The 62,453-nt window shown below is 33.5% G+C and overlaps 5 protein-coding genes across 9 annotated transcripts in view; 1 reads left to right on the top strand and 4 right to left on the bottom strand.

Annotated features, from left to right (window-relative positions):
* Positions 1 to 6,526: 6,526 nt before the first annotated feature.
* Positions 6,527 to 12,760, top strand: LOC144544213 (5'-AMP-activated protein kinase-like protein). Of its 5 annotated transcripts, none has more exons than XM_078292633.1 (8): positions 6,527 to 7,139; positions 8,675 to 8,811; positions 9,460 to 9,675; positions 9,763 to 10,002; positions 10,448 to 10,589; positions 11,820 to 11,962; positions 12,216 to 12,284; positions 12,405 to 12,760. In XM_078292633.1, the coding sequence occupies exons 1-8, from the start codon at positions 6,643 to 6,645 to the stop codon at positions 12,419 to 12,421; spliced, it is 1,461 nt and encodes a 486-aa protein (XP_078148759.1). In that variant the 5' UTR covers positions 6,527 to 6,642; the 3' UTR covers positions 12,422 to 12,760. The 5 variants fall into 5 exon arrangements, with proteins under 5 accessions (XP_078148759.1, XP_078148757.1, XP_078148758.1 ...); XM_078292631.1 differs by having other exon boundaries at positions 6,529 to 7,139; positions 9,802 to 9,998; positions 10,444 to 10,589; positions 11,820 to 11,967; XM_078292632.1 differs by having other exon boundaries at positions 6,529 to 7,139; positions 9,763 to 9,998; positions 10,444 to 10,589.
* Positions 12,761 to 14,759: 1,999 nt separating this feature from the next.
* On the bottom strand, positions 14,760 to 22,445 carry LOC144544212 (protein NRT1/ PTR FAMILY 2.11-like). Its single transcript, XM_078292628.1, has 5 exons — positions 22,133 to 22,445; positions 21,259 to 21,476; positions 16,741 to 16,976; positions 15,862 to 16,179; positions 14,760 to 15,783 (listed from the first exon to the last, which is right to left on the bottom strand). Exons 1-5 carry the CDS (start codon positions 22,272 to 22,274, stop codon positions 14,937 to 14,939), a joined length of 1,761 nt encoding a protein of 586 aa, XP_078148754.1. The 5' UTR covers positions 22,275 to 22,445; the 3' UTR covers positions 14,760 to 14,936.
* Positions 22,446 to 32,423: 9,978 nt separating this feature from the next.
* On the bottom strand, positions 32,424 to 37,388 carry LOC144544442 (protein NRT1/ PTR FAMILY 2.11-like). Its single transcript, XM_078292951.1, has 3 exons — positions 37,194 to 37,388; positions 34,792 to 35,345; positions 32,424 to 33,512 (listed from the first exon to the last, which is right to left on the bottom strand). Exons 1-3 carry the CDS (start codon positions 37,380 to 37,382, stop codon positions 32,609 to 32,611), a joined length of 1,647 nt encoding a protein of 548 aa, XP_078149077.1. The 5' UTR covers positions 37,383 to 37,388; the 3' UTR covers positions 32,424 to 32,608.
* Positions 37,389 to 41,451: 4,063 nt separating this feature from the next.
* LOC144544187 (protein NRT1/ PTR FAMILY 2.11-like) lies at positions 41,452 to 49,021 on the bottom strand. Its single transcript, XM_078292606.1, has 4 exons — positions 48,744 to 49,021; positions 48,069 to 48,286; positions 42,993 to 43,549; positions 41,452 to 42,427 (listed from the first exon to the last, which is right to left on the bottom strand). The coding sequence occupies exons 1-4, from the start codon at positions 48,859 to 48,861 to the stop codon at positions 41,524 to 41,526; spliced, it is 1,797 nt and encodes a 598-aa protein (XP_078148732.1). The 5' UTR covers positions 48,862 to 49,021; the 3' UTR covers positions 41,452 to 41,523.
* A 12,093-nt stretch (positions 49,022 to 61,114) lies between these two features.
* The window catches only part of LOC144544188 (protein NRT1/ PTR FAMILY 2.11-like), a 7,474-nt gene continuing 6,135 nt past the window's right edge, over positions 61,115 to 62,453 (bottom strand). The window contains exon 4 of the mRNA XM_078292607.1: positions 61,115 to 62,135. Within this exon, the coding sequence (XP_078148733.1) occupies positions 61,235 to 62,135 (901 nt within the window). The 3' untranslated portion in view covers positions 61,115 to 61,234. The remainder of the gene's footprint in view (positions 62,136 to 62,453) is intronic.

Genomic DNA, 62,453 nt, shown 5'->3' with positions numbered 1-62,453 from the left:
AACTGTTTTACAGAATCACGCTGTTATTCATGTCCCTCTAAATCAAGAAAGAAACGGGGCTTTTTGACACTTTTTGCAGACTTGTAAAAGACAAAAAGTCTGATCTTTTTGTTATCTCAAAAAAAAAAAAAAAGGGTTCCAATGCCTCATGTTTTTCATACTTCATTAAACATTATATTTTATATCTTTATTTTCAAAGTCTAAATTGATAATCCGAATTGCTCAACATGATATACATGCTAAAATATGTCTAGGGATGAAATTTTATAATTTTTGAAATTTTTTTACTATTTTTTAAGATAGGTACAAAATCACTGTTTTTGGATTTTTAAAAAAAGTAATTTTCAACCCATCTTAAAAAATAGTAAAAAAATTTCAAAAATTATAAATTTTTTTATCTTCAATTATATTTTAGTATGAATATCATGTTGAACGTTTCGGATCGACAATTTAGACTTTAAAAACAAAAATATAAAATATGAGGTATGATGAGTTACGAAGGACATAAGCATTGGAAACCTTCTCAAAAAAAATAAAATAACAAAATAGTAGTCCGCTTGATGGACAGTATCACGGTACAGAGGAAGAGTATTTATATCGGTATAATTTTATGAAATCAAATTAATAAAAAATTACACCGATCCAAACATTTTTTTTTGTCAAAGTATGCCATAGATATTCCTCTGTCCTACATAATTAAAGTTTACAGATTTTTGAAGAGAGGAAAAGTGTGTCCTACCTACATAATCAAGTTTTCATTCCTACCAGCCGAGTCACGTGACATGGCAATTAATGCTGGAACCTTTGTACTATGGATCTTATTTACTGTAACATCAGAAGAAAGCCTATCGTTGTAATGTCGTATACTCAGCTTCCGTACCAGCCGACAGCTGCTATCTTTATCAATGCTCAGAAGCCTCATATGATATCATATCAGGTGTTTTGTTATTTAGACTCGGACTATTTTGTTTAATGGACGAATTACGGAACCGCATTTGATCTACTGCTGGTTGGTTATAGACTAGTTCAAGGGGACATTTTATCTAGACCATCCATCAAAGGAGACCGAATCGTCTGCCCCCAGAGTCACTACGGATGGGCCTAAATTTAAAAACAGTAACAATAATTAAACCCTTTAACAGTAACTGGTTCTACCCCGCAGTGACTCTGGGGACAGAAATTTCTTGCACCCCGGAGGGCAGGAGATTCAGTTCTCCATCAAAGACCTTACTAGGAGTCTAGGACACATTGAATCAGATGGCTTAGATTGGGATAACAATATCATGCCTCGTAGACATGTTGGGCGAATTCAGGATTTTCGTAGACATGTTGGATAAAAAAAATATCAAACTGGATTTAAATCCATTAACTAATTAGATACTCAATAAAAAAACAATGTTTTAACTTATAGTTTTCAATACTCTTGGCTCGTAAATTTTGATTCTCTAATATATAATTCTAATTATCAATTGTAATTCAAAAAAATAATTCTAAATTTAACTTGAATTACACATCAAATATCCAGAGGGAGGACAAAAAAAATTTCAAGGAGAAGAGAGAAGTTGATCGGAACGTCATGATTTCCACTAAAATTCAAAATCCAGAAAAGCAGCTGCCTCCCTTGAGATCATGTGGATCTGCCCCTGAACATGTATATTTTATAATTGGGATCTAAAATGTGTATTACAAATTTTATTATTATTTAAATTATTAAGTAGGTATTAAATTGAGAATTAACTTTTAATTTAGTGACAAAAAATAATATTTTCGGTGTGGAAGACTACATGTTGAAAATCAAAATAAAAGATTCTTTATGAATATTAAATAATTAAGTGACTCAAACTCCAAATTTTTCTTAAAACCATCAATAATAAAATTTATAAATATAGTGAAAATTTAACAAAAATAAAAAGAAACGTAAATAACAAAATTTGAAAACTTATTTGGAACAATACCATTCCATCCTAAACGTAGTTTGCGCCTCGTTTGTGCACATCAATAGAAAATTCCAAGAGCTAAAGTAATTCTCAAGCAAATGGAAGCGGACCGGCTTGAGTACGTATCCTCTGAGATATCTCAACTTTTGCGTGACCGACGTGTCCGGTGCCTATTCGGGGGTGATGAAGGGGGTCACTATTATGTGTGCTTTGAGATTCGTGCAGAACGTATTTAAACGGTTGGGACTTTCCATAAAGTCACGAAAAGTTGGAGATATCTCAGAGGATACGAAGTCGGACCGGCTTGCCGTAGACCCGAAGTATCTTGCAATTTTTTATTATTTTTTTTATTTTTAATGAAATGGTATCTTGCAAAAGTGCAATTGATATAGAAAGGTTTGTAGTTAGTGTACTTGCCAAGTTGCCATTCGTGGAAAGCGACGACTACACAAATTTGGACGCCGCAAATAATCCGTGGCACAGTGTTAACCGAGAGTCGCCATCATCGGACATATTTGCCGACAGCTTTTAATTTTATATAGGAAATAAAATATTTTTAAAGAATAGAAAAAATGACAATCGTTTTATCAATGACATGAAAAGAACTCCATATTTTGTTTGTTGTTTTTTTTCTTAAAAATTGTTAATCAACCGCATATTTAGTGTGATTTCTTAGCATGTTAATTTGAGAGCAGCATATTACATGGTTAAGTGTATGACCGTGGCATGTTAATTACATATCAATTTTTTAAAGAATTGTCAAAAAAAAATTGTATCAAATATGCGGTTATATTATCTATACCATAAAAAGGAACCACATATTTTGTATGTCTTTTGAGAATTCGGCAATTAATTACATATTTCATATAGTTCCTTACCGTATCAATTTGAGCGCGACCAAATGCGCAGTGTGACACATTAGGAATCATATATTATATATTTGATATTGAGAATATGCTATCATGCTACGCGTAGCATAGAGTGCCTCCGTGCAACGGCTCAATATTCGACTTTTTAAAATTCTAACAGTCGATCTGAACTATTCATCTTGTTCTCCATATTAATATGTGTTTGGAGACTAAATTTTACATTTTTTAGAATTTTTTTACTATTTTTTTAGATTTATTGAAAATCGCTGTTTTCAGCAAAACTGGACCATAAAAAAACAGCGATTTTGAATAAATCTAAAAAAATTCCAAAACATGTAAAATTTGATCTCCAAACATATATTAATATGGAGAACAAGATGAACAGTTCGGATCAACCGTTAGAATTTAAAAAAATCAAATATTGAGCCGTTACATGAAGGCCCTCTATACTACGCGTAGCATGCTAGCATGTTCCTTGATATTGTATCTTAGCGAATTCTCAAAAAAGAAAAAAAAATCATCAAATATGCGATTTTTTCTTTTGCAAGTATTTCATCATCTTTCTGATTCATTAAAAAATATTTATCTTTTTTTCTTTAAAATATAAAAAACTCTGCCCGCACCCACGGTCTCGAGTCTATTTCATTCATCGTCAATTTCTTCCGGGTTGAAGCAAGCCACGTGGCAGAGACAATATCCAGCTTGACGGCTTCTCATTGTAAGGTTGTAACTGTAAACGCTTTAATCAATGGCAACGAAGATTTCTTTCTTTTTTTTCTTCCAAGTAGCCAATAGATTCGGAACAGTCAAACAGATGATTCTAGAAAATTAAAATGTCATTTAGCAATTTTACTTTGGACAGTGATAATTAACCCCGCAAAACCAATCCCGCAATTAACCCCGCACAAAATTCCAAAAAACTCCAGCTGTCATTTTTTTTCATAATGTATTAATACTTACGTACAGAAGTATTTATCTCGAAGAACGAAAGTATTTATCCCTAAGCACGAAAGTATTTAGGGGACCATGCACATTTTTTTCATGGAGGGTGGAGGAATCTCAAATCACATGGGGGATCATGCACATTTTTAGAGGTGAGTTTTTTTTTATCTCATTTCAATCTCGTCCATATTTCTCACGATCTATAAAAAATTTTGCGAATCTAAAACCACGAATGTTTTTTACGTAATTTTCTCTTTCAAATGAGATCCATGATGATATACTTTCGGGCAAGTCGTTACAGAAGTATTTATCCCTCATCGTGCAAGTATTTATACCTATACTTGAAAATATTTTTTTGCATATAATACTTATAATACTTGATATTGATACTTTCATATGTCAGTATAAATACTTATAATACATGATATTAATACTTTCATATATCAGTATAAATACTTATAATACATGATATTAATACTTTCATATGTCTGTGTAGGTATAAATACTTGCACGATGAGGGATAAATACTTCTGTAATAACTTGTCCAAAAGTATGTCATCATGGATCTCATTTGAAAGAGAAAATTACGTAGAAAATGCTCGCGATTTTAGATTCGCAAAATTTCTCATATATCGTGAAATATGTGAACGAGATTGAAATGAGATAAAAATAATTTGGAATGGAGGGATGGTGGGGGGATGGAATGGGGGGAGTAATATAATTGTTCTTTTACTTTCCCTTTTTCTTATTCATCATCATCATCATTATTGCCTTTTCTTATTCATCGTAAATCATTATGAGGTTTCTGGTTTTGAGAGGTTAAAAATTATTTGTAATATAGTTGATTAAAGTTTTATTATTCATGTGAAAGGTGGTATGTATAAAATTCACTGTATGCATTAAATATAGTTTCAATAATAAATAATAAAATCTGACAACATTTGTTAATTGCTTAAGAAAAGTAAGTCATGAGGCATTTACCCCATGGATATTAATTTACATGACGACCTAAATTAAAAATGAGGAGGGTTCAAATGCACCCAAAATTTTGTGCACCCAAATGCACCCTATTCTTTTTCTCCATTTTCAAAGTCCGAATAGTCAATCCGAACCGTTATATGCGATATATATATTAAGATGTACTTGGAGACCAAATTTTACATTTTTTTTGAATTTTTTTACTATTTATTAAGTCACTTTGAAAAATCGCTGATCCAATGGTCCAGAAAATGTAAAATCAGCGATTTTCAAAGTGGCTTAATAAATAGTAAAAAAATTCCAAAAAATATAAAATTTGGTCTCCAAGCACATCTTAATATATAGATAACATCTAACGGTTCGGATTGACTATTCAGACTTTGAAAACGGAGAAAAAGAATTTGAAAGATAAGGTGCATTTGGGTGCACAAAAATTTGGGTGCATTTGAACCCTCCTCATTAAAAATAGATCATTTAATTATAGTAATTTGGTAATTCTAAATTCACGTGGTGTTTATCATGACTATTTTAGACAAAAATAATTATTATTAGAAAGAGGTTCAATATTAGTTCGGTTCATAATTAATCTATAAAGAGTAATACATGCACTATTTATTTGTAATCTTATTATATATGTATATTAAATGCGTTCATAGTTTTCTTCAAAAAGCGTTTATATTTGATGATATATTATTTGCATTTTATATATAATTAGGACTTAAAACTTACAAAATTATATTTTTAGCCTCGAGCAGCAGAGCGTGTAAATTATATCTCCTTATAAATTATGACCATTAAAGAATATATTAAAACACTTTACATTTTATATATAGATATAAATATTTGTAAGTAAAATGAGAATGCAGAACAATTGGTTAAATATAATCTCTCTTATTCTAACATGTTAGGTGAGAAAAATGTTAATTCCCAAGACCGTGTGATGAAAGAAATAGGCAAATATAAAGTGGGTCTTGTAAAGAAAATACCAGTCACTCGCCACACCATGACTTTATATTTATCCTTCACAAAGGATCTAATTCGTGATTGAGTACTTTCGGTTTTCAAGTTGCAACCTTCAGACTTCAGTCTTTCAAGGCGTCAAGTCTTCAACCATCCTGCCGCGGTGCCACCTGCCTCCAGTCGCGTAAGGTTCCGGATCCACTGAGCTAATGTACCTTTTACTTTCAATTTGTACCGTCAGATCAGAATTCGGACAAATCCGACCCAAATCAGTAATGAGCGGGATTTCTTTATGATTCGTGCTAGTGTATAACGAACGGGCCGGATTTAAAATAGAAGAATAAATTCCCTGAAGCCTTACGTCAGAATCTCTTCGTCCAACGATTCGGATCCCCTGAAGTAAATTAAATTTTTAGTTTAGATCCAAACCGTCCGATCTGCATTGGCACGGATATTAAAGTATCCCTGTGTATTGAATCTCGGGCCGGATTGGTTCGGATTCTGATCGAACGGTCTGAATATAAACTTAAATTTTTATTTAGTTTAGGGGATAATGACCGACGTCCCAAGCACTTATCCTTAGAATCCCTTTCAGGCCTTCCAACTTTAAACTCCCGTCTCACGAGTCATTCGCATCCTCTGAGATATCTCATATTTTGCGTGACCTTTTGGAATATCACAACCTTTCAAATACGTTCTACACGAATCTCAAATCTGAAATAATACTGGTCCCCGTCCTATCTCCGAATAGGAACCGGACACGTTGGTCACGCAAAATATGAGATATCTCAGAGGATACGCACTCCTCACAACTACACGACTCCAACAAAAACAAAAACAAAAAGAAAGAAAAAGAAAAAGAAAAATAACACTGATTTTTTGCTAACTTTTTTCAGTTGTTTTTCTATGTTTCTACCTTCTCTTCCTCGTGAGATGACGAAAAACAATGCGGGGTAATGGTACTCTCCACCGCACCGCCTGCTTTCTTTTTCCTCTTCTCGCGCTCTGCTAAACCCTCTTCCATCCCCACCGCCACCTCCGCCTCCGTCTCCTTCTCTCGCTCGTCACTTGCGTTTCCCTCTCTGCAATTGAGCAAGGCGAGACGGAGGGATGGTGAAGACGACGCCTTTTCATCAGGCAGGGCCTATCAGAAACTAGAGGAGGAGATATTCGAGTTCATGCGAAGATCGAAGAAACCAGATGTTTTTCCCACGAAAGAGGAGCTGATTGAGTCGGGAAAGAGGGATTTGGCCGAGGCCGTGGTTGCGCAAGGCGGCTGGCTCGCCTTTGGTTGGGATTTGGAGAAGGAACGAGGGAAAGGGAAGTATAGTTGTGATTCTAACAGTGCCGTTGTCGAAGAAAATGCTCCCTTAGGACATGAGAACAAGATTAGAGATTGTCGTTCTGGAGGCCATCCAGATTATCCTGAGGTTTCTGTCTCTGGGAGATCCATGTAAGACTGAATATTTGTTTTGAATTGCGCCTTTTACCTTTTCTGGAATCATTAACTGGTTTGCTGAGCTCAGCTTGAACAACTTATTTGGTTGCAGAACTTGTTTTAACCGTTAGTAGTGATGGATAACCTTACAGTTATGATAAAGGCATTCAAGAAAAATCTTGTGGGTACCTGGATTAGATACTGAAAATTAAATTGAGCTTTTCTTTTTCTTGTTCTGACAATAGAGAAAGTGAGGGAATTGTCGCAAACCTTGTAATCGGAAGGACTAGTTTGGTTAAAATTTATTTAGGGAGGGCTGTTTTGTGAAGTTTTTCTGATGCATTATCCAAAAAAAAAGCTACTTGTCGTCTCTATGAGCCCATTTGTTAGTAGTTACGTAGAGTCCCTATATAGTATAAATCACATTTCCGTACATGTTTTGTAGGTAACCTAATTTTAGTACTTGTGTATGAGAACAAAAATAGCTACTTTTATGGATGTAGCCTGACATTGTCATGTTTAGCAAGCATTAAAGAAAAAGCTTGCGGGGGTACCAGGATTAGATACTGGAAATTAGGCCAGAATTGAGCGCTTGTATTTTGTGTTTTTACAATAGGGAAAGTGAGGGAATTGTCGCAGAAGTTTTTATTGGAAGGACTAGTTTGGTAAAATTTATTTAGGGAGGGCTGTTTTGTGAAGTTTTCCTGATGAATTATCCAAAAAAAGAGCCACTTATCGTCTCCATGAACCCATGTGTTTGTAGTTATAGAGCCCCTATATAGTATAAATCACATTTGCGTTTGGGTTTTCTGTAGGTAACGTAATTTTAGTAACTTACATATGAGAACAAAAATAGCTACTTTTATGGATGTAGCCTGACATTGTTATGGATTTATCAGCATTAAAGAAAAAGGTTACCAGAATTGAATATTTCATTTTCTTGTTCTGACAATTGGTAATGTGAGGGATATGTCGCAAAAGTTGTAATTGGAAGGACTAGTTTGGTTATAATTTATTAGGGAAAGCGAGGGAATTGTCGCAATAGTTGTAATTGAAAGGGACTAGTTTGGTTATAAACTTGTAATTTATTTAGGGAAGGTGAGGAAATTGTCGCAAAAGTTGTAATCGGAAGGACTAGTTTTGCAAAGTTTTAACGGAAAGAGTTACTTATTGTCTCCATGAGCCCATTTGTTGATAGTTACATAGAGCCCCCATACTTGTATAAATCACATTTGCATATGGGTTTTTGTAGGTAACTTTATTTTAGTAACTTGCGTATGAGAACAAAAATAATTACTTTTATGAATGTATCCTGACCTTGTCATGGTTTATTGGTTACCAATCATGGACCTTATGTTGGTTAGACATCATGGCACCATACTTACCAACATCATCAGAAGTGGCAGTTCAGACAGCTGCAGCTGCCAGATCAGCAATGCAGTGTAAATCTATGACCATAAAGGGACTGCTCTAATACTCAACATGCTAAAAGTGCCTAATATAATCACATATGTGATAGGCTTTAATAACCTTTTATCCAATTGTTAAAGGGACGGGGAAGAAAGCACAGATAATACCGGGGTGGAGGGCATATTGAAAAGAATAGAGAAGCAAAGGAGCCTGATAAAAGATAGAAAAGGATACGGCCAACCCTCATACAATAAGCACGAGCTTGATCCCGGAGGAGGTAAGCTTCTAGGTTAACAGCTATTAATTGCGCAACTGAATTCAATATTGGGTGGTTGTAACAGGACCGATTAGACCGTGAGTTTAGTACCATGAGTCCATTGAATATAATAGCATGCATGGAAGTTCCAAAGGAAATGAAAATGGATTTGGTTTAGTAAGATTTGACTTGAATTTATATCACGGTCTGTCAAATTCAACTTTAGAGTACCTTCCTAGAAACTTGCTAGCAGATTCTAATTTTTTTTTTTTTTGAGGTTACTAACCACAGACTAACAGTTCTTTTTCTCTCTTTCAATGAATTTGACATTTCTTTCCATCCTACTTACTCAACTTACAGCAACCATGTTGATTGGCATTTAATTGACACAATTTACAACTTCTTGTTTTTCTCAATACACATATTCCATATGTTTTGCATGGCATCCATCAATTCTGCCGTACCTCATTGCCCCTTTCTATCTTTCTTTGGTTGATCAAATAAATTTTTACCAAATATGGGAGAACCTTTGTTATTCACAGATTTAACCTAGAGTTGTAGGTAAACTCAAATCAAATTTAGATAATTAAATTAGAATGGAAATTTTACTAGTACGTGTTAAAGTCAGTCTGATACTAAATTATTAATCTTTTGTTTCTTATTCCGCAGCTTCCTTCAGCCATAAGCATCCCCTAGAAATAAACAAGATGAGCAATAAACCCAACGCCTTGTCACCTATAGATAAAACTTTGCATGACTATCGCATTATGGCATCAAAAAATGGGAGAAGTTCAATTTCAAATGGTTCGGTCAATTCTTCAACCTCTGACAGATGGACCGGATTGAGTGTCAGCAATGACAACTCTTCTAGTTACGGCAGTGAAGGTTTGTTCTAGTATAACATTAGAGTTTTATGTACTTTAGTCAATTCTAATTATTATAAATAATACAAGAGATGTAATGTGCATGCAGCTGGTAAAATTGTTCTAACTGAAGAGAGAACAACACTAGATTCCGAAACACTGAAGGATGGTTTTGATAATGGAAGGCTTCATACTAGTGCGGTTCACAATGGCAATAGCGGAAGCAGAAAAGAAACATCTCTTGAGATGGGAGATATACGTCAGCGCATCCACCACTTGGAGTCAAGTCTCAATTCTGCACTCGACTCTGTAAGGTCGAGAGTAAAGAAAGTGCTGTCGCACAAAGTGAGTGTTCTTCATGTTTGTAGCGATTTTTTTATATTACTATTATTCATGGAATTTTTTGCAAATAAAATTCAACACAATATTGTGTTTGCAAATCAACCAAAATTTTTTTATACTTAAATCTAAGGCACAACATCCTTGAGATAATTGCAACTGACAACCGTGGCAACTTATTTGGTGGTACATGCAGAATTTAATTGAATATTAACAACATTGCCTCTCTAACTCTAGGAAGCTAAGTGCAGATTAAACAAACAAATATACATGTTGGATCTCAAATTTTCATGAACTTGTTATCAGCAAACTTATGACAAAAGGATCAGGATACTTGAGAAGCTTTTGACCGACTTGATCCTGGTTTAAAATGTTGGATATTATCTGTAAAAAGACTCCACATATTGGGTTGGATTTTAAAATATTAAAAATTAATTTTTGGTTGATACAGTTAGACGAGACCTCTGCTGCTGAGCTGAACAATCTCTCTGATGATTGGGAATTTCGAGAGACTGAAATATTAAAAACTAAAGATGAAGTACGGTCTCTTCGTGCCAGGCTCTCAGTGTTTGAAGGGAAGATGGCACTTCAGATGATGTATAGATTTTTTTGCCCAACTCCAATGTCAAAATTTACTAGTTCTGAATAGACACTGTGCTGCAGTTTTCTCGACAACACGTCAGTTGTCTCCATTACGGGGAAAACAAAAATCATGTGATTTATGATATTTGCCCAAAAAGAACGATCAAAATAACTTGTGCACCAACTGGTTATAAAAATTTAACAGTAATCAGATTATTCTCCATTTCACTATACATGATGGAAATTTATCTTTTTGGACTTCATATTGAACCAATAAGAATTGTGGAGGGTTCCAATGCCTCATGCCTTTCATACCTCATCATACCTCATATTTTATTTATTTGTTTTTAAAGTCCAAATTGTCGATCCGAACTGTTCAACATGATATATATACTAACATGTGGTTAGGGATGAAATTTTATAATTTTTGGAATTTTTTTACTGTTTTTTAAAATGGGTAGAAAATCACAGTTTTTTTAATGGTTAAAAAACAATGATTTTGTACCTATCTTAAAAATTAGTAAAAAATTTCGAAAAAATATAAAATTTCATCTCCATGCATATTTTAGTATAAATATTATGTTGAACGGTTCGGATCGACAATTTGGACTTTGAAAACAAAGATATAAAATATGAGGTATGATGAGGTATGAAAAAGATGAGGCATTGGAACCACCCTCATAAGAATTATATGCACTGACTACCCCTCTTTTTTGAATAATCTTTCTTAGTTTCTTGGTAGCTTATTTCCTTGCTTATTCGTTACTACCTTAGTTGTTTAAGTACTGTGAAGTTCTAGCCCTGGCTGTTGTTTAAGAAGGTAAAAAATTCAGATATAGAGAATGTTTGTGACTGCTGTACAGAATTTATTCAGACTGCGAATTTGTCTAAGAATGCTCTCATAGTCACTAGGGATATTCCATTAAATAGCTACTTTCCAAACTTGGTTCTATTTTGTAAATACAGAATAAGCTGATGCATTTTATTTGAACATTTGTTTGTTTATTAATTAAATTTTTTTCCTTATCAGATTAGGCAGCAGCCAATGTTAGTGACAAAACAATAATACAGCTTTACTGGTAACGGCATAGAATTGAACCATCCTATGTAGGGTGTTTTGCCTTTAGTTGGAGCTTAGAGGCCTATATAAGCCTTAATTCATTCATAAATCAAGAGTCGAGCAATACCAGTTGTACATATATGAAGTCTCATATTTCAGTCTTTGATTAAATGCAATCTGAACAGAGAAGCACAGAAATTATTGGAAGAGAACCAAAAGAGGCTTGATGAGGCTCGAAGGGCTTTGAGCAGTCTACGAAATATAAGTATTGTGTGGCCTAGCCCTGCTTCTGAGGTCCTTTTAGCTGGCTCATTCGATGGATGGACCAGTAAGGTATTTCCTTCTATTGGTGCAATATATTTATTGACAAGCACTTGAAGATGCTTTAAATCCAACTTGAAATATCAGAATAGTGTTGTTAAGTTATTTTGCATATGGTTAAGTTCTGTAATCATATAACACTGGATTATGCTAATAAAAAAAAAAATCCAAACAGGTTTGTTTAGTTTATTTGTTGTACATGATAGTTTATGTTGGTTCTTGTTTAATTTTTTATCTTATGCTTTTGTTATGATATACAGAGGAGGATGGAACAGTCGAGAGAAGGCATTTTTTCTTTAAACCTGATGCTATATCCTGGCAAATACGAGGTATGCATACCAGTCCCTCCTTTTAATTAACAAAGTTCGTGCATGTGTGCGTGCACACACATATGCAGAGTGAGAATAGGACACTGACAAAAACCTTTTGATCTTTTTTTTGTGCTACAGATCAAATTCATTGTTGATGGTGTTTGGACAGTTGACCCATTGCGACCTGTTGTGAATCACAGTGGTCATGAAAATAACATACTCACAGTCGTTTGACTGCTGATTTTGCCTTCTTTTCTTGCAGCCTGTTAACCATGATGCGGGGTACAGTTTTATAAAAGCAAAATTTACCAAGTTATCCTTGTGAAATGGGCATTAGATGGAGTGATTCTTTCTTTTTTGTTCCCTCTTCTAATTATTTTTGTGCCACAATAGATGCTGATGATTGCTGTGTGGTTTACTGATTTGTAGAAAATATAAAGTTTTGTTGCAATATTATTGTATATAGTAATTATCCGAAACATTTTTGGTAGTAATATGTGTGCATAATTTGGTATATCGTGGTGGCTGGTGCGTTTTCATTCCTTTTCTTGTCCCTTGCGTTGCATTTTTTTTTTATGATTAAAAACCGTAGGCGATATTTCATTAATACATACAGTATTTGTATTTGTGTCCGTACTTGTACTATTATAATTGAAACTCCTTTATAAAGTAGTCAAGAAAAATCAGAAAAAAGCAGAATCAAGAGTTATTGTAATTAAAGTGAGAGAGAGGTATACAGGAGAGTCTTCGTGCTCAAATGATGTTTGCGTCTGAATTATTTAAAAAGAAACATAGAGAAAGAAGATAGAAAAAAAAAGTGTTCAAATTATGTTTGTGTCTGAATTATTTAAAAAGAAAAAGAAACAGAGAGAAAGAAGACCGACATTTTTATTTTTACTCAATTAAAAAAATCTTTTAATAATAATAATCAAGGTTTAAGAATAATTTTAAAAACACCCAAATCGTGGAATTTTAATTCCAGCCCGTGGAAAAATTCCACGGTTCCAATTTTTTTTTTTTTTTACAAAACATAAATTTGTATTTATTTTTTATTTTTGTATTGAAATATTAGAAATGTTGGATATATTTCTTTGAAAATAGATGAAATATAATATAATTTGATTTATTAGAAAGACTATAACAAATAACCCGGATCAACATATTTCAGGTCGGATTTTTCGCGCTGTAAGAAAAATTAATATATTTCATTATGTCTTATTGTAAAAAAAAATGCTTGGATTTTGAGTTATTGATCTCGGTTCAAAAGTCACTTCTAGGTAATACAGAAAATATTGTCATCCTTCTAGTACATTTAATTTATAAAAAGTTGTATCTATTTTGAGAATTCTTTTTGAATAACAATCATTAAATAACTTAATGTTTTTATTTTTTTAAAAAATAGATACAACTTTTTATAAATTAAATGTACTAGAAGGATGACAATATTTTATGTATTACCTAGAAGTGACTTTTGAACCGGGACAAATAACTCAGAATCCAAACATTTTTATTTTTTTACAATGACACATAATGAAATATATTAATTTTTTTTACAGCCGCGAAAAATCCGGCCTGAAAAATATTGATCGGGTTATTTGTTACAGTCTTTCTAATAAATCAAATTGTATTGTATTTCATCTATTTTCAAAGAAATATATTCAACATTTCTAATATTTCAATACAAAAAATAAAAATAAATAAAATTTTTTGTTTTGTAAAAAAAAAAATAGATATAATTTTTGATAAATTAAATGTACTAGAAGGATGACAATATTTTATGTATTACCTAGAAGTGACTTTTGAACCGGGATCAATAACTCAGAATCCAAATTTTTTTATTTTTTTACAATGACACATAATGAAATATATTAATTTTTTTTACAGCCGCGAAAAATCCGGCCTGAAAAATATTGATCGGGTTATTTGTTACAGTCTTTCTAATAAATCAAATTGTATTGTATTTCATCTATTTTCAAAGAAATATATTCAACATTTCTAATATTTCAATACAAAAAATAAAAAATAAATACAAATTTCTGTTTTGTAAAAAAAAGAAGAAGTTGGAACCGTGGAATTTTTCCACGGGCTAGAATTAAAATTCCACGGTTTGGGTATTTTTAAAATTATTCGTAAACCTTGGTTATTATTATTAAAATAATTTTTAATTGGTTAAAAATAAAAATGTCGGGAAAGAAGATAGAAAAAAAATGTGCTCAAATTATGTTTGTGTCTGAATTATTTAAAAAGAAACAGAGAGAAAGTCTGAATTATTTAAAAAGAAACAGAGAGAGAAGATAGAAAAAAATCATTTCTCAAGAAGCTTTACTTTTCAATTTCATTTGACACCGTGATAGAGTGATAGAAGATGAATAAAGAAAGATGCCATGGAAATATATATAACGGGCATGCATGCTATGTTCTATTTTAATGATCTCACACGAAACATAACTAGAAAGGTTCTGGGATGCACCAGAAAGGAGTCAATTCAGAAGATTTAAATAAGTAAATAAATATAAAATATTATTATGTTATCATACTTTGAACTCAATATGCATAAGCACAGAAATAATACACAGCACACTACACATCCAAAACATACCTAAAGGCTTACAGGCCACGCACGCTTTTACAATCTTGTTTACTACTAATTCCAGTTCAGACTCAAACCTGTTACTGGCGAGTTCCTTTGAACCTATACCATTTCGCACAAGCAATGAAATAAATCATGTTAAAGACCCCAATCCCAGCAATAACCCAATAGAACAAATCTAGCCTTCCCTTGTTGAGATCCTGAGACAACCAATTCTTTCTCCCCTCTGCACCAGTTGTATTATGTATAATGGTAACCAAAAAACCGCTCAAGTAGTTGCCAAATGCAAGGTTCAAAAATGCGAGTGCACCAGCAACACTTCTCATGTGTTCAGGGAACTCCTTGTAGTAAAACTCGATTTGGCTAATCAAGTTAAATGCTTCTGACACACCCAAAATCATGAGCTGAGGTACCATCCAAAGGCTTGACATGGAAGAGATCGCACCGCCGCCTAGCATTGTTCCAATTGTTGAACCATTGTTTGCAATGTCTCGTCTTTTCACCTCTACCACAGCAGACACAACCATTGCAACTGTGGAGAGGAAAATGCCGATCCCCATTCTCTGTAGAAGGCTTATCGGCTCTTCCTTCCCAGTTAATTTTCTAAGCCTAGGAACAAGGAGACGGTCGTAAAAAGGAATCCAGAGTGTCTGTGCGAGCATCGAGAATACTGTAAAGGATGCAGCTGGGATCTGAAAGTGGGGCCCGAGATGCCTGTCAGACTGCAAGGCAGCAAGTATCACATAGGTCGACTGCTGTACTACAGCCAAGTAATATATGATGCCAGTTGTCCATATTGGGATGATCCTTAAAAGGCATTTCACCTCTTCGACCTGTTGTAAGCTGCACAGTTTCCACTGGTCAACAGCGGATCCGTTTGACTTTATTTCGTCAGATGAGATTACAACTGCAGCCTTGTCGAGAAACCTAATTTCAAAGCAACATTCCAGTTTCAGTCATAAAACTTTACACAGAGTAGATTTCTTTTGTATGCAATTAAGTTACCTGAATTGGTCAGTATGATGCAGCTTGGTTACAAGAGAGCTGACATGGGGCGGGTCGAAGAGGCCCTGATTCGGGTCTTTTACTTGCTTGAGACTCCTCTTCTTAATTGCAGCGGAAAACACCTGCACAATGCTCGTGAACGGGCTCCCCTCTGGCAGCACCTTCACATAAATTTTAGTCCCCATAAAGTAGAAAACACACGCAAGAAACATCAGGATTGTTGGGATCGCAAGGCCTATCGACCAACTGACAGTACTCTGAATATAGATTATCACTGTTGCAGAGATCATCATGGCACCAGTAAAGGTAAAGTAATACCTGAAATGCAGTAGAACTGTTAGGAGCCGACAAATGCATATTATTCAATTATGTATTTTTTTTATTTTATGAGAGAAAATTAAATACTTAATTTAAACCATCCATCAATCAAGAGTAATAGGAAATGCTTGCTTTGCTTGACGGACTATTTTCCAGTTTTAGTAGGAAAATAGTTATTATAAGATATGGGATATAACAATAAAATTACTTCTGTATTCTTGTCATTTGATTTTAGTAAAACTTCAAAAACATAACATAAGTTACATAACCATCAGATAAAATAATAATTCAACAAAAACTTGATGTATTGGAACCATTTTCTTTGTTATATCAGGGCAGGTTTGCATTTTGAGTTTATTTGATTTTATACCGGTAGCCCAACAAAGGACTGAACACTTAATTTTGGCAAAAGAACACTAAAAACCAATAATAACAAATTAACAATTCTGATAAATACTAGCAACCAGAGTTTTCTCAACTTGGAACCAAGAATTTAAAAAAAATTAACCTTCCCCAGTTATTATAACTTAGATGCCATGCATAGTAATAATGTCTTAGTACCAGTTGAAGAAACTGTTGATGCCTCGCTTCCCGTCCTCGGTATTTGGGTTGAACTGGTCTGCACCGAACGGCATGCTGCAGGGTCGGATGCCACCGGCTCCTACAACAAGAAATGCAAAGGAGGCAAACAGTACCGCCATCTGACCTGGCGAGGCCGTTTTGCATGTGTCGCCGACCTTGCAGTCGCGAGGGTGTAGCCCTGAGACACCTGCTGTCAGAGTTAGGATGAACATTCCCTGTAGATTGGAGGGGAAAATTACACATGACACGTGTTAAATGTGAAAAGTATATTTGACTGTTGATTAGTTAGTACACCATTTTTTTTTCTATTAACAGTACTTCTGATTTTACATACAACCTTTTTTTTTATCCTATGAACATATTTTTTTTGTTCAAAAATATAGGAAAGAAGAAGAACAATTGTGAAATATATATCTCATATATTTAATCATCTATCAATTTGGGAAGTTCAGTTTTTCATATTTTATATATATTTTCTTTTCCATAGACAACGCAAGCAAAGATAAATAAATTAAGTAGACCACCTCATATGGTTAATGTCTGTTTAACAAAAGCTAAGATTAAGAAATAATGGTGCCTAAGCAACTAAAAAATAATTGGTTGAAAGCTACTTTACAACTAAGCATATAGCTCATATAGGCTATAGCTTAATTTGTCGTGACATTTCATCTGTCAGTCAATTCCATAACACAAATGGATAACAAACCTTTTTAATGAGAAAAAAGAGACACTTTTTCTAGTAAGCTACAATTGAAGTCGCTATTGAATAAATACCCGTGCCCCCTTTGTCCAAAATTATGAACTACTCTGACAGCTCTTTTCTTTAGGTTAAGTGACATAAATTTTAGAAAAAAACACCAAAGATATGCACTAATTTTTATTTTTAGAAATACATTCAATATTCTATGGGTTCGAAAAAAAAAACCGTTCTCCTCCCTGATAACATATTTAATGTATTTCTAAAAATAAGAAATTCGGAAAGATATCTTGAAACTTCTCCTAAAAAAACTAGGAGAATTATTTTATAAGAAGTTAATAATATATAGTTTGTTAAATAATGAATGGATTGATTCTTGGATAGAAAAGACGGAAGTTTCTTCTTCCATAAAACAGTTCAAAGTTGTCTCTATTCTGTTTTTTCAACAAAAATACACAAAAATTGTCCAAATCTGAAATAAAGGATAGTGGACCACATTCAAACGATGGTTTACCAACTAAACCTCTCTTTATCAAAAGAAAAAGATTACCAACCTTCTCTCCTAGGTTAACTAGCTAGAAACCTTTTGCTATCAGAAACAGTTTCCATATATGAGAATGTGATTGATATGCTTGGTATAATAAGTTGGTTATAAACTTATTCTTAATAATTACTATTATTGGTTCAAATAGTATTATTACTATTGATATTATCTAATGATCTACTATTTCACAAATTCACATCTACAGATAAATTATACCATTAATAGTTAATATTATCTAATGATCTACCATTTGACAAATCCACATCTACATATAAATTATTACTATTAATATTATCGCATTATGAAGCAGAGATATTGGAAAGCAATGATGAAAACCTCTATTAGTACCTAATGGTATCTAGCTAACATCAAATAAAATGATATGATCACTTTGCCTTTTTGGTTCCTTTTATATGGTTTCTACTATACTAAACACATTTCTATATGGTCCCAAGTCAAGGTAGTAAACTATGCTTGCTTCTAGAAATTTAGCAAAGTAGATGAATTTTTAATCATCATTGCCTACTACTTTACTTTTTTAGTGAAATATATAGGCACATCATCCAAAACAAACAAAGCATCTAATTCAATCCTTCATCCACACTCCATGTGCAAATTATGCAATATTCTTCTTTTTTGTACTTTTTTAAAGATTAGACAAGACATCAATAAGTTGAACCCCTATAAATATATATTGAAATTTGAAAGTGCCACCTAATAAATAATTTGTTAAAATTATTATAGCTGTAGCTTGCATAGTATGCATAATACTATAATGTTTAATGTGGAATAGTTGAATTTTCAACACTCAACTAATTCATTATTATTTGATAAAGACAATAATTGATCTATCTAAATTTTTGGTGGTGTTGATGCATTGCGTCTGATAAGGGGAGACCATTGTCTTTATTTGAAATTTAGTCCAAATTTCCCGTCTAAAATATTTGACTTTTTGATAAAAAAAAAAATTTGGTGCATGTCCATTTCAAAAATAGAAGTGCCTCTCACATCAAAAATTTCATGTCGGGATGCATATGTCACACACAAGGATTCTAGAATTATTATATTACTTTAGTTAGGTTGTTAACTTGTTATAATCATGGGACGGGTTAACGAATCTGATATCGATTCCAAATGGATCCTGGAAAAATGCGAACCCAATCCAATAAAAGGTCAAGGGACTGAAATGCGGATCCAGATCAAGTGTAAATCCATATTTATTATTTGAATTTGGATCGTGCTTTAATCATTTGAAATTATAAGATGGATGTCTCTGTAGAATTTTATTATTAAAAAAAAAATATCAGATTCAACTTTTAATTTGTAATGCAATTATGATTAATTGAACCTACAAGCTAGCTAATTATTGGATTACCTGAATCCAACAAGCTAGCGAATTCATCATTGAGATCCATATTTAATTGGGTCCGATAATAAATCAAACAAGATCATATGTGATTTATATTGAATTTTCGGATTATAAATATCGCACAACAACTCTATATTATCTTTAAATAACTGAGGTGAGCATTTTCAAGTTATACCTTTTTTTATATTTTAAGTACTTATTTCTTTACAGTTTTTTAAGTCAAAGGTTTGTTACTTGCAAAAGTTGTTAACATAACAAAAAAAAAATGTGGTCACTTATCTATTTTTAATTTTGACAATCTTAAAAAATAAAGTTTATATTTAAAATTCAACATTATAAGCATGGTCTATATTATTCATCTATCAGGTTTATAAAATATAATGAAATTTAGCATATGTTTTACCGTACATTAAATTACTTAAAAATTTATTTACGTGTCCAATTTTGTTGGGTATCTATATGTCCAATTATACACTAATATATATTTTTTTAAAATCTATTTTTTCTTTAATTTATTATCCAAATTATCAAATATCACAATCCTCAATAATAAAATTAAAAATATTGTGGGCCCGTATCTTAAACCTAGTGCTCCCCATTATTTGATGGCGCCAACTGCTTAGATTATTATTATAATACTAATTGGTAACCAGACAGATAGGATAAGAACGTAGTTCCGATCTTCCATGCCTTTTATTTAAGAATACTTTCGTGCAGTATTAAATATAAATGTTCATATATATATGATTAAAATGTTAGCCAATGATAACATATATATAGAAGCATCAAGAAGGGCCACAGAAGAACCGACTTTTGAGTCAAATTTGGAGTCTAAAAAACTATGCCACATGGTGCGCACTAGATACTAGATAAGATGGTAGAAATAATTTGGGTACAACTGGTCTACGCCTCTACGGTATGGTGTCCACAATATCTAACTAGTTTTTTTTGTGAATTTTTTTTTTCAATAAAGACCGTAGCCGTAGGCAATACTCCAACACCTACTTATTGGTCTTGTAGTTTGGTAATGGTACATAACAATGTGGCCCATTTGAGAAACAGTTGCTTAAATCTCAAACTAAAAACATGGAAGCAAGAGTGGGACACCGTGATCTAATCATATATATATTTTTTCTCTCTATTTCATTTTTTTTTAAATATCTAATTATCCCCCTCTTACATAGCCATATAATAATATAGTTTGACTAACATGCTAATAAATTGCTAATCTGTGCTGATGCACATTAATTAAACTAGATCTTAATGCATAAAATAATTTTATATGCATTTATTAGTAAAATATTGATAGAGCTAGTTTGTCTTCATACAACACACTAGTTATATATATTTTTTATTTGGTCTCTGTTAATTTTGCACTGCATGAAGTCAAACAAGCTCTGTTAATATTTTGCACCTGAAGTTATCAGCCAAGATATAATTATACCTGTGCCTGAGCACATATTAATAGAAACATGAGCCAAAACTTATTCCAAAAATAATTATAGTCAGTTCAACTAAAAAGTAAGAGTCTCTTTGAAAATCATGAGAAAAGGATAAAAAAAAGAAAGAGGTCACCTCTTCTGTTCTGGCGCCAACTTGGCTTCTACTTTCTCACATGACCAACTAAGCATTTAATGAACTATATATCCGTTTCATTAATTTCTCAACCCCTACTAATTCTCATTTACATTAAAAACTCAAGTACAACGGCTAATTTTCCATTTTACTCTAAAATAATACATTATTTTTCTTCCAAAATTTAATTTTTGTGATTTACATGTTCTTTTCCTCATCCAACAAAAGCAAATAGTTAAAAAAAAAAGAAGCAAAATGAACTACAAAAAAAATATAAATTGTATGTGCTGAAGTTGATAAAAGTAAAATTACCAGGAGAGAAGCAACAGAAGAGTAGGCGAGAGTGGTGTAGCGGCCGAGATAGGCATCGGAGAGAAATGCACCGATGATCGGTGCAAAACTGGTTGTGCCGCTGAATGCATTGATCAGTGTCGCTGCGTCGACACTCTTAATGTGAAACACACTTGTCAGGTACACTAGCAAGTTCGACGATGTACCGAGGGTCCCGAGTTTCTCAAAGGTTTCATTGCCTGTATATATTGGCAGTCAATTTTAATTAACCGCAATAATTAGTAAGGAGAAATTCTAATTCAAAATTTGTTATCTTATGTTATGACTATTTTTTGTGTTTTTTATGGTAACCTTCTTAAGTACATTTATACCGAATTAAACAAATATGAACACAATCCCTATTTTTTTTTCTGAAAGATAACAGAGAAACCCTGTTTTATTTATTTTATTTTTTTTGAATTAAATGAGGAACCGACACAACTTCTGAATTAGTTTTCTACATGTATGAAACATCAATCTTACAAGTTATTAATTATTTGTGAAACATTAAATTTAACATGGAAGTGCACTTTATGCAACTAGGGTCCCAAAACATTCTGTCATTCTGAAACAATTATGAACTACATTAAGTAACTTCCCCTGTTTTTGGATTGAGAAAAGCTTCAATGGTTGGATGTATATTTAAGTCAACAAATTAATCTGATATACATACTAAATTATGTCAATTATTTGAAAAACTGAATAGAGACCAAAGACAGCTAGATTCAAAAAGCATAAAAGACCAAATCAATTAGCAACAAATCCAGAAAAAAAAGGGTAATAAACTCAGAAAAAACGACAGTTTACAAGGAAAAAAGAAAGAAAGGAGAAAAACAGAAAGAGCAATGGAGAGTACCAATAATGTAAGGCATAGCCTTCCAGCCATAGTACTTGATGGCTGGAGAGGGAGGAGCGCCACCGTTCTCCATTTTCTCCAGTTTCTCCAGTTTCTCCATCTTCTCTTCCTGTTCCTCCTTCCCCTTCACCTCTTCTCCCATCTCTCTCTTTATTTATATATAATAGTAATATCTCTGATCCCTGATCCCTTTGCTGTGCTGATTCCGTACCTCAGAATTTGAATGGGATTGATTCCTTTTGCATCGGTACTGGCGCTGATCTTATATAATGATGGTCTCCTCTTAGTGTCAGAGATTAGAGAAGGATTTAATAATGGAGGCAATGAAGCATGCTCATTGTATTTATCCAGAAAAAAGCGTAATTTCAGGCACAAAGCGCCGCCTCCGTCTCTTCTCCAGTTCAAATACGCTGGATATAACCATTTATTTGTTGTGCTGTTAACGATGTTATCATAACCGGATTGGTTATAAGAATCCGGACGTCCGATCTGCTCTAACACTAATATTAAAGGGCCCCGGTGTGTTCCACTATAAGCTGGATTGGTCGGAATTATGATCAGACGGTTCAGATCAAAACTAAAAGTTCAAGTTACTTTAGGGAACTGGACTTGTTATAATTCCAGTTGATGTTCGATTACCAGTATACTGCTTGGATCGTTGAGTCAACTAATTGAACCATTTATTATTTAAATTAAAAAAATCAGTTATATTGACATTTTATAGTTATAACATGTGAAAAAAGATAATTTTATCTTTTCTGACAAATATAAAAAGCAAAATAATACATAATTCATTTATGTAATTTTAATGAATTTAAATTAAAAAAAACATAATAAATATATTGTGGTTCCTTACTCTATAAATTATAAAATACTTGTACTTCAAAAATATATGTTATAACAAAATTCATTAAAGTGTTTATTAAAATACACATTTAACATATGGAAGCACATGAAAAGGATCAACATAAATCAAAGACAAAATTAGGTGCGTGAAATGATTTTTAAATGTATGAGATAGAAGGAATTTTTTTTTTATAAAATAAATCATATGCAACAAATTGCAAATTTATGAAATCAATATTTAAATGTGTAATTTCATATAATACATTGATGGTCTTTAGTAATTGTAAACAGCAACCTAAACAAAAGCTCTCAAGATTTGTTTCCCTTACTTTTTTTTTTTTTTTTACCTTCGTCCAAATGTAAAAAAACGAAGAAGAGACGACTGCAGTAAATATTTACACCTGTGGTATAAAACTATAAATCATGTATAAATTTGAATTTATGCAATTTAATCATAATCAAAACATGCAAACTCGATCGAACGTGATTAAAGTTTGATGAATGTAATATTAAATATCACTTCTTGTAACATATTTAGTAATTACCTATCTAAATGTACCCATCATCAGTCATGTCCATAAATTGATTGATTATAAACCGCACTGGCTATCATGTTTTTATCCTGAAATTTTTATTATGCCCTCCAAGAACCAAAAAATAGCAAATATGCCCTCTGAACTGATTTTTTTTTTTAAATTACCAAACTACTACAGTGGTGCGGTTTGCTATTTATATATATATATAGAGAGAGAGAGAGAGAGAGAGTAAGGCTACCATACATTGCAATGCAGAAGTATTTTTGTGCATTAGATTATAAATTACTGGATTTAAGTCCAAATAACCGATCCAAACTGTTCATCTTGTTTTCCATATTAATATGTGTTTGGAGATCAAATTTTACATTTTTTGGAAATGTTTTACTATTTTTTTAGATTTATTGAAAATTGTTGTTTTTTATGGTTCAAATTTGTCTGAAAAACAACGATTTTCAATAAATCTAAAACAATAGTAAATTTTTTTTCAAAGAATGTAAAATTTGGTCTCCAAACACATATTAATATGGAGAACAAGATGAACGGTTTGGATCGGTTTTTTGGACTTCGAATTCGGTGATTTATAGTTCAATGTACAAAAATGCCTATGCATTGCAATGTATGGTAGACGATCATTATATGTAATAATCGTCTTAGCTCTTGTTGATCATTTATATTTTTTTAAATTGATTACATATCATACATTTTCTCCATACACTGCACATGTCTCTCTATGATTATAATCTACTCATCTAGAATAAGTGTCATATAATATACAGATTAGATGAAAATATTAAAATCTCTAAAAAAAATATAGCAAACCACTCCACTATGGGGCGATTTTGTAAAAAAAAAAAAAAAAAATCTTACCGCCCTAACGTGGAACAGTTAGGATATTTTTAAAAAAATTTCATCCCAGAGGAGATATTTGCTATTTCTTTTCTCTTAGAGGGCACTAATAAAAATATCGGGTTTTTATCTAAAGCTTTTTTAGAAGAAAATTCGGGTATAAAAAAGATGTCATATTTTCTTATTCTACATTTTAATTCTTTATAAAAAGACAATGTTATATCTCTAGTAAATTTTTCTAAAATTCCTAATGCCTCTGTGTTGGATATCTTTTTCGAATATATTTATAGTTGTTTAGATCATCTCATGTAATTAATCATGGCGATAAATTGAGGATTATACAGAAAATTTTGCTTAAATTATTTAACAGATAATTTGCTTTAATAGATTCATTTTATATTGTCCTTCTTATCATATTTTTCAATTTGATTTTCATAAAAAAATAAATATATAATGAAAAAACTTTATCTGTTAGGGCCTGTTCGGACGAATCACTGTTCACATGGGAAAAATCAATTGAATTTTTTTTTTTCCACGTGAACAGTGTTTTTCAGTTCAATTTCTGTGCTCGTGTTCATTCCTATTTGTCGGCCGAACAGGCCTTAGAATTTAGTTCGAAAGGACATGAGACCTTACAACTTTATGTTGAAAATAAAAAAGTGATTAAAATATTTCATTTGCTTTAGTAGGCAGCCCCTTTTTCTAACCATATGAGAAAGCGATTGAATCATTTGAATTATGGGGAAGAAAATAACAAAATAAGACTAGCACCTACATATAAAATTTTGAATGAACTTTTTAGTTGTCCTAGACACGGTCCATGATGTACCAATGCACCGCGCATACAATTAGCTTATTATTAGAAGGAATTTCTGATCATTTTTGCCTTGTTGATAATTTTGACCTCCCAAACTTGTTCCCAATTTTTAGTAACAATAATTATGCAAATTCTTATTATCTTACCCAATTGGTATATAGAAATATTTAGTATTATATATAACAGTTCAAATATTGCAATAAAAAAATGAACATATTATCTAGAGCACGGTCGATATATATTAATTTTACGCATGTTTTAGTTAGCAATTTAATGCAATTAATATAACTTTGTTTATAAGCATGTACTTAAAAAAACTTAGAGTTGATAGTTAACAAATTAGGATTTGACATTTAACCAATTGAGAATTAATACTTAGTTTGTAAGTCCCTTGTAACTTTGTAAGTGACAAATTACCAACTTTTTAAAGAGTGATGTCACAAAAGATTTGGATGTAACAAATGTTAACTGGACTATGAAATATTAATCGAGCATAATTTCGAAAAAAATGAAATAATAACTGATATTGGACTAGACATTTGCTAACGGGTTACCCGTGACCCGTTCCGGGTTACCCGTTACGGGTAACGGGTAGGACGGGTAAAGGGGTAGGTCGGGTACGGGTAAAACCCGTAACGGGTAGACGGGTAATTTTTCCAAAACCTCTATCCGGTCCGTTTATTACCCGTACCCGTTGCGGGTTGACGGGTACGGGTACCGCGGGTACGGATCCGGGTATCCGGGTACGGGTCCGGTTCGCCCGGTTTTTTTTTTTTTTTTTTTTTTTTTTTTTTTTCTGTTTTTTCCCTTTTTTTTCTGTTTTTTTCAAAAAAATTCAAATTTTTTTGAAGTGAAACGGGTCGGGTACGGGTAACGGGTACGGGTATGCGGGTAGATGGGTACGGGTAACGGGTACGGGTATGCGGGTAGATGGGTACGGGTAGGCGGGTACGGGTAGACGGGTACGGATATAACGGGTTTTTTTTCAAATTAGGTTGTCCGGTCCGTTTATTACCCGTACCCGTCTACCCGTTTGTACCCGGGCAACGGGTACGGGTACCACGGGTAACGGGTACGGGCCGGGCAAAACGGGTTCTACCCGTTCCGGGTTTAGCAAATGCCTATATTGGACCCAATATCTTTTACACATGTATATTAAAATACTTAATTTATATATATCTTGACATTTTTAATGATCCGATTCATGACATAATAGTTGATTAATCTAGTATACACTTAATTTAAATTTGGTATGTTTGGATGTACTGAGAATAGCGAGAATAGCGCTATTCCGATTCACTCAAACATACTTAATTGCTATTCGGAACAACAAGAATAGCGATGTTCCGCTATTCCTACAAAAAGTCGGAACAACAATTGGTGCTCTCTCAAATGTTCAATCTCTCCATCACTATTTTAAATGTTCAATCCAAACAATATTTTCACTATTCCGAATAGCACCACATCAATACTATTCTCACACTCTTCCAAAAATCACTATTCTTATCTATTATTCTCAAATAGTAGCTATTCTAGAGTGTATCCAAATGTACACTTAATGTCCGTACAGATTAATGATCCATAGATTTCATTTGAATATAACAATTTTAAACTTATGCTCAAACCTTTTCTTGATAAATTTACATCACAAAAATGTACTAGAAAATATCAATCTTTTTATTTAAAGAAAAAACATAGTTTCATTTACCTAAACAATGAAATAATAAAAAATGAAACCCATCAAGGGGGAACCCATGTGGAGTCCGGCGTGGGGGGGGGGGGGGGGAGGCAGCCGCCTCTCCCTCGGATTTTGAGTTTTAGTGGTGATTTATTGATTTTGATCGATTTTGCTCCTCTTTAGAATTTATTTTGTCCCCTTCTAGATGTTTAATTTGTAATTCGGGTTAAATTTAGAGTTACAATCAAAATAAGTTTTTTGAATTATGATTGGTAGTTAGAATTATAAGTTAGAGTATCAATAATTACAAATCAGAGTATTATAAATTATAAGTCAAAGTATTTTTTTTTATCAAGTATCAAATTAATTAATAGATTTAAACCCGATTCAATAATTTTTTGACCCCCCTGACGAGAATCTTAAATCTGCCCCTGCTACCACTACTACTTAATTAAACCAATCATTTTCTGGCCAAAAAAATTCAAAACATGTTTTGAAGTATTGTGCAAATTAGTTTAGTGAAAATGGAGCACCCAAGAAATTCTCCCTCCTGTTGCGTAAGTCAGATGCTATGTCCATTGGCAACTGGTTTGGTAGCATGGCAATTCTAATTTACAGAGAAGTCTGACAATTATTGCACGTAAAGTGCAAGGTCGTTCCAGGTCTTCCTCACCTGCACAGGAATGAAATCGGCTCCTTTTCTCAAGGAAAGGAGGACCCTCCTGTTCTCCAATCTGAACAGTTTTATTTTAATAGATTGTATTGATATAAAAAAAAAAAGTAATTGAAAGTATTTGATTGATGTTGAACGGTTCAGATTGGAAAATAGAAGGGTCCTCCTTTTCTCAAGAAAAGAAGCAAATTGGCTTCCCACCTGCACATACATGTTAACTAAACTGAATTCAGATCTCTCTCAGGTTACCTGACTGAGTACAATTGAATCGGATGATCCAAAATTGTCCTTTTTAACTTGGCACGAATCTCAAAGCACAAATAATACTGACACCTCTGGACCGTCCGTTTAAATTGTGTTGAGACAGGTACCTGGGAGGATAGGGATCCAACCAAACCGATGTTATGTACTTATGTGAGCAGCAATGTTATAAAAATCGAACCTGAATGGTTGGATTAAAAAAAAGGTCCGAACCGGTGTACTTTCAGTCCGGTTCGTTTAAAAGATCATTATTGAACCGCTTACAACGAATTTAATAATTTATTTAGCGGCTTTCGTAGAAATTTTTTATTAGTGTAATTTAGTGTAATTTAGTATTTATTAAAAAAGTTTCATAGCACAATTAAATGACAATAATGTTGGGTCATTAATTATAAATAAAATAAGAGTAAAATTATGGTGTTCTTCAGTTTATCAAGTTTCTTTATGAACTTAACTCTGAAACTTATCAGATTGCCTACAAAGTACAAACGATGAATCTAAACCATTAGAACCTATCTACCTTATGAGCGATGCGTCTACATATGAAAATTTTAAAATTTTGAATTAATTTAGTATAAAATTAGGCTGTCCAAATTAGAAGATTTATAAAATAATTTTAATGCATTCATTTTTTTTAATTTTTTTTTACTATTAGTTCGAAAGTTTATATTTTTTTGCATGTAGACACATCACTCGTAAGGCAAATGAGTTTCAACGGTTTGAATTTATTATTTGAATTCAATCTAATATGTTTTAGAGTTAAGTTCACAAAAAAATTTAGTGAACTCAAAAATACCCTAGTTCTACTCATAAAAAAAATATTAATATTTACATGCATTTCCGCAATGAATATCATCATGTTATTGATGCCAGTGTAAATTTTTATCTCATTTTTTACTAGCGATAATAGGAGAAGTAATTTAGTATTGATTAAAATTTGAATAATCAAATAATATATTTATGGTTTACTAAAAAAATATCCCTCCTTTCTATTTTTTGTAGGGTTTCGGTCCCTGTTTGATACATCATGTATGTTACCCATAAAATGACAACAATAATATAGAAAAGAACGAGATTGACATTAATTGATGGCTACCTGTAAAGTGATTGACATTTAGCTAATATATTAATTTAATTGTTTAAGGAACAGTTATATGTATATTTGGGGTCACGGATACTGTAAAATTGACTTCCATTCGTAGCATGAAAATTTTATATGATTGACTTTTATTTAGTTTGACTCGTTATGAAAGTCTAGCTCCGCCACTGTAGTTAGGACTTGGATAGAAGGGAGCATGGATATAGACATACCAAAACAACTGTATTGTACCCTTTTTCTTTGTCAAAAATATTCCTTTTTGCAAAAAAAAACCGTACAAATGTTAGAATTCTTTTTAGTGGTTATCACAAATGTCAAAATTCTAATGAGTTAGTTATCCTATTATCCTTTTCAATGTGTCTTGTTATGCAGTTCTCATGATGTATGTATGAGGTCTGTCTCAAAATTGAAGGTAATCCTATTATGATTTTTTCATCAATCAATTTAATCATTCTTTTCTAAAAAATGTATATATATACAATTTTTTTTTTCATAATTATGAAAATATAAAAATATTATTAAGGAAATTACCAATAAAACTGAATTTTTATATTGAAATATTGCTCCATCAATAGACAATCCATTTTCAGATAACATTAAATTCTGTCAACATGATAAATAATCTAACTACAAGTTAATTAAATATTCAAATTTCAGCCCCTTTACAATTAAAATTTACAGTTCATTGTGAAATGATATTGTAGTGCACTAGTGCTTGAACTATCCACACCAATTCATTTCATATTTCAAAAGTACCCCAGCTATTTGTCGGTGCTCAGTGGGAGCATAATATTAGTTTCTCCTATTTGACCGAAAATTTTAAATATACAATAACCTCAAAAAAGATAAACCAAACCACCACAGTTTCTAAAAATTTCGAATTTTGACACGGCAGCATCGCCTAGATGCGGCCACTTTTATGCGAGCCGTATCTAGTGGATGCGGCCTTTTTTTTTTTTTTTTTTTGTCTCCTTCTCGTGTGACAGTTCAATCTAAACAAAAAAAAAGGGTGGCTACACCTTGGAGATGCGGCCGTGTCAAAATTCGAATTTTTCAAAAACCGTGGTGGTTTGGTTTATCTTTTTTTTTGAGGGTATGGTACATTTAAAAATTTCGGCCTATCTGAATGCAATATTTTGATTTTGCAAGGATACAATTAACTATTGAACAAACTTAGAACATGGGAATTCACACTGATTATTTCATTTTTTAATGTTTAATTTTAAGTAGGTTGACAATATTGTATGTTTGCACATGCATATGTCATAGGTCCCATCTTTTGTTCCTGTCCTCAAATTGCTCAAAGATGTATTACTTAACGATAAATGGTAGGTCTACATTGAAAAGAAAAGAAAAGAAAAGAAAGGAAATTGACATGTGAAAAAGAGAAATTAACAAGAATATGTACACTACAGTCTGCATATGACAACTGTTTGAATCATTGTCAATGTGGAAATTAAACTAATCATGATGGGACATCGTATTATGTCCCTTCTATGTTATTTCTAAAAAAAGTCTCTAGTATGTCTATTTAAATTAAAATATGACGAAACCATATATATGTGGCCTTTCTGTGTGGTGAGACAATTTTTGTGACCGTAGATCAAAAGAAATTTAGATACAAGTTCTCTGATTTTTTTTGAAGGTATATTTTTGAGTTATTTGGTATGAAAACCAAATTGCATGTCCAAACTATGATTGATGTGAACATAAAATCCTTTTTCACGACTGATATAAAATTAAATATAGGGGAGAGGTAACTTGATAATAACTTGACAATTTAGATAATATTTTCTCAATCAATTTAAGTAAGATTAAAATTGGAAAATAAATTTAAAAGTAAGAAAATCATGCATTCTTGTATCATTTGGTGATGTATCAAAAATCATTAATTCCAAATTACAATCAATTTGAAAACCGTCAAGTTTGTCAAAATAAATAATTGCAGAAGTTATAGGCAACGTTTATTTGTTATAATTATCAAAATTATCAAATTCAATACAACTTAGCTTTGAAATTAATATTGTAGTATCATTACTTTGAAATGACTGTCCAAATTATCAAAATAAATAAATAATTTTCAAAACAATTCCTTTCTTTTCACATGAAGAAGAATCATGTATATGCAAAGGCAGAGGCATACACTGTAAATAAGAGTCAATTAATCACCCATTTATTTAAAAAAAATGTATTTATTGGTAAATTTTTATATAGTTTAGCAGAAAATATTATAGAACTGTCAAATTGATTCCATTCATAGCATAAAATTTTTATATGCTTAATCCATAGTCTGAAGATATGGCTCCGCCCATGATTGTATGCAACAAGGTCGATCCATTTAAGAGAAACTAGTCAAACTACTGACCAACTCGTTGTACCAACAGTGCACAGTGGATTGCCACATAAGATCTGTCCTCGGATTACCTACTTGAATTTGACGTGTTTCAAGGAGTAGAAACTGGTCACGATTGTCATTACTTGAATTTACATATTATTTTGCAGTTAGATTTTTCTGTCTGTTCTGAACCAGCTCTACACTTTGATAAGAAATCTCAATTCCATAAAATCCTCAAAGAAGTCATTAAATCCAGGAAGAATTATGATGTTGTTTAATGTCAGTAGTATCATGCTAACTAGTCGTTAGTCCTGGAATAATGAGATTAGATTATGAGTGAGTCTATGGTACTATGCATATCACGGGTTGTTACCGTGTTACGGCTCTATATTTAAGTTTTCAAAACCTAACGGTCGATCCGAACCGTTCATCTTGGTCTCCATATTAATATGTGTTTGGCGACCAAATTTTACATTTTTTGAAAAATTTTACTATTTTTTTTAGATATTTAGAAAATCACTTGATCTGAAAATTCTGGACCATCCAAAAACAGTGATTTTCAATAAATCTAAAAAAATAGTAAAAAAATTTCAAAAAATGTAAAATTTGGTCTCCAAACACATATTAATATGGAGAACAAGATGAACGGTTCGGATCGACTGTTAGGATTTGAAAACTCGAATATAGAGCCGTAGCACAGTAACAAATCGTAATATGCATAGTACCATAGACTCACTCTTAGATTATTACTCAAGTAAATGCAGTGTAGATCAGAGCAATAATTTGCTATTCAGCTTTCCAGGTTAATAATAATAATCACAATAGTCACAATAATGATAATGATGATGGGGGTGGTGATGATTGTAGACTTGTAGTGGTGGGTATTTTTTAAGGTAACTAAAAGATCTAGTTTAAATCTGAACCGATCGTCACAAATTAGCACGAATTTTAAAGCTATTAATTTTTTATTAAAGTTGTTACGTAAATTTTAATTAGATCCGTTTTCTCTGTCCAACCCAAAATTAAAAAAATATTAAATCAGAGGATCCAGACTAATGGTGATAGTGGTAAGTCATTGAGTATGTTCAGGCCCAACACGGCCCACTACAGGTGGAATTGGGGAACTTTTTTTTTTAATGGAACTTAAATCAGAGCTGGCATTGAAAATAATAATAGATTTTCTTATTAATATCATGATAACAGGACATATATGTTAAATTTCTACTGTATTCTACAATGTCACACTATAATGCTGCTTGATTACCAGATATCTTTTTACTCTTGTAATGTAAACATAGCAAATTATACCAACACCTAAATTTTAAAAACCCAACAGCTGATTTGGATTACAGTATTTTTAATTTTTCACACATGCATTCATAAATTTACTGATAGAGGGTCTTCTCTTCTTCTCCCTCTGAAACAACCTCCGGTTCAGTACCGTTCGCCGTGCTGTTGAATTGGTACCACTGGGCACATACAATGAAATATATTAAATTAAGTGCTGCAATTCCAGCAATCATCGCGTAAAACAAATCCAACCTTGCCTCATTGAGATCTTGCGCTAGCCAGTTCTTGCTCCCGTTTTGACCCGTCACTTTATGAACAATCGACACCAATGCACCACTGGCGTAATTCGGAATAGCTTGGGCCAAAGAAAACACTGCCATACCAACACTCCTCATATTCTCTGGGAACTGGTGGTAGAAAAACTCGGTCTGACCGATCATGTTAAAGGCTTCGCAAAGGCCGAATAGCGCTAGCTGCGGGATCAACCAGAGGCTAGACATAGAAGAGATTTCCCCGCCACCTGATGCAATTCCTCGTGTATGCTTATGCAACGCTATCTCTCTTCTACGTCGCTCAACCAGTGCTGAGACTACCATGCCTAAGATTGAAATACCAATCCCGATACCCATTCTCTGTAGCATGGTTATACCGCCTTTGTGCTTTGTGATTTTTCTCAACTGCGGTACAATCACACGATCATAAATTGGGATCCAGATTGTCAGTGTAAGCATGTTGAACACTACAAATGATCCAGCTGGGATTTGAAAGTCGCGTTTGCCGAGTTTGCGGTCCATTTGGAGCGCTTGGTAGACAGTAAAGGTGCTGTGTTGTATGAGTGGAATATAGAACAGGACACAAGTTGTCCAAATCGGGATCATGCGAATGACACACTTCACCACCTCAACTTGTTGCACGGTGCAGAGCCTCCATGGATCTGCCGCTTGGCCATTCGATTTGATTTCGTCTTTTAAAGTAACAACTGCAGCCTTGTCAAGAGACCTGTTACACAAAATGAATGAAAAACATTTAAGTTAGAAAGTTTTAGAGCCACATACAAATTTCAGTGCATGTAATTTCTTTTGTACAGGATTAATTGTCTAAAACATTGGCATGTTGTGTATGTTTGTAACAATAATTAGTATTCTCCAAAAGTGTGTACATTGTGTTAATTCAAAGTTAATTTGGAATGCAGCAGATCAAATTGAATAATTATGCATTATTTTAATAAAAAATGATTGGCTCATTATTTTTTTATACTTGAATAAATTGATGAATTTGACCTCAAACAGTAAGATCCAACCAAAAGAAAAAGCTAATTAACAACAAACAGCTGCTATACTGAATAAAACCATGCATATGTGTTTGGTATTGACTTGATATAAAAGTCTCTATCATACAATTTCTGGTTGTTAGGTTATTCTCAATTACTATACAAACAATGGCTCCAAACAGAAGCAAAGCAAAAGGGGGTTTGCTTCTAACCCAACAATCTCAAGTGGATTAAGTTGTTAGAAGCACACTAATCATCAACTCTTAAAAGTAGGTGTTGGTGCCAAATTATCACTCTCCAAAAGAAGAAAAAGCTAAATACCATCTTCACAAGCAACATTAGATATTTTTGGACTATCAAAAGTGGCAATGAGTTTAAGATTTTAATTGTTTTTTTAGAATTACATAATGGGGGGTTACCTCCAAAGGATGAGAGCCTAGATTAGTTATATTGTTAATATTATTCTATATGGTTTAATTAGTAGTGGTGATGTGACCGGCTTGATACCATATATTTACTTAGCTTCAATTAATTTATCACAGAAACTTGGAGAAATATCAGGAGAGATAGTGGAAATTTTGGGTGAATAATGTGTCAAATTGAAGCTAGTGTCAAATTTTACTGATGTGACAGGCGATTATATCATCTAAAAAGGCGAAGTGCCAATAAGGAAATAATATTAGAAAGTGTAACAAATAATAATTGACTAAAATTGAGAGTTGGTACTAGCCCAACAAAACAAAATTTTGTTTCTAATGGAACCCTCTTAATTTAAGCCTAATTTAACCCAACACCTTATAATCAAACGGGCTCATTTTTTGTAAAATAATAAATTGGCCCATTTGAAGCACCGGAAATTTAAAATTTGTTGTTCAACATATGGCCTTGTAGTCGTGTTAAGTTGGAACCTGATATAGTGATATATCATATTATCATGTATATATCACACAAGTGTCAAACAAAAAGAGAAGAAAATAAAAGAAAATAAAATGGAAAAGAGGATTTTACTTGAATTGGTTGGTGTGTTGAGCTTTAGTCACAAGGCTGCTCTGATGGGGAGGGTCAAACAATTCCTTGTGCGGAAACTCCGGTATCTCGACTCGACGCTTCTTGAATGCTGCCACAAGCACTTGTGCAAAGGCGGTGAATGGGCTTCCCTCAGGCTTCACTTTCACGTACAATTTTGTGCCGATGAAGAAGGCAATGCACGACAGGAGCATCAGCACTGCAGGGATGGCAAGCCCAAGTGCCCAGCTTACGTCGGTCTGCACGTAGACAATAACTGTCGAGGAAACCATCACAGCGAACGTGAAGGTGCAGTAGTACCAGTTGAAGAAGCTGTCGATGCCCCTGCGTCCTGACTCTGTCCTTGGGTCAAATTGGTCGGCGCCGAATGCCAGGTTGCAAGGGCGGATGCCGCCGGCCCCGATGGTGAGTAGAAAGAATGCCGAGATGAGAACGGAGAGCTGAGGAAGTGTGGGACCATCGCATTGTTGATTTTCTTCGCAGGGGTGTGGGTGCAGCTTCGGGATTGCAGCGGTCAAGGTCAGAAGGATCATCCCCTTCAGTTAGAATATGCACAAATGTGTCAATTAGTGTGCATGAAATATGCAAAATTCAAATGAGTAGTTTTATCTGAAAAATTTATCATATAATGAAAGAGAAATTGCTGCAGAGATCAGAAAGGGGCTGACAGTAAAGTGTGCGACTGCGTGTCCATACCTGGAGGGGTACAATAAAAATGGACGGCCCGGATTAATTCCAGTCGGATCAAACTCAATTCGGTGCCTATGGAAAATATTTTTGAGATTCGCGCCAGGTTAAATGAATGTTCCGGATTTATTTATTGCACCTCAGGTACGGGGGATACAAATTCAAAGTGTGCACATGGCAGTTCTGTTATGTTAACTTTTTTTTAAGGTTAAATGTTATATTAATTTCTAGTGTAATTTAAGGATTAATAATTAGGTTTAAATTCTTCATCTATATATATATATTTGGGGGAACCTTTTTCTTTATTTATTTTCCAGTTATGGAAAAGACTCAGGCCCCGTTTTAGTATTCAGTTGAAGTCTTGAAGACTTTGGAAGGTTGTATTTCTTAATTATTTGCAGGAATTGGAAATTACTTTGTGACTGGATCTCTGCAGTTTAAAAATATTATACTTAGTTGTGAAAATAATCAGAAGATCAAATAATGAAAAGTATATAACTCTTTATAATTTGTGAACGTGCTATTAATTAATTAATATTATTTTCTTTCTCCTTTTGGAAGCAATAATGAGCACCAACATGGATTCATGCATTTGGTATTTAATTTGGGTCTTATCTCCACAGCAAATGACATAGGTTCTCCATCTTATCCAAAAGGTCAAAATATTTGTTCAATCAGGAAACAATATTAATCCAAAACTTAGCCTTTTGTTTGGCTGTTTACAGGAAATCATTAGCAGCATATATATTGTTCAAATTGAATGTATATACTTGTATACATCCTAAACCTATTCAGTGTATGCATTAGTCATATAGTTTAAATTAAATGTAGGTACCAATCCCTTATGTATTAATTATATTATAAATGATAAATACTTTTTAGAGTTTACAAATTCCTAATCATATCACCTCTAAGCATCTGATCTGTTTAATTATATTATAAATGATAAATACTTTTAGAGTTTACAAATTCCTAATCATATCACCTCTAAGCATCTGATCTGTTTAATTATATTATAAATGATAAATACTTTTAGAGTTTACAAAATTCTTTAAAAAATCCTAGGGTTTCTACTCAGAAACCCTACAAAATGTAACCAATTAATTGAGGTTAATGAAATGATCAGGGCTAGACCCTTATTGTCTACCCAAAAATTTCTTTAAAAAGTATCTTGTTTTTAAAATTACACATTTACTAAAACATATATATGTTAAACATATAAAGGAGATCAAGAGTGTAGAATTTGTACTTACACTATATATAGTATAGTTTAGGTCAATTGGCATGTTAGCGAATTTATGTTCACAGCACTTTAGTAGTAATAGTAGATGTATCTATGTTAGGTCAATTGGCTAAAAAAAGTTGTTAAAGGCATTTTAGTATATAAGTTTTAAGTTTGGTGTAGGTATGTAACTTTTAACCAAACCAAAGATTAAACCTTCACTACAAAACTCTCTTCAAAATAGAGATTTGTAGATATTTTGACAAGACACACTTCAGATGGATGTTACCAAAGAGGAAAAGAAAGATTTTGATGATGACACAATAAATTTGTACTCAAGTTGTCAGCAATCAAATGGAGTATTTTATGGCCTTTTTTCTAAAAAAAATATAGACACACAATTAAAGAATGTAGGCATTCAAAACAGTAAAATTTATATAATGAATTGGTGAAAAGGAAGAGAATGAGATTTTACCAGTAAAGAAGCCACGGAAGCGAACCCGAGGGTGGTGTAGCGGCCGATGTAGTTATCGCTGATAAAAGCGCCGAGAAGCGGTGCCAAGCTTGACGTGCCACCGAAGATGTTCATCAGTGTTGCTGCAGTGACGCTCTTCATGTGGAAAACGCTAGTAAGGTATACGAGCTGGTTTGTCATCGTACCCATCGTCCCGAGCTTCTCAAACGTCTCATTCCCTTCAATTGATAAGAAGTTACCAGTGACCGGAGATGGAGCTGAGTGCGCGGGATCAATTGATGCCACTCAAATTTTAAAATTCTGTTTCGATTTGTGTAATTTTTTGATAGAATTTGCTGAGCATCTCTAATTTACTATACATTTGACAGTTGACAGTTGACACCACTGTTTCATGACTCTAGCTCTGCCACTAGCAGTAGTCAATCATATCAACTGTGTGTATTATGTATATGTGCGTCATTGTGTGAAGTAAATACTAAATAATGGTTGTCTTAATTCTGAAAAATAAAGTATAAAAGGTTTAGAAAAACATGAGATTAGTTCCAAATACACAGTAATTCAAAGCATAATAAAAATTGGACAATACAAACCAAATGTAACGAGTTACAAATTAATTTAGATTGATTAGGCCGGTAACATCTTGTGCAATTGTCGCAAATTGTCGTTCCATGAAATAAATAGAAATAAAAAAAACATGTAAACGACGAAGAAAAACAGATCAATAAAATTATATGAAGCTGTATATATGGAGGATGAGTTTCATACCTATAACATATGGCATGGCCTTCCATCCCGGGTACTTGACGGATTCGGGTGCGTTGTTGTTCTCTCCTCCCTCCAATTTCTCCATCACTTTCTTATGAATATTTTATCTAATTTTCTCTCCCTGTTAGTGCTTTCTAAAGAGTGTTGACGGAGGAAAGGGAAAGGGACAAAGGCGGGAGAGGAGGATGTTTATGTGTTAATTTGGGAAATATGTCTGCTACGATAGAATTGTAGGACCCTCTTTTTTCAAATCTAACCATTAATATTTAGAATGCACGAATCTCAAAAACAGTTGATTTTCATACACGAATATCTAAATAAATGATTGGTTGGATTTGGAAAAGCAGGTTCCTACGATTCCTTGGAATCGTAGCAGATGTATTTCCGTTAATTTGTGTGTATTTCCAAGAATACAATACAAGTATGAGGGTATAATTGTTTTTTCACCTAAGGCAGTTACTAAAATTAGTAAACGTGCATTTATACCTCCGACCAAAACATTGTACAATTCCAAACTTCTCTGCAATTTAAACATTTTTCTCGGTGTCAAGAAAGATATATTAGTTGAGCGCACTGCTAATAAGATTAATCCAACAGTATCTTTATTTATAAAAAAGAGGGATCAATTACACCATTTTATAGTGACACATCTTGACAACATATTTGTATAAGTCATTTTTGCAATTTTAAAATCCAAACAGACGATCCGAACCGTTCAACATAATCTCCATATTAAAATATTGTGCTTGGAGACCAAATTTTATATTTTTGGGAATTTTTTTAGTATTTATTAAGATGTATACAAAATTGTTGTTTTCAGGCAATTTTTGATCATTGAAAAACAACAATTTTAAAAAATTCTAAATAAATAGTAATAAATTTGCAAAAAAAAAAAATGTAAAATTTGGTTTCTAAGAACATTTTAGTATGGACATCACGTTGAGTGGTTCGGATCGACTATTTGAATTTTGAAATTGCAAAAATAACTTGTAAAAATATAGTGTGTCACCATAAATGAATTAGAGATGTATTAGACAAATAAATGTAATATAGTGTAGTATTGTACTAAATGGACCCAACATATGGTTGGATCTTTTAATGAGGGGAAAATAGTAGATTTGATGGTGATCAGACTCAAATCCAAATTTAATAACAGTATTTCAGTCCGATTTTACTTCAAAATACGTGCGTACTTGATTCGCATGAATATTAAAGCAGACACACGGATATTAAAAAGATGCAAACACATCTTGAAGCGGATTGAACAAAAGAGCTGCTCATCAAACTCAAATTGAATTCGATGGACATCGGACATACTTCGCTTGATTTAATGAGTAGAAAACATTATAGACAGGCATTAAATTTTGGATAACTTTGTAACCATTATATCGTTATGACTTTCTAAGAAAAAAATACCGACAATTAATTATCCCAAAAAAAAAAACAAAATTCCAACATTATACCCAAAATACAGACCAAATGCATCTGGTACCTTCGTATGGTCACAAGCATATATAAAAATTATTTTTGCAAATAAGATGTTTTTTTTATCACATTAGTAATTTTAGTAATTATTCCTCAATAAATTTAATATTATGTTTATCTCTTCAAATAATTTTAATTTCAATTATATTAGTAACTGTACAATTCTAACTCTTATATATTTATAATTGTCAATTAAAAATTAGTTGTAATATAATGTGACACTTTTAGTAATATTATTAATATAGTTGCTAAATTGATAACCATATAGATAATTGTTATTAAAATTGTAATTGTCACGTCAAATGTTCGTATAGAAATGTTTTTTAGTGCACTAATTTGCGTGTTTCTTTCATACTAGTCCTGAATTGGCTACTACAGGATGGATAATGGATGATTCTTCCCCAAAATATATATTTGTTTCCCATCCCATGTAGAAAAAATTATATAAACTGTAGCCCACGGTTTCACATCTGTTAAATTATTATTATTTTTTTTTTTAAGGAAAAACATCTGTTAGATCTTGTCGCAATTTCATGAAGTTTAAAATCACCAAGTTAGGATACTGTCTTTCACTGGGCTGTTGATCCGAATTAAAATCCATACGCTAAGGATACTGTCTGTACTGGGCTTTTGATCTGAATCCAATTCACAGGCTAGCGGGCCCAAGCCCCTTATTCTCCTGTTGGGTTAGACACTTAGAAATACAGTGGTGCTCTGCAGACTACAGGAATCCGTATCACCTCAGGTAACTGAGGTGCAATGCAAGTGATAAATCCAGATTGTTCTTTTAACATGGCACGAATCTCAAAACAGAATCCTTAGGAAATTGCAGGCTCCTGGGAGAAGCGGACTCGCTCTACAAGGGGTTGAGTGGTGCAAGGAAAAGGGAAGAATCACCTAAAGGTAACAGAATATTTCTGTTTAGATCCGGACCGTCTGAATAGAATCTGCATAAATATTAAAGAAGCCGTGCATTCTATCTTGGACTGGATTGGTTTAAATTTTTATCGGACGGTCGGGATTTAAACAAAAATAATGGGCTACCTCAGAGGATATGAACTCAGATTGACTCTGACCGCACTCAATTATCTGCTCCAGGACAATAAAATCAGAAAGAGAGAGGATGGAAAGAAAAGGGAATGAATATGAAATTGTTGTATAAATTCAATAATTTTCTCATCCCAAATTAGAATGCAGAGAACACTACAAGGTGAAAATTTTAGGCTGTCCTCTCCGACTCTCCTTCCTTTCCTTTCCTTTCCTTTATATACTACGCTCTGGAGCATGCTGTAAAGGTCTCCCTCTCTTCATCTGGCCAGACCCCTTTCCTTTATATGTCAATTTAATAAAGAAGACAACATGGAAATGTATGTAATTATTTTGTCTCACTGCTGCTTCAGATTTAATATCTCTATACCTCTCTCTTAGGATCCTTTGCTTCAATATTTACTTTTGTGATAACTGAGCATGCCTTTCCTTCCGAAAATTGAGGGTGCATTCTGCCAAACTCAGGTCAAACCTCTTTTGTCACCCACTTTAGTTTTCCTTAATTGAATCATTCTTTATCGGTGTTTGTTTGTCGCTGGATTAATGCTTAATTTGTTTGTTCAGGGGATTTAATTTTCTCAGTTGTTTTTGTATAACATTACGTATAACTATGTGTAACATATAGATTGACAGTTATTTGTTCATTTATTTATTTTAAGTAGGAAATTGCAAGCATTTCGTTTCATGTCTCAGATCTCTGCCTTCCCTGCACCAGCACCATTTATGCTACAAACAGATTTGTGTCAGTATCTGTATGCAAATGAATTCAAATTAATTTATCGAGTAGTTTTAAAATAGAACTGAAAATCAAAGGCTATTTCCTAAACTACACTTAAGATTCTTGCTGATATCAGAAATTGGTCATAATAAATAATAAACTGATTCTCCTCATTTCTACAAATGTATATTTTTAAAGAGAGCAAACTACAGCAACCTACAAATGTATATTTTTAAATAGAGCAAACTACAACAACCTAAAGCCCAACATCTAATTTGGATTTTATTGTCACCTATAGATTTATGATTTACTAATTCAGACAGACAAGGACTTCTCCTCCTTTCTCTCTGAAACAACCATCGGTTTGGCACCATTTGCTGTGCCCTTCACCCGGTACCACTTCGCACAGACGATGAAATATACAAAATTTAGCACTGCAGCTCCAGCAATTATCATATAAAACAAATCCAGCCTCGCCTCATTTAGATCCTGCGCCAACCAGTTTTTTCTCCCGTTTCGTCCGGTCACTTTATGAACGATTGTCACCAAAATGCCGCTTGCATAACTTGAAATAGCCATTCCCAAGAAAAGCATCGCACCGGCAATGCTCCTCATATTCTCTGGGAATTGCTGGTAGTAAAACTCATTTTGGCCAATGATTGCAAAACCTTCAGAAAGGCCGAACAGAATTAGCTGAGGGAGCAACCAGAGGCTAGACATAGAAGAGACAGCCTCACCGGTCGATGTATTTCCTACTGTCGGCTTATGCAAAGCTATATCTCTTCTGTGCTTCTCAACAATTGCTGACACAACTGTTCCCACGATCGAAATTACAAGACCGATACCAATCCTTTGTAGCATGGTTATCCCGCCTGGACACTTTGTGATTTTTCTTAACTGTGGTACAATCAGACGGTCATAGATTGGGATCCAAAGTGTCAAGGCAAGCATGTTGAATACCACAAATGATCCAGCCGGGATTTCGAAACTGCTTTTTCTGAGTCGGCGGTCCATTTGGAGAGCTTGGTAAACAACATAGCTTTGTTGTTGTGAGAGTGTAATAAAGAACATTACACCACATGTCCAAACCGGGATAATGCGAACAAAGCATTTCACCTCTTCGACTTGTTGCAAGGTGCACAGCCTCCATGGATCCGCCCCTTCACTGTTAGATTTTATTTCATCTTTTGAAGTAATGGCTGCTGCCTTGTCAAGGACCCTGTTACAATATAAATAAAAAAGATTAAACATCAAAGTATTTGAAGAGGTCAGAAATTATCCAGTGAGTATTCATATAGTATCTAATATTAATTGCAAAGATCACTAGTTTTGTTTATTTTAAGTTCTCCAAAGTTGTAATACAGCTAAAATTTGATCAATTTTATCTATATCTTAGATTATTTTGATTAAACGATTGTACTGTTTTGTTTTAGTTGTCTATTTATTTTGAAATTAATCAATTAGGACATTAGGTTGACTCCAAGGGATGAGAAAACAAGAGACCAGGCCACATATCTCAGTCTAATTAAATGCTAGTTTGTTTGGTGAGATGGATAACTGGGCTAAAGATAGGCCAGGTGTTGTATCTTATTGGGCCTAAGTACAAAACATATTGAAAAATAATAGTGTGTACTTTTCAAAGCATAGCCTGAAAAGCCACCTATATATTAATAAATGGACAGTTCAGAAAATATGTCAGATAAGCTCTTCTCGTATCAAGTCCCCAAAATTTTATTCAACTAATAATCATTTTGGTCAGGCAATTGAAAAGATAAAAAACTAACTTGAATTGATCAGTGTGTGGAAGTTTGGTTACAAGGCTGCTGTTTAGGGGTGGATCAAACAGTTCCTTCTCCGGCAACTCCGGCAAGTTCACCCGTCTTTTCTTGAAAGCTGCCACAACCACTTGTGCAAAACTGGTGAACGGGCTTCCCTCAGGCTTCACTCTCACATATAATTTTGTGCCGATGAAGAAAGCAATGCATGAGAAGAGCATCAACACGGCCGGGATGGCGAGGCCGAGGGTCCAGCTTATATTACTCTGCACATAGATTATGAATGTCGAGGAAATCATCATGGCAACTGTGAAGGTGCAGTAGTACCAGTTGAAGAAACTGGCAATGTCTTTTCGGCCTGATTCAGTATTTGGGTTGAATTGATCAGCACCAAAGGCCAGGTTGCAAGGGCGGATGCCACCGGCTCCGATGGTGAATAGAAAGAATGCTGAGATGAGAACGGAGAGCTGGGAAAGTGTGGGACCCTTGCATTCTTGTTGGCTTCCTTTGCAGGGTGGCGGGTGAAGTGCCGGGATTGCCGCGGTCAAGGTCAGAAGCATCATCCCCTATTAAGTAAGAAAATTAATTATAATGAGATTTTTATGGGGAAATTTATCATATCATCAATAAAAAAAAAGAAAATAAATGAATGCAGAGAAAAAATTATCGTGCATTGAAAATATGAAATTGATCATGCGTTTGATTATGCACTTGGTACAGTGGTAATTTTTTATATTATTAACCTGACAATGAAGTGTACATAACATAACTACATATACCATCATGTTAATTTTTGATACATCAATTCAGGGTTGCTTAATTAAGGCTTAGATACTATGTTCGAAGAATATCTTTATCCGGTAGTTGGATCTCTGAAATTTTGGAATTATTTCCCTTTCTTAATTATCAGTTGCATAATGAACAAGTTGGCATGGGCCATAATAATGCAAAGATTCCAAGAATCTTTACACAATTATTACTCAGGGTACGTTTGCATGAGAGCTAGAATAGCAAAATTTGAAAATAGTAAATAAGAATAGAGAAAAAATAATAATTTTTAGAATAGTGTGAAAATTGTGCTATTCGAATTAGTAAAAATGTTGTTTGGATTGTACATTTGAAATAGTGAATAGTTGTAACTGATAAATAATAGTGTTAACAAGATGCTAATTAAGAGGAAATATAGACAAGTGGAATCTTAAACAAATTGTCGCAATGTGGAGATAACATAAAGTAGTGAAGAAAATCCGAGAAATAATAATTTTTCCCTTTTGCTTTGCTTCAGTCACTGTCGGGTGGGACTTTGTTGAAGAAAATCCGAGAAATAATAATTTTTCCCTCTCTTCACATTTTCGAATAGTAGTTATTCCAACATTTACAAGGAATAGAGAATAGTAGCTATTCTAACTATTTCGAATAGTAAAAATGTTGTTTGAATGCACATTGCTATTTCGAATAGCTGCTATTCTAAAATAGCCTCTATTCTTAACATATCCAAACATACCCTTAGTGTTCAACCCCCCATCTTTCTGAGAGAGGAATATATAAGAGACCGAATCCTCTGCCTCCCTGGGGGCAGGAAATTCCTGCCCCCAGAGTCACTGTTGGTAGACCTTCAGTTCAAAAATTAAAAGTGACCGGCCCCATTTAACAGTGACCGGTCCCACCCGACAGTGACTGAAGGGATAGGAAATTCCTGCACCCAGAGGAACGTGATCTCATTCGCAATATATAATGGTACAAACAAATATCTATTTCGCTACCCAGGATATGATATAGGCTATATTCCAACAATTTTTGAAACAATTAAAAAAAAGATGAATTCCAAAAATGTAGTATCTTATTTAATATGTTCCTTGCTATTCAGATTGTCTGGTGTTAGAGGTTTGCTAAACCCCTAACGGGTTGAGCCCGTTTTGCCCGACCCGTACCCGTTACCCGTGGTACCCGTACCCGTTGCCCGGGTACAGACGGGTAGACGGGTAGACGGGTACGGGTAATAAACGGACCGGACACCCCTATTTTGAAAAAAACCCATTGTACCCGTACCCGTCTACCCGCCAACCCGTACCCGCCTACCCGTACCCCTATACCCGCCTACCCGTACCCGTCTACCCGTACCCGTTACAAAATTTGAATTTCAAAATTTTTTTGGCGGCACCCCTATAGAATTCAGATCCAGTGCAATACCTGACTTAGTAGAATGAGATCTGAGGCATCAATTTTAATTTGGCATGAATCTCAAAACGGACCCCTATATCTAAACTCCATCCATCCATGTCCTTTAACTTGGCACGAATCTCAAAGCATAAAAATTCAGAAAAAAACAGAAAAGAAAAAAAAAAAAAAAAAAAACCCGCCCGTACCCGGGGTACCCGTACCCGTCAACCCGCAACGGGTACGGGTAATAAACGGGTAGGGTAGAGGTTTTGGGAAAACTACCCGTCTACCCGTTGCGGGTTGTACCCGTACCCGTCCTACCCGTCTACCCGCCCTACCCGTTACCCCTAACGGGTTACCCGGAACGGGTCACGGGTAACCCGTTAGCAAACCACTAGTCTGGTGTTCATGAATAAAACAAAAAAGTACTATAGCTGCCGATTATAATGAACCAACCAACTACTCTACTAGTCAATCATTGTTAAAGTACATTTAATTCCGTGATCCATATACCTTATCAAAGGTGTCCCACAGTGTCAAATATAACGTCTCTTGAATATTCTTAATTATTGTTTGACATTGACGTCGCACATGCATGTTACAGGTCATGTCTGAATTTGATGCGTATATCATTTTTGGCCGATTTTTTTAAAAATACCCATTTAATAAATAAATTAAATTAAAATATCCAAGTTTCAACAAAATTTATAAAAATACCCCAACCGCGGATTTTATCCGCGCTCCGGAATTTTTATTCCGGGGCGCGGATAAAATTCGCGCCCCGAAAAAAAAAAAAAAAAAAAAAAAAATTTTTTTTTGGTCCCGAGCGCGGATAATATCCGCGGGCCGAATTTTAAAATAATTTTTTTTTTTTTTTTTTATTATTTTTTTTTTTTTTAGAGTCTGGAGAAAAAAAAATTATTTTTTTGGTCCAAGTTTGTACCTCTGGTTAACATATCAAAACACCTTCAAAAATCATGAAAATTTACCGACATGCATTCTTGACTTCATAGAATAAGACTGTAAAGTTTCATACAAAATCTCAAAACAGATCGTGAGATATCGGCTCTCAAAAATTGCCCGAACTGCTGAAGGAGTGCTTCTGACCCCAACTTTGCACCTCTGATTAACATACCAAAACACCTTCAAAAATCATGAAAATTTACCGACATGCATTCTTGACTTCATAGAATAAGACTGTAAAGTTTCATACAAAATCTCAAAGTTTTTGAGAGCCGTTACATACAAAATATCAAAGCACCGTTACATCAAAGCACCGTTACATCTTCGGGCAATTTTTGAGAGCCGATATCTCACGATCTGTTTTGAGATTTTGTATGAAACTTTACAGTCTTATTCTATGAAGTCAAAAATGCATGTCGGTAAATTTTCATGATTTTTGAAGGTGTTTTGGTATGTTAATCAGAGGTGCAAAGTTGGGGTCAGAAGCACTCCTTCAGCAGTTCGGGCAATATTTGAGAGCCGATATCTCACGATCTGTTTTGAGATTTTGTATGAAACTTTACAGTCTTATTCTATGAAGTCAAGAATGCATGTCGGTAAATTTTCATAATTTTTGAAGGTGTTTTGGTATGTTAATCAGAGGTGCAAAGTTGGGGTCAGAAGCACTCCTTCAGCAGTTCGGGCAATTTTTGAGAGCCGATATCTCACGATCTGTTTTGAGATTTTGTATGAAAATTTACAGTCTTATTCTATGAAGTCAAGAATGCATGTCGGTAAATTTTCATGATTTTTGAAGGTGTTTTGATATGTTAACCAGAGGTACAAAGTTGGACCAAAAAAATAATTTTTTTTTCTCCAGACTCTTAAAAAAAAAAAAAAAAAAAAAAAAAAAAAAAAATTTTAAAATTCGGCCCGCGGATATTATCCGCGCTCGGGATCAAAAAAATATTTTTTTTTTTTTTTTTTTTTTTTCGGGGCGCGAATTTTATCCGCGCCCCGGAATAAAAATTCCGGAGCGCGGATAAAATCCGCGGTTGGGGTATTTTTATAAATTTTGTTGAAACTTGGATATTTTAATTTAATTTATTTATTAAATGGGTATTTTTAAAAAAATCGGCATTTTTGGGGTACCACACTACCATGCACATACATCATTTAGTAATAATATTATGTCGACGGAGAAAAAGCCAAATTGCTTTACTATTGTTGCTGTTTTAGGCCGGGTTAGGGTTAGACATGTGACATAGTAGTTTGATCTCTAATCTTTAATAAAATATATAGGAGTAAGGCTACGGTGCTATGGGTTGCATAGAGAACTACGGTGCTACGGCTTAATATTCGAGTTTTCAAAATTCTAACGGTCGATCCGAACCGTTCATAATGTTCTCCATATTAATATGTGTTTGGAGGCCAAATTTTATATTTTTTTAAATTTTTTTACTATTATTTTAGATAGGTAGAAAATCAAATATCTGAATGGTGCATAATTTATTAGATCAAGTGTTTTTCTACCTATCTAAAAAAATGGTAAAAAATCACTTGATTTTCTACCTATGCATGGGTGTTTACAAATTTTATATTTGGAAGGAGATTTCTCGTGAATATTAGATAATTAATATTTTAATATGATCATTTGTTCGGATTAAGCTCGATCTTCAGCTTCTCTATATCATCGGATTTTTACTTTTATTCTACAGATTACATTTGAAAAATACAGGTACGACCATAACTTTTTTTTATGAGCAAATAAAATTTGTTCATTCATCAAGGAAAATATTTTCCATAAGACCCTCAAAAAGATAACTCTCTTCAAATAAGGAACACAAAATGCAAAAGAACAAAAGTATCCAGTCAGTTTTTTTTTGGTCAAAAAAAAATATATCCAGTCAGTTACACTCCGAAATTCATTGAAATTAAGTACCTTTTGAAACAGAAAAAAGGAAAAGGAAAAAAATGAGATACCAGAAGAGATGCCAAAGAAGCAAAGCCAATGGTGGCGTAACGGCCTAAGTAGGTATCGCTGATAAAAGCACCGAGAACCGGTGCCATGTTTGTGGTACCATGGAAGATGTTCACCATCGTCACCGCAGTGATGCTCTTTATGTGGAATACCGATGTCAGGTACACCAGCAGGTTCGCCAAGGTACCAAGCGTCCCAAGCTTCTCGAAAGTCTCGTTCCCTATAATTGATCAGTAATTAATCATATCAACTAAATATATTATTTCTTTTCTTATTTTTTTTTTGTTTAATTATGAAGTGCGACAGAGATTATATAAATACAAATTCCACATGAATAAATATAAGGGAGAGTTCATGAGTACACAAGAAAGTTCCAAAAAAGGAACATTTATCCATTTAGAAAAAAAAAAACAAACCATTATATCATGCAAATGAAAACATTAGTTGTCTTTTCTGAGAGCTACATGCATATAGATATATTAGAGAGAGAAAGTAAACTATGTCAACAATCATGCAATGTTTTTTTTTTTTTTAAGAAGATAGAGTTTCAGCCTTCCAAATTTTAATATTCAATTTTGAACCCACGACGTTGTGTTATGTCACTAGATCAAACTAATACTAGTTCTTAGCATTAATAATGCAGTTATTGAATTAGATGATGAGTTCATATTTCATACCTATAACATAAGGCATCGATTTCCATCCATGATATTTGACAGATTCTGGTGCGGCCTTGCTATCTCCTCCCTCCACTTTCTCCATCTCTAGTGTCCTTTGAAAACCTTTAGTACTCATCTCTCTCTCTCTCTCTCTCTGTTCCTTTTGTCTGTTATAGCGCTTGTAACCTATAAATGGGAGGGGATCAGATGGGAGAGTATAGCTGGAGTGAGAAAGAGATCAAAGTGGTGGAGAAGGTTAAGGGGAGAGTGGGGAGAGTTATATATACTTCACTTCTCTCAAGTTTCTCACGTCTGGCGGTTACGGGGCAACCTCATATAATACTTTGTGTGTAAAATTCCCCATTTTGCGCAGCTTTTGAAAAAAAAAATAACAAATCGTTTTAACGAGGCCAAAATTTGTGACAAGTTTAAATGGTCAAGCGTGTGGTGGATCATCCTCATCATGAAACTTATATAAGAGTTGTTGAATTATTTTGGAGAACTGATTTTTGGTCTAGTGATAAAAATAATAAATTTTTATGTGAGAGATTGCATGTTTAAAACCCACATAGAAAATCTCCTGTAAATAGTAGATATTTGAAATATGGTTTGAAGAATTGATTTATCTCCTAGTAGTAGGTTAATTAGTATGCTTTAGTTCGATCTATTGAAATTTCTGAAGACTGACACAGTGTTCAGTACTAAATGGATTCTGTTTTTTTTTTAGGAAAAATAAGGATTACGTTTATATTTGATTAATAATCGCAGTTACAAAAGAGTTGCAACTGCATGTGCAGAAAGGAAAAAACAAGTTACTCAAAACAATTGAGCTGAGGAAAAATAATGCCAAGTAAAAATGAGTAAAGAAAAAAACAAGCACGCTAATAAAATCTTGAAATAAGTTTAGATTAAAAAATCTCCTAATCTCCTAATAGATCAGTAGTTGGTTCATTCTTCTCCCGGCCGTTGATTGCATCTCTGATAAAGTTGTGCCACTTCCTCTAATAGGTCCCTCGGTATTTTTGCGGATTCTCTAAAGGTCCTTGAGCATCTTTTTCTTCATATGACAAACATTGCAATTGTCAGTGTTCCTCTAGCCTGTTTGTTGAAATCCCCTCCCGTGATTGCCTCAATTGAATGGAGTCTCATTTGCGGGTCAATATCCATGCGTTGGTACATTTCATCTTCAAAAGAACATTCTTCTACCATATACCTAGCCGATTCAGCCTCGCGTCTGCACGTGAGACATATATTTGTTATCGGTCACCCTCTTTTTCTCAAGTTGTCAATAGTGAAAAGTTTGTGGTTTACCAACAACCAGCCGAAGACCTCCATTCTTGGCGGTACTGTCAACTTCCAAATTTTGTAAGCATCTGTCAATGTGTGCGGATCGTTCTTGATTGCCCTGTATGCACTTCTAACCGTAAAGATTTCTGTTTCTGACCTATTCCATTGGATGTCATCTTGTCCATTGACTCTCATAGTATCAGCTTCTATTAGGTATCCCCTTAATAGCAGAAGTTCATCACTTGCTTCTACCGTGAGGGCCTGTTAGAAGAGGGTTGTGAGTACACTTTGTTTGAATTGGCCTCCTTTAAGGTGCTGTATTCGTGGATGGCATGCGTGTAGAGTGAGGGTAGGTGGTGTTTAAGAATTCCGTGTCCTCAGTTATGATTCCAGAGTGATATATGGTCACCTTGACCATAGACGTGTGTCACTGCCCCTTCCTAGAATTGCTGTCCCGCCTGAAGTGCACCGGTGAATAGTGGAGAGATCGAGATCAAATAGCTGTTGAGCATTGTTTCTTGAAAAATTGGTTTCCACATCCTTTGCTCCACTTCATGAGCAGGGCTTTGTTAAAAGTCACTAGGTCTACAATTTCAAGTCCACCGTATTCTTTCGGTTTACAAACCATTTTCCAGTTAGCTATGTTCATCTTGCCTGAGTGCTCTCCCACTCCGTGCCTCACAGGTTAGTATATGAAAATCAATGGCACTGTTTGAAACTAATGATTAGTATCGGATCCCTCATAAAATTTTATTTGGTTGAAAACAAATAAAGGCACCATACAAATTATCATACAAAATCCTTTCTTTTTTTTGAATTCTCACGATTTAATTCCATCTGTTGATGGTTACTGAAATGAAATTTAAATCTTACAATTTTTATATGTATGCAATTGAGATGATAAAAATACATCTAAGTCTAAATTTGTTAATATAAGCGTGAATATATATAAAAGTTTACATTGTTTGACACGAATTAACGATCCTTATATAATTAATTTTTGGGTCTCTCCTGATAATTTATTTTTCCAGATTATATTTGTATTGTACATTTGTACTCAATCATGCAAGTCATAATCTCTTCAGAACATTTCAATCTGACCACACACACTGTTTAGTGGACAGGTAAGGCGACAGGGCTTGTGACCGTAATGATCTTTTGTTTTAAGCGTAGTAAATTCTCTTTGGACGTTTCTGTGAAAAAAAATTCTATTTGGACGTAATAGCGATTTATTCAACAAAGGACGGAAAGGTTACGTATTGAAGTTCAAATACATATATATCACATATATTAAAAAAAAAACAAAAATGCAAATAATATTATTTTCAAAAAAAAGAAAACTGTGCAAATGGTGGATTTTGTCTCTTTTATTTTGTTTTGTTTTGCCAATATGTCATAATTTTTTTTAGAAAATGTTAGAATCAAGTCACTCAATTATGTGTTTAGTATTAATTTATAAGATTTCGAACCTAAGACATCTCATGTACGAAAAGTATTGTATTTTATTACTGGAATAAAAACGGAATCTTAATAATTAACTTAATTAGTCGTACTTTTTTGTTTTTGTTTTTGAAACAAAGATATTTCGAGTGACATTTGGAAGCTTCAAACCATTGCATGCATGAAACAAGAAATAATTATTGCCGAGGTGTCACATTATTTTGACACGTTTAGTTAATCATCAAATAATCATATCATTTTTTTAGACAAAGTTTGCAAAATTTAAGAAAAATCGTAGGTTAGAATTTATCAACTCATTAATGAAATACTAAAATCTGTTAATTAAACTAGTTCAACGGACAACAACTGATCTTTACTTTCAAGTTAATTAGAAACATCACAAATTGATGTTTATTGGAGTTCAAAATTTTTGTTATAATTTTTCACAATAAATTAATAATTTTTAATAAAATAAAAAATGAGCTAAAATCATATCCGTATATGTTTTTATTTTCTGGACACAAGATACAAATACTAAGTAGATACGGATCGGATATTAGATGAATAACATAATTTTTTTCATAAATTATATTAAACTATATGGTATATATTTATTATCCAGATACAACATAGATATTCAAATATCAAATATATATTTAATTTTCAAATACTGATAGAATATTATCCACTCTGTTTTCATCCCTAGCTAATATTAATCCAATTAGGTGGTTAGAAAGAACATTATTCTAAAAAAAATTTGAGTATGTAATTGCATCTACATTAATTTTTCTACAGAACATTTATTATGTAAAGAAAATAATTCTGGAATCAACATATAATTTCGGAACTTAACTTTATATGCATGCATGCATATGTGATTTAGGCAGTCAATATCAGCTGATGTAAGTTCATAATATTTTCTTATCTTTCATTTGTAAGATACCAGTTTGTTTGATATCAAACAGGAAATCTTTTGATTGCTTAATTGAAAATGGTGGGCATCTCTTACTTAAAAAAACAAAAACAAAAAAACAAAAAATTTCGGAAGAAATAGTTTAGCTTTCACTTTCACCGAATCCGGTGGATAAAATAACCCATTATGTTTTGCGTCTACATTTTGGTATTGAATAATGGGCAAAGTGATAGCATTAATTGACACTTTAAATAATTAAATGCAACCTCGTTTCTGTGAAAATAATAATAAAAGGTTAGCAAAAAGTTCAATTTTTACAAACCAGATAAATTGAAAATAAAGGTTAATTTCATTTTTAGCTGTTAATAATATTATAAGGTTTGTTTTGGGTATCTTAATCTCTATTTTTTATACAAGATTTAGTAAACCAGAAAAATTATATATTCATGTTAGATGCAAAAACTACAAGGTTTGTTAAACCACAAAAAATATATATTAATGTTAATTAGATGCAATTTATATTTCAGCTTATAATAACTACATATATGCCCGACAGAGGCGGATATAGGAACAACATAGGGGGTCAATTGACCCCCATTTTTTTTTTATATTTATATATATTTTTGATATAAATTATAGTAAAATGTCATGATATTGTCAAATTGATCTTTATTTTATGCAAAAAAATATTTTTAAAAGATTGACCCCATAATTCGAAAGTCTGGCTTCGCCTCTGATGTTCGATACTGAGAATATCTGTTGATTATGGTGATAGTAACTTGTGAGAAAGGCAAATTTAAATTCATTTGAAGTATATTAAAGTGTTGATTTGATGTTTTTATTTTGGAATTAATGAACTGAAAAAGATTTTTCATCTAAACATATCCTAAATTAATTATTAAATCAACAAATTTACGGATGATCAATATCAGTCATCTTGTCAAATTAATTATTTCTCAATCATATGCTCAATCAACAAATTATTTCTCAATCATATGATCACTGCAGAGAGTGATTGAACATTTTGGAAGGAAGTTTTTTCATCAAAATAAAATTTTTTTTTTGGAAGGAACCTCGTTGAACTAACCCAAAAAATAAAAATAAAAAAATTGAAAGAAACACGCGCAAAAATTTAATTGCGACGTAAGGGACAAATGTACGGCAAACCACACCCCGGTCCACAGTACCACTTGTTTGGGCTGCTCTACAAAGCCAATCAAATTTTGGATTGGTAGACATATCTAAACGAATCATTTCAGATGGGATATTGGTTGAAATCGGATATAACTAAGAAAAAGATATGCTTGACAATTGACATTTTATATAATTGATAACAAAGTTGAACAAAAAAAATATAATTATATATTTGTTTTTTTAATGAGGTTATGGTAATAATCATATTATGGATTCATATCTCAATTTTCAAAGTAAAAAAAAAAAAAAAACGGTATGAACTATTAAATATGATTTTCATGTAAAAATATACATTGAAATCAGATTGTACTTAAAAAAAATAATAACTTTTAAATAGGTTGAAAATCACTTGATCTAAAAATTCTAGACATCCAAGAATAGTGGATGTCATCTTATCTAAAAATAAAATAAAAAAAAATGTAAAATTTGGTCTCTAAAAATATTTTTATATGGACATCAGATTTAATAGTTATGATTTACTGTTTGAAGTTTAAAAATAAAAATATGGATCTTTGAACCGATCAATTCGTAATATGCATATTATCATAGCCTCAGCCTCACTCTTTTATCAATTATATAAGTTGAGAATTAAATTTGACACAATTTCGCAAATATTCGGTTGTTGATTAAAAAAAAAACTGAAGGATCAATTTTTAAATTTCACAAATTGCATTTCTAAATAAGCGGCCATTTTTATTAATACCAAAAAAAAGTTAATTTTAAAAATAATCCCGCATTGGGTTTTTTTTTTTCATAAATGCCCCGACCGCTTGGTCCACGGGCGGCCCAAAAAAGCCACCAGACCGCCCCCTGCAGAGGCGGGCCACACCTCTAGCAGACCGCCTGGGCCAGGGACGGACCACTAGGGACCAGACCGCTTGTGGTCGTCTTTTTTTTTTTTTTTTTTTTTAGAGAATCTTAATAATTTTATGAAGAAAATGAATATTGCCCTTGCATGCAACTAGGTTAGATGGATCAGAGTAAAAATTAAACAGGACCTGCCAGTATTAATTAAAAAAAATTCTTAGAAGTGGATTATTTAAATTTTCAATGGTAGATCTCTCTCATTGTAATTATCGGGTTCGGCCAACCTTATTTTCAAATTAAGCTGATCTCATCTTTACAAATAGCACGAGTATAACATGCGATCTGTTTGACGAACATATGTATAATCTTGTGTTATTTGTTAATTTGAACCAGACATAAAACATATCAAGAAAGCTACCATTCTACAATAGAAAAAAAGGGCTTGTTACTTCTTGTAGTCTAACATTTGATTAAATGACTCCCAAAAATATTGTAAGGTACCTTACACTTTAGTATTGACCAAGTAATGAAAAAACTAATTTATTTAAAAAAAATTCTTTAGTACATGATTCACAAATAGTAATGTACTTCCAAAAACTTTTGAGAATAAAGATATTTTTTTTAGAAGAACAAATAATGATACTTTAAATCAGTGTTGTAAAAAGCGACTGTTTAGACTGATTAACCGGCTGATAATTAGTCATTGGCGGCAATCAAACTATCATGGATTTTCCTGACTAATCGGCCGATTATTTATGATTATGACCGATTATTCCCGATTAATTGCTTGGTAGTACCAGTCCGTCCAACAAGCGCATACAATTATTACAACTTAAACATAAACTTAAACTTCATTATATATACATATATACAGTGTTTTAAAATGCGGCCGCATGGGCCGCATATGCGTATGCGGTCGGCAGCCGTGCTCAGAATGCCCATGCAGTTTTTCCATGCGGCCGCATATGCAGTCCGAATATGCGATCATGCGGATTAAAAATGCGGCCATGCGGTCTGAATATGCGGCCATGCGGACTGATATATGCGGCCATGCAGTCTTCCATGCGGTTTTGATAATTTGATTGTATTTTAATTAAAATTTATATTAAAAAAAATCAAAAAATTATGGTTGGTTATGTTATTATGTAAAAATAAATTCAAATATATGAATATGAATATATATATATATATATATATATAGAGAGAGAGAGAGAGAGAGAGAGATGGGCTATGGTGCATTGCAATGCATAGGCCATGGTATTTATTGGACCATAAATCACCGATTCAAAATCTAAATGACCGATCCAAACCGTTCATCTTGTTCTCCATATTAATATGTGCTTGGAGACCAAATTTTACATTTTTTGGAATTTTTTTACTATTTATTAAGCCACTTTGAAAATCGCTGATCCAACTGGCTTCTGATTTTACTGTTCAAAACAGTCACCGTTGGATCAGCGATTTTCAAAGTGGCTTAATAAATAGTAAAAAAATTCCAAAAAATGTAAAATTTGGTCTCCAAGCACATATTAATATGGAGAACAAGATGAACGGTTTGGATTGGTCATTTGGACTTTGAATCGGTGATTTATGATCCAATGCACACCATGGCCTATGCATTGCAATGCACCATAGCCCATCTATATATATATATATATATATATATATGGACGTGGCTACGGTGCTACGGGTAGCTAAGAGGCCTCCGTGCTACGGCTCGGATTTCGAGTTTTCAAAATCCTAACGGTCGATCCGAACCGTTCATCTTGTTCTCCATATTAATATGTGCTTGGAGACCAAATTTTACATTTTTCTGAATTTTTTTACTATTTATTAAGCCACTTTGAAAACCCCTGATCCAACGGTGGCTTAACCCAACAGTAAAACCAGAAACTACCGTTGGATCAGCGGTTTTCAAAGTGGCTTAATAAATAGTAAAAAAATTCAGAAAAATGTAAAATTTGGTCTCCAAGCACATATTAATATAGAGAACAAGATGAACGGTTCGGATCGACCGTTAGGATTTTGAAAACTCGAAATCCGAGCCGTAGCACGGAGGCCTCTTAGCTACCCGTAGCATATTAGCCAAAACCATATATATATATATATATATACGTAAATTTTTATTTTAAAATCCGCATATGCGTCCACATACTGCATATGCGGTATGCAGTGGCCTTCCGCATGCATGAACAAAACCGCATTTTAAAATACTGCATATATATACATGTATTATATTATATATACATATAAATATATTACATTATATATACATATATTATAAAAAAATGAGTTTATTAAAAAAAAAAATCAAACGGCGTTTATAAACAAAATACCGATCGTTGTATACCTATCGAAAACTTAAACTGAATTTTTGAGGCACTAAAAATATTTTTTTGAAATTATAATGCTTTGCATATTCAGGGGCAACCCCACGGGTGATATTTGGATCCGTCTCATCCCTACCTTTCCGAAAAGTGGTCATACGCGCAAATCCGACTTTCCTAGCCAAAGTTATGGCTATTTAAAGTTTTTTCAAAAGTCGAACTTTGAAAATTCATAACTAATTGTAGAAAAATCCAAATAAATTGAAATTTGTATCAATTCTGTGTATTTTTGAATGCTCTACATGCTAGTATAATCATTTTTGCAGTTTGGTTCTTGTATCAGTCCAGACTTGCTGATTTATCAAAAAATGTCAAATTTGATGTTTTTAGTGCTTGGCTACTGAGTTTGGACTTGGTACCATACCAGATGTCAGTCTAAGGTGCATTGTGCATGGACATATATCTAATTTGAGATTTTAATATATTTTAGTAGCTCTAAACTACTGTTTTAGTACCAGAAATAAAGAGAAGAAGATCAACAAGCTGTCAGAGGTTGGAAATTTTTGAATCAATGTCAAGTCCTTAATTAATGTTATCTTTAAACTTGTGATATCCAACTGACAAACCAAATCAAAGTTATAAAGAGTTACGACATCTTTTCAAAATATTAAGATCTCTAAAAAAAAAAAAAAGAGGACCATTGTGTGTGAAATGGATAATACCAGTCATGCCCCGGACCACAGGCAGTCTGGTTCCTAGTGGACCGCTCCTGGCCCGGGCGGTTTGCTAGAGGTGTGGCCCGCCCCTGCAGGGGGCGGTCTGGTAGGGGTGTGGCCCGTCTCTACAGGAGGCGGTCTGGTGACTCTTTTGGACAGCCCGTGAACCCAGCGATCGGGACATTTATGAAAAAAAATCGGAGTTATTTTTAAAATTAATTTTTTTGGGGGATATTAATAAAAATGCCCGCTAAATAAGGTGCATCTCGAGAGAAGCACGACCCCGCAGCGTTGACAGCTGTTGAAGAAAGCCTGAAATTATGAGTCAAAACTAAAGTTTGAAAATTTTGGATCCGGATCCTCCCAGGTACCTGACTCAACACAATTGAAATGGACGGCTCAGATTTAATTTCAGTCGATGGGGATCGAAATAACAATGAGGGGCAGTATTATTTGTACTTTTGAGATGCATGTCAAGTTAAAAATTTCATTTTCAGACCGTCCGATTCAATTCTACACAGTCAGGTAACCTGAGGGGATACGAATTCACACCAATAATGGAGAAACCAACATGTCTACGGCTTTCCCTAAAAAAAGGAAAAAAAAAGAAAAATAAACAGAATTACTGTCAAAGATCCTTTACAAAATTTAATCCTTTACAAAACTTATTGTCAAAGATAGTGACGGCAACTTATAAAATTTGATCCCTAAACCAACATAGTAGATAGTGACGGCAACTTATTGTCAAAGATCCTTTACAAAATTTGATCAGATAAATATCTTATTATTTTTTCTTTTTTAAGAAATGCGGGGGATGGAAGTTTTTTTTTTTTTTTTTTTTTCCCGAAATAAAACTAAGATAAATATGTTTATAGTTTGTGTTCTAACTATGACTCGGTATGCTTACCGTGTGTACTGTAAATAGGAAAATAAACTGTGGGATATTTACAAATTGATTAATTTTAAAACTAAATATTTTTCTTACACCTACTATATTTTTATTTTTATTTTTTCAACAAAGTAACTGAAAAGTTTGATAAAATAAAATGAGTTTTTAATGAAAAGACAATAAATTAGATAAATTTAGAAGTTTTTATAATTTAAAAGAATAAATGTAATATTACGCATTTAAGAAGAAAAATACATAATTTCAAGATTTGTAAAAAATATACTTGGAATGTTCCCTACAAAATTTGGTCGACAAGATAAATATTTTCGTAAAGAATATTGGAAATTTTTATTTATTTATCTAAAAAAAAAGATAAATATGTCGATCGAGCGTGTTCGAACTATGATATGGTACACGCGCGGCTAGAAGACAATGATAGCTATAGGCTAAAGCATCAAACAGATCATCCAATGTACCGTCGCATTCATACAGCCATTTGTTCACCATTAATTTCATCAATGGATACCGTTGTCTTACTAGTCCGCTCCAGTACCTATCCAGTATTTATTCATATCTTAATCAAAATTTATTTCATGAATTTAACAAACATAGGAATAATTCTCGTATTCCTCAACCAATAAATTTATAAAACTTTGGAACAATGAAAGGTATTAGGTATACGACAAAGATTAGTTATTATTGTTTAATTTCGAAATTCTTTTGTATTGAATAATTGAATTATAGCAAAAAAATAATAATAATGTCATGTAGAATCAACATTTTATTTTAGCTATCTGTACAAGAGTCCCCACCTGTCAGTAGTACAGCTCCAAAAATGCACAACTTAGACTAGTCGGACCTAGGTCTGTAAATGAGCCGAGTTTGAGCGAGTTACCTCCAACTCGAACTCGGCTCGTTTAATAAACGAGCGAGCCAACTCGAGTTGAGATGGTAATAACGAGTTGTAGAGCCAACTCGAACTCGACTCGTTATCAACTCGAGTTGGCTCACAACTCGTTTATAACTCGTTTAACCAGTGATAGTATTACAACACAAGTTCAAACTCAGCTCGTTATCAACTCGAGTTGGCTCACAACTCGTTTATAACTCGTTTAACCAGTGATAGTATTACAACACAAGTTCAAACATATTTTGCACGAATCTCAAAGCACAAATAACAGTCTAGAGATTCGGATTTGATTATTTTGGAATTTATTGTGACCAATAATTTGCAACTCGAGTTATAAATGAGCGAGTTGGGGCCAACTCGAACTCGGCTCATTTATTAAACGAGTTGGCCAACTCGAGTTGTAAATGAGCTGAGCTGTAAATGAGCGAGTTACGAGTTCGAGTTTTTTTGCCCAGCCCTAGTCGGACCAACTTGTATTGGATTACAGAACGACAATTGCACAAAAAAGTCATCATGCATGTATTGACATGATAAAAAATATGTAATATAATGAACATAGACATAAAAATCAAAAGGCGTCATATATCAGGTTAAAATAGCATCCGGATTTTTAAAGTTAAAAAAAAAAATGGTTATTTAAAGACATTCATTTTTCTATATTTTTTTTTGTGCAATGTAGCCTGGACAGGCTATGCAATGTGGCCATGCCTTCTTGCATACTTGGGGCCTGTGTTGAATTAAGTAGTATGGCACATTTGAGTGTGATTACATAGAATGCTAGGAAGCCTTTCAATTTTCAAGTCACAGACTCAATTATTTGCTCCAGAACGTAAATCAGAAAGAGAGCGGACGGAATGAGTTCTTCTTTCTGTCACTGATTCAGATTTAATATCTCTATACCGCTATATACACCTCTCTCTTAAGATCCTTTGCTTCAATATTACTTTTGTGATAACTGACAACAGGGGTTTTGATTTGTTTTTACTGATCTTCTGTTTTTTCATTTTTCTTATTTTTTTTGGGAGTGTCCATATAATTAGTACCGGGCTGTAATTGCAAAATTGAGAGTACATTCTGCCAAACTCAGGTCAAACCTCTTTTGTCACCCACTTTAGTTTTCCTTAGTTGAATCATTCTTTATCGGTGTTTGTTTGTCTCTGGATTAATGCTTAATTTGTTTGTTCAGGGGATTTAATTTTGTCCCTTGTTTTTGTATAACATTACGTATAACTATGTGTAACATATAGATTGACAGTTATTTATTTTAAGTAGGAAATTGCAAGCATTTCGTTTCATGTCTCAGATCTCTGCTTTCCCCTGCACGGCTGCACCAGTACCATTTATACTACAAACAGATTTGTGTCAGTATCTGTATGCAAATGAATTCAAACTAATTTCTCGAATAGTTTTAAAATAGAACTGAAACTCAAAGGCGATTTACCAAACTACACTTAAGATTCTGGTTCTGGCTGATATCGATCAGAAATTGGTCATAATATATAATAAAAAAAGCTCTGAAAGTCTAACAGAATACTTTCTACGACCGGTTTTAACTATCAGCGACCGTTTTTTTCGTCTCAGAAAAAAACTATCAGTGACAGTTATTTTAATATCAGCGACCGTTGCTGTGGTCGTAGATATTTGTTTTTCTGACGTCAGCAAAAAAGCAACGACAAAAAAAATTTGATCGCAGAAACATTATCAACGACCGGCTGACGTCATTCAGCGACTGGTGACGTTATTAAATGAGTATCTGCGACAAAGCTTACAGTGACCGGATTTAAGCTTCAGCGACCGACATAATTATCTACGACCGGTGCTTGGACTTTTTACGACCGGTTTTCTAGTCGCAGAAAGTCGGATCTGTTGTAGTGACTAATTCTCCTCATTTCTACAAATATACCCATTTGAGTCATAAACTATTCATCTTTTAATATATTTTTTTTAAATAGAGCAAACTACAGCAACTTAAAGCCCAACATCTAATTTGGGTTTTATTGTCACCTATAGATTTATGATTTACTAATTAGACAGACAAGGATTTCTCCTCCTTTCTCTCTGAAACAACCATCTGTTTGGCACCATTTGCTGTGCCCTTGACCCGGTACCACTTCGCACAGATGATGAAATATACAAAATTTAGCGCTGCAGCTCCAGCAATCATCATATAAAACAAATCCAGCCTTGCCTCATTTAGATCCTCCGCCAACCAGTTTTTGCTCCCGTTTCGTCCGGTCACTTTATGAACGATTGTCACCAAAATGCCGCTTGCATAACTTGAAATAGCCATTCCCAAGAAAAGCATCGCACCGGCAATGCTCCTCATATTCTCTGGGAATTGCTGGTAGTAAAACTCATTTTGGCCGATGATTGCGAAAGCTTCAGAAAGGCCGAACAGAATTAGCTGAGGGAGCAACCAGAGGCTAGACATAGAAGAGACAGCCTCACCGGTCGATGTATTTCCTACTGTCGGCTTATGCAAAGCTATATCTCTTCTGTGCTTCTCAACGATTGCTGACACAACTGTTCCCACGATCGAAATTACAAGACCGATACCAATCCTTTGTAGCATGGTTATCCCGCCTGGGCGCTTTGTGATTTTCCTCAGCTGTGGTACAATCAGACGGTCATAGATTGGGATCCAAAGTGTCAAGGCAAGCATGTTGAATACCACAAACGATCCAGCCGGAATTTTGAAACCACTTTTTCCGAGCCGGCGGTCCATTTGGAGCGCTTGGTAAACAACATAGCTTTGTTGTGAGAGTGTAATAGAGAACATTACGCCACATGTCCAAACCGGGATAATGCGAACAAAGCATTTCACCTCTTCAACTTGTTGCAAGGTGCACAGCCTCCATGGATCTGCCCCTTTACTGTTCAATTTTATTTCATCTTTCGAAGTAATGGCTGCTGCCTTGTCAAGGATCCTGTTACAATATAAATGAAAAATATTAAACATCAAAGTGTTTGAAGAGGTCAGAAATTATCCAGTGAATATTCATATAGTATCTAATATTACAAAGATCACTAGTTTTGTTTTAGTTGTCTATTTATTTTGAAATTAATCAATTAGGTTGACTCTAAGGGATGAGAAAACAAGAGACCAAACCGCGTATCTCATTCTAAATGCTAGTTTGTTTAGTGAGATGGATAACTGGGCTAGAGACAGGCCAGGTGTTGTATCTTATTGGGCCTTAGTCCAAAACATTTTTTATTAGGAAAAAGTCCAAAACATTTTGAAAAAT

This window comes from Carex rostrata, chromosome 26 (genome assembly GCF_964058835.1).
Source record: "Carex rostrata chromosome 26, lpCarRost1.2, whole genome shotgun sequence".
Taxonomy (NCBI): Eukaryota; Viridiplantae; Streptophyta; class Magnoliopsida; order Poales; family Cyperaceae; genus Carex; species Carex rostrata.
The sequence above is the reverse complement of the archived record's forward strand: the minus strand, read 5'-3'. Positions and strand labels throughout refer to the sequence as shown.

Bases quoted from the DNA above. Each gene is read 5' to 3' on its own strand.
- LOC144544213 (XM_078292630.1), top strand. From the start codon at position 6,643: ATGGTACTCTCCACCGCACCGCCTGCTTTCTTTTTCCTCTTCTCGCGC. The intron at 9,676-9,762 runs GTTTGTTCTAGT...ATGTGCATGCAG, and splicing joins TTCTAGTTACGGCAGTGAAG to CTGGTAAAATTGTTCTAACT. The intron at 11,968-12,215 runs GTATTTCCTTCT...TATGATATACAG, and splicing joins TCGATGGATGGACCAGTAAG to AGGAGGATGGAACAGTCGAG.
- LOC144544212 (XM_078292628.1), bottom strand. From the start codon at position 22,274: ATGGGAGAAGAGGTGAAGGGGAAGGAGGAACAGGAAGAGAAGATGGAG. The intron at 21,477-22,132 runs GTACTCTCCATT...CAATATATACAG, and splicing joins GGCTATGCCTTACATTATTG to GCAATGAAACCTTTGAGAAA. The intron at 16,180-16,740 runs GTACTAAGACAT...ACTGCATTTCAG, and splicing joins ATCAACAGTTTCTTCAACTG to GTATTACTTTACCTTTACTG.
- LOC144544442 (XM_078292951.1), bottom strand. From the start codon at position 37,382: ATGGGTACGATGACAAACCAGCTCGTATACCTTACTAGCGTTTTCCAC. The intron at 35,346-37,193 runs GTAAAATCTCAT...TTCTAACTGAAG, and splicing joins CTTCCGTGGCTTCTTTACTG to GGGATGATCCTTCTGACCTT. The intron at 33,513-34,791 runs GTAAAATCCTCT...TTTGTGTAACAG, and splicing joins CAACACACCAACCAATTCAA to GTCTCTTGACAAGGCTGCAG.
- LOC144544187 (XM_078292606.1), bottom strand. From the start codon at position 48,861: ATGAGTACTAAAGGTTTTCAAAGGACACTAGAGATGGAGAAAGTGGAG. The intron at 48,287-48,743 runs GTATGAAATATG...GATCAATTATAG, and splicing joins ATCGATGCCTTATGTTATAG to GGAACGAGACTTTCGAGAAG. The intron at 42,428-42,992 runs GTTAGTTTTTTA...ATATTGTAACAG, and splicing joins CCACACACTGATCAATTCAA to GGTCCTTGACAAGGCAGCAG.